This window comes from Phoxinus phoxinus, assembly GCF_949152265.1.
Source record: "Phoxinus phoxinus genome assembly, chromosome: 21".
Taxonomy (NCBI): domain Eukaryota; kingdom Metazoa; phylum Chordata; class Actinopteri; order Cypriniformes; family Leuciscidae; genus Phoxinus; species Phoxinus phoxinus.
Window position 1 is genome coordinate 3,921,052 of NC_136896.1, and position 72,089 is coordinate 3,993,140.

General features: G+C 38.2%; 3 protein-coding genes across 3 annotated transcripts in view; all 3 read left to right on the forward strand.

Moving 5' to 3' along the window:
• The first annotated feature begins 20,405 nt into the window (after positions 1-20,405).
• On the forward strand, positions 20,406-21,184 carry LOC306989802 (uncharacterized protein). The gene is made up of 3 exons (XM_079595814.1): positions 20,406-20,678; positions 20,825-20,901; positions 20,985-21,184. Exons 1-3 carry the CDS (start codon positions 20,507-20,509, stop codon positions 21,063-21,065), a joined length of 330 nt encoding a protein of 109 aa, XP_079451940.1. The 5' UTR covers positions 20,406-20,506; the 3' UTR covers positions 21,066-21,184.
• A 3,709-nt stretch (positions 21,185-24,893) lies between these two features.
• Positions 24,894-46,887, forward strand: LOC306989936 (uncharacterized protein). The gene is made up of 15 exons (XM_079596045.1): positions 24,894-24,946; positions 26,126-26,225; positions 30,673-31,626; positions 36,817-37,185; positions 37,379-37,435; positions 40,533-40,901; positions 42,514-42,570; positions 43,616-43,978; positions 44,175-44,222; positions 44,657-44,781; positions 44,887-45,153; positions 45,398-45,493; positions 45,587-45,737; positions 45,886-45,962; positions 46,049-46,887. The coding sequence occupies exons 2-15, from the start codon at positions 26,168-26,170 to the stop codon at positions 46,127-46,129; spliced, it is 3,072 nt and encodes a 1,023-aa protein (XP_079452171.1). The 5' UTR covers positions 24,894-24,946; positions 26,126-26,167; the 3' UTR covers positions 46,130-46,887.
• Positions 46,888-66,134: 19,247 nt separating this feature from the next.
• The window catches only part of LOC306989688 (sushi, nidogen and EGF-like domain-containing protein 1), a 12,660-nt gene continuing 6,705 nt past the window's right edge, over positions 66,135-72,089 (forward strand). The window contains exons 1-3 of the mRNA XM_079595606.1: positions 66,135-68,348; positions 68,427-68,522; positions 68,602-68,740. Of these exons, the coding sequence (XP_079451732.1) occupies positions 68,175-68,348; positions 68,427-68,522; positions 68,602-68,740 (409 nt within the window). The 5' untranslated portion in view covers positions 66,135-68,174. The remainder of the gene's footprint in view (positions 68,349-68,426; positions 68,523-68,601; positions 68,741-72,089) is intronic.

A 72,089-nucleotide genomic window follows, 5' to 3' on the forward strand; every position in this document is an offset into this window, starting at 1 on the left:
AAATATGTTCCCTCCTTTCCTGCTAATAGAAGTCAAGATATAATTGCTGGTCTCTGGACCGACCTCGACAACAGTGCGAGAGGTGTGGTTTCATATCGTCAGTACACTAATGGAAGTGTTCTCACACGTGCCACTCAGGATATACACAACCATTTCCCAAATCTGACCTTCAGGGCTTCTTGGGTCTTTGTTGCAACGTGGGATAAAGTCGCTTACTATCCCATCACTAACACAGTAAGGTTGATATACTTCTGAAATATTAATGTTTTCACGTTAGTAATTGAATTTCAAAATACTTTATTGGCGTGAACACAATAATTCACAAAGAAAGTGGCAGAGAAAATAGTAATACATTAAAACAATAATAACAATGATGTAATGGTCATGCAAATAACAACAATATACTGTAATTTTACATTTAAAAAAAGATGTACAATGAACACTATATCTTTTTTTCTTGATCTTTTCAGGAAACATCGTTTCAAGTGGTTTTAATCTCAGGCAGTACTTTTTCATTTATTCTGATGAATTACGGTGACATTGCTGTAACAACGCTTCCGGTGGAGGTAAAAGAAACTTGTTTTCTGTATCAGAATATAATGTTACTATTCACTATAACAATGTACAGTATGTATACTGTTTAAATGTATATTTTGCTTTTTCATTTTTGTACAGGCTGGTTATGACACAGTAAACTCCACTGACTACTTTGTGATTCCTGAATCAAACAGTGGGAGCTCAATCTCAAACCTCAAGAACTCCAGTAATGTCAATGTTCCCGGTCGATGGGCCTTCAGGGTGGACGGTGGACAAACCCCATGTAATATTTTGATTATTTTATGCATACACTGTAAAGAAAAAGAAACAAATCTGTCAGAATAATTCAGTAAAAATACAGTAAAAATTTAACATATTTACAGAACGATTTTTACGTTTTACAGTTGAAAAACTTTAAATGACAAAAAAAAAATTTGATGTAAACCAGTAAATCCATTAAGCTCTTTCTTTCTTAATTAGCAAGGACATATTGCTACTTAAATCTGTTTTGTACATATTGACATTTACGATAATAACACTGCTGGTAAAGAGAAAGACATATGATGAATCAAAGTTCATCACAAACATATTTTCCACAAGCAGAAGTAAATACTAATATATAGAAGGAACACACAGTCATGCACACAAATACAGAACACCATCACTGTAACACACATGACTCTAAAATAATGATATAAACATAGATTAATTTAACAACATAAGATGTAACATAAAACCCTAATGTACATATACATACTGTAACTGATCACAAACTAAACACAATTGACCGTTCGCAAAAGCCACGCCCCTTAGTTATAGTTACTACGCCCGTCAAACAATTGAGAACCATAGCCATGGCTGGGTTGAGATCCATACATTAAGTGATTGGTTTTGGAGTAAGCAGCAGACATATCCTCCAGGGCACGACAGAAAGGATAGACAGAATAGCGCACGGGAGCACATGCACAAAACAGTTTTGTAAAATTATATATCAATAATTTTACAAAACTGTTTTGCGCATGTGCTCCCGCGCACGCGCTATTTCAGTCACAACACTGCAATCAGAGGACGCGCTGAAACATCAACTCTCGATGCGGTTCTCTTCATTCATAACTCGTAGCCGACTGAGAAGGATATATTTGTGTAAATAGTTGTGCAACTGCGCGAACTTTGTTTTGAAGTTTAATGTTTGAGTTCCAGAGGAATTTGTGACTGTGTACCTGTTCAACCACATCAAAGTTTCGTAATTAGCAAGTCCGTGCTCTTTCTCTTTTTTCTCTCTTGTTTGCTGACTGATGAGGGGGCCGCTGTGCCGCAGTGAAACGGTGTTTGTACATGTAGCCTATTTTTTAATAATAGTTGCAAGCAATCATAAAATACAGCAAGTTTTAAGCCCGTGCAGACCTCACTGCCATAGGCGCATCGTTTCACTATCTTGCTGAAATCGGAATGTTTGACGGAGGTCCTTCTCCTTAGTTACAGTTGCTGAGCTAGGATTGGACGAGAACCGTTCGAGGGCGGGGTTTTGCGAACGGTCAATTAATCAAATAAAAAAACATCAAATGTGACACATCACAGGGAATTCTGGCAATGCCAGTTTATGGCTTTTCACTCTAAATAAGATGATGAATTGTTCTTTTTACGTAAACAAATTAAAGTATTATACTGTAAAATGACACAAAATGTATGGTTAGATCTATTACCATTTTTCTCCGTATATAGTATGGGAACATACTGTTAACAATAATTTGTTAACTGTACACTTACTGCTATTAGTGAGAACGTTCATGTATTAATCCCGTTTTTACTGGCAAAGCGTGAACAGCCTGTAATGAAGCTTAAAAAATTAGACCTTCCCCGACTTTCTAGGTTTGATGAAAATCTGTAGGCTGATTTTACTGTGAAGGACTCGGGACGTTTTTACTGTGAAAATACAAGCATGAAACTTCTCTTCTGTTCTACGATAACACATGCTTACACAGTGTTCAAGATAATGCAGAAAGAGCTATTACTGTAATGTCAATGTGTCATGAAAAAGAAAAGAGAATAATTCAAACTATAATCTCATATAGCAAGATATATACTCTATAGCTGAAATACACTTTATAATCAAACTATCACAGCAATGTCATTTGAATGACCTTATCTGTCGTCATAATCCTGGTGAATTGCAGAGCTGGTGCAAATATATCCACATCGCTATGATCAGATGCTTTCTGAACTGCTGGTTTCTCACCCATGTCATTTTTTACAGGAAATTATTGAGAGAAAGCGTACAGCACATATTTACATATACATTTAAACGTCGCTCTTAGCAGTGTGGGCGGCATCCGGATAATTTGTTAACAGTATATGACTGCAAGGTATTTCCAACTTCTTTTTACTTCTAACTGAAGAGCGAACAAGAACTTCACCAGGGCATTGAATCACATTCAGTCTCTTGTTCATTATGTGACTGATTTAGCGGCCCGAGGCTAGCTCACATCTCTATGGGGTTTGTGCACTAGTGTGCACACAAGAAATAAGTTGCTGGCTGCAGTTCACTTACCGGCCTCCGGTGTCATAACAAGGGCTTCTGAATTCAAAAAACCATGATGTTTTTTTTTTTATCATGTATGGATAATCAAGTTATTGTCAACTTTACACAGTGATTTATAATGTACGGTAATGTTTTTTTTTGTTTAACAGCCACAACACCTGCATCACCAACATATGATTCTTCACCAACATCACCATCAAAAACATCTTCATCACCAACATATGATTCAGCACCAACATCACCAACTTATGATTCTGCACCAACATCACCATCAACAACATTTGCATCACCAACATATGATTCTGGACCAACATCTCCATCAACAACACCAACTTATGATTCTGCACCAACATCACCAACTTATGATTCTGCACCAACATATGATTCTGGACCAACATCACCAACATATGATTCTGGACCAACAACACCAACATATGATTCTGGACCAACATCACCAACTTATGATTCTGCACCAACATCACCAACATATGATTCTGGACCAACATCACCAACATATGATTCTGGACCAACATCACCAACATATGATTCTGCACCAACATCACCAACATATGATTCTGGACCAACATCACCAACATATGATTCTGGACCAACATCTCCAACATATGATTCTGGACCAACATCTCCAACATATGATTCTGGACCAACATCACCAACATATGATTCTGGACCAACATCACCAACATATGATTCTGGAACAACATCACCAACATATGATTCTGGACCAACATCACCAACATATGATTCTGGACCAACATCACCAACATATGATTCTGCACCAACATCACCAACATATGATTCTGCACCAACATCACCAACATATGATTCTGGACCAACATCACCAACATATGATTCTGGACCAACATCACCAACATATGATTCTGGACCAACATCACCAACATATGATTCTGGACCAACATCACCAACATATGATTCTGCACCAACATCACCAACATATGATTCTGCACCAACATCACCAACATATGATTCTGGACCAACATCACCAACATATGATTCTGCACCAACATCTCCAACATATGATTCTGGACCAACATCTCCAACATATGATTCTGGACCAACATCACCAACATATGATTCTGGACCAACATCACCAACATTTGATTCTGCACCAACATCTCCAACATATGATTCTGGACCAACATCTCCAACATATGATTCTGGACCAACATCTCCAACATATGATTCTGGACCAACATCACCAACATATGATTCTGGACCAACATCTCCATCAACAACACCTGCATCTCCAACATATGATTCTGGACCAACATCACCAACATTTGATTCTGCACCAACATCTCCAACATATGATTCTGGACCAACATCTCCAACATATGATTCTGGACCAACATCTCCAACATATGATTCTGGACCAACATCACCAACATATGATTCTGGACCAACATCTCCATCAACAACACCAACATCACCAACATATGATTCTGGACCAACATCACCAACATTTGATTCTGCACCAACATCACCATCAAAAACACCTGCATCTCCAACATATGATTCTGGACCAACATCACCAACATTTGATTCTGCACCAACATCACCAACATATGATTCTGGACCAACATCTCCAACATATGATTCTGGACCAACATCTCCAACATATGATTCTGGACCAACATCACCAACATATGATTCTGGACCAACATCTCCATCAACAACACCAACATCACCAACATATGATTCTGGACCAACATCACCAACATTTGATTCTGCACCAACATCACCATCAACAACACCTGCATCTCCAACATATGATTCTGGACCAACATCACCAACATTTGATTCTGCACCAACATCTCCAACATCACCATCAACAACACCTGCATCACCAACATCAACAACACCTGCATCTCCAACATCAACAACACCTGCATCTCCAACATCAACAACACCTGCATCTCCTACATCAACAACACCTGCATCTCCAACATATGATTCTGCACCAACATCTCCAACATATGATTCTGGACCAACATCTCCAACATATGATTCTGGACCAACATCTCCAACATATGATTCTGGACCAACATCACCAACATATGATTCTGGACCAACATCACCAACATTTGATTCTGCACCAACATCTCCAACATATGATTCTACACCAACATCACCAACATATGATTCTGCACCAACATCTCCATCAACAACACCAACATCACCAACATATGATTCTGGACCAACATCACCAACATTTGATTCTGCACCAACATCTCCATCAACAACACCTGCATCTCCAACATATGATTCTGGACCAACATCACCAACATTTGATTCTGCACCAACATCACCAACATCACCATCAACAACACCTGCATCTCCAACATCACCATCAACAACACCTGCATCACCAACATCAACAACACCTGCATCTCCAACATCAACAACACCTGCATCTCCAACATCAACAACACCTGCATCTCCAACATCAACAACACCTGCATCTCCAACATCAACAACACCTGCATCTCCAACATCAACAACACCTGCATCTCCAACATCACCATCAACAACACCTGCATCACCAACATCAACAACACCTGCATCTCCAACATCAACAACACCTGCATCTCCTACATCAACAACACCTGCATCTCCAACATCAACAACACCTGCATCTCCAACATCACAATCAACAAACCCTTCATCTCCAACATCACAATCAACAACACCTGCATCTCCTACATCAACAACACCTGCATCTCCAACATCAACAACACCTGCATCTCCAACATCAACAACACCTGCATCTCCAACATCAACAACACCTGCATCTCCAACATCACAATCAACAAACCCTGCATCACCAACATCTTCATCCACAAGACCTGCATCACCATCAACAACATCTGCATCAATAAGTCAGAGGGCCGGTCTGATCAGCTTTTTGTGTAGCCTTGTAGTCTTGTTTTTGAGTTCCCCCATTTGGTTAGTTTAGTTTTTTGTTTATTTTTCCCCCTTGCCCTTTACTTTTTGCTCACCTCTCTGCTTTGGCGGCCGGATCCCGTTTTTCTTGTTGCTCCCTTCCTGCTCCTTTTTGGATCTTCTCTGTCCACCAGCCCCAAAAGATCAGCTACCACCATCAGGTCCCTACTGAAGGATCTGAGGGTTTTCAATAACAACCTGTGTGTTGTACTTTAACAAAGCAACCATACATTGGTGTTCTTTATTTATTTATTTTATATTTAATTTCATAATCATTAGTCATTTGTAGTTGTCATTTTATTTATAATTTATTAATATTATTGTAAATAAATTATGGCATTGTGGTGCCATAGAAGGTTCAAGTAATATTTGGCAAACAGGTGCAAGACCCAACTAATGCCTGCAGTTAATTTCAACTTCTTCATTATTGCCCTGCTAGCAATGGGGATTTTCTCTATAACCATTTCCTGATTTGGTGCAGCTCAACAGCTTTTTGTCACACACCATTACTGTATTCTCGGGTCTTTTCCATAATGTACGTGTTTAGGAATTTACCTTGTATGTCCACTCATAATTAGAGCCCAGTGACACTGGAAGTCATGACTTATGATGTAAGATGTGAACTTAAAAACATACAGTATGAATAGGGACATACTTCAGTTAGATTTACTCTTAGAGGAATGTATAAAAAATATTTATGTATATAGTGATTTTGCTGTCACATCAACAGTTACAGAAACCAGATGTCGTCATCGTCCCACTACTAATCACAGTCAGTTGTCCCATATCAAAAACAACCTGCTCTGTCTAGTGTTAGTCTCCTCTTTGCTTCACGATTTTTCTCTGCGTGAGAAAATGGATGTGTGGCGTGAGACCGTGTGGAAAGGGTCGATTGCGTGAGTCTCACGGTCAATGCATGAGAGTTGGCAGATCTGAATCAAACTGATCTGTATGTTAACTATTTAAATAGGCTATATTACTATATTCTCTATATTTTCATTTAATAAAAACGTGACCATGTCAAAACTACATGCACTATCACACAACTTTAAACTCTAAAGTATACATACCTGTAACAAAACATTTGTTCTTTTTAAGTGTACCTGTAAGCTAATTAGGCCTAACTGTAAAATGTCTGTACTGATCAACATTGATACATTGAACATTATCCTGCCTGTTTCTTTCTGTACAAACAACTGAAACATTAAGGCATCTTAATATGTGGCTTAATAAAAAATAAAAAAAAATGTATTATAGTAGGCCTATCTAAATTTATATTGTTTTGACTAATGCTCAACCGATATATTATAACTGCCTCAACCACGTTAAGTTTAGGACTGCTGTAAGTCTGATTTTTAGGAAGGGAATCACCAACTTACTTTTACATAGCACTAAACTAAACCAGGTATAAATTACATGAACGAGTCAGGCAGTAAAATGTGTTTTTGTCAGTTTATGTAAACCACCCATAAATACAGTAGACGGGTGAATGTGGAAAACCAAACAAACAATGAGTATAGTGGAAAGAAAACAAACTGTTTTGATGTCAACAGGCCCAGCAGCATGGGGTATAGTTCTGGAGTCAGTGCCACCACATTGCTTGAGTCCAAAGTTACATGAAAGCCTTATCTGGTATAGTCCATGGATACACAATATAGTCTGTTGAAGATGAAGATGGTGGTCTCGTTACAATCCTTGTGCATAAGATCCAAGAGATCCACAAGGTGAAGTAATGAAACAGTTTGTGAACGGAAATACTCTTTTGATCTCCAATGAATGAACGCCAGTACTATAAAGGTTAGTGGCTACAAAAGAGTCATTCTACAATAACAACAAAAATATACAAACTTGACATTAGCAGTGCATCCAGTTAGCAAACAATCGTAAAAAGAGCACAGAAAAAGCATGTGCAATGGTTACAAACTAATACAGAAACCACACCCAAAAAAAATATGTAGAATAAATAAATCTTACTTTGATTGAGCTTAAAACCAAAGTTTCCCAATCAGGACTTAAAGCGGTTTGTGGTAACACAACTAGGGTTGCCAGCTTTGATCTGTGAAAAACTGGGACACTCAGATTAAGATTTTTTTTTGTTTTTTGGGTTGGGTTGGGTTTGTAAATCGTTTTTTCTTTGACACTGTGGCTCATCTCTCCCCCCATTTCACAAAACTGAGTAAATAGAAAGTTTTAAAAAAGCTATAGCTAGCAACTGAACTCACACTGTTTCATCCTGGATGTGTGTTAATGCGCGCAACCGACCAAACGACAGCACAGTCAGTTGCTAGGCGATAGTTGATAAGTTGAGCTTCCAATCAAATAAAAGTAAACGCCTGGCATTGGCCAATCCACTGTTTATAGGGATGGCTGACGCGAAACAGTCGTTCCGAAGCTTTGCGAGATCCCGAAGCGCAGTTGTTTCGAAACACTGATCCGAAGCGTGATTCAAAACACCCATGTCACGTGACTATGGCCAAACGAAGCCTCGAAGTGTTTCACTAAAGCCCCTTTCACACAGAGATTCCGGAAAATACACGGATAAAGTGACCCGGGATTTGACCCGGGTTCGTTTGAAAATGGTTCATTCACACTGCCAGTGATTTGCCGGAATCAGAGAGCGCGTTCACACACAACCCGGGTATGTCCCGGATAGACGCGTGACGTTATGATGTGACGTATAAGGTGGCGAACGAACGATCTCAGCTTCGGCGCGGATTGCAAGGAGCTCTCGGGTCTCTGCTTCAGTCCAGTTTGCAGACATCTTTTCGTTCTTTCTTGTATCGATGACGAACACAAACTTTCTTCTAACAGAGTAACAGAGTGGCACGATAACTACCACATTGCGAAGGCTCGTGCATCATCACTACGACACACCCCTTACGGCATTTGTCCTGGCTTTTGTTCACACAGCGCGCGTTCCGGGTCTGAACACGGCAATGTTACTAGGTCCCCAACCCGGCATCGATCCCGGCATTAAACCCGGGTCGTGTTTGCGTTCACACAGAAGGCGTTCCGGCAATTTGCCGGCAATTTGCCGGGTTCAAAGTGCTGTGTGAATGGGGCTTAAGTGTTTCATCAGGTGTGATCCGCCGAATCAGCGTTTGATTGACAGGTTCGGGAACAGACCACACAATCGCACATCTGTATAAAAGTGAAATTAACGCATATTGACCTCGTGGGTTTTTGTGAGATGAGTTTGATTTTGAGATAGCGGATTTTTGGTGATATAGTGACATTTATAATGTAAATTTGTTTAGTTAAATTTAGGCTTACATTTAAATTTACACAACACATTGACTGATAGGCTAGATACACAGAGTATATAGTGACACATTAATAGATACATAGATATAAACATATATAGACAGCTAGATTAATAGATAGATAGATATAGATAGATTAAAGATAGGGATAGAAATGTCAACATCAGACCCATCATCAACACCAGTAGAAACACAGGACAGTTTAGGGGAACTTTTTGATAGGCTACTCGTATCCATCAAACCCAGATGATACACAATGCTACAGCTGATGCCACAGTGGAAGTGAAAAAATACATCAACGATGCGTATTTGCCCAGAACTTATGACCCACTAACTTACTGGAAAGAGAGAGCAGTAATCTTTCCTCTTTTGTATGTCATGGCTAAAAAATATCTTTGCATTCCAGCAACAAGTGTCCCTTGTGAGAGGATTTTTTCCAAAGGCTGGAGAAATTATCTGTAAAAAAAGAAGTAGGCTAAGTCCTTCCACAGCAGAGAAATTCATATTTTTGAATAAAAATATCTAAAAAAAGTGAACCATTGTGGCTTGATTTATTTTATTAATATTCATTTTGCAGGACCAGAATAACATTATGCACAGTGAGGAGCCTATAGGTTACAAGATTCACATATTAGAAAAGTACAATAATAAAAAAACAACAACAATTTTAATGGCTCGTCAAGGTTGTTTCAGATCAACACCTGCAAGTGACCACTAGGTGTCACCGTGGAGACGGGTGTCGGATTGATTCGAAGCCTCGAAACAATATGGACCATTTGGTTTAACTGTTTCATTGCTTCACGAAGCCTCGATCTGCCCATCACTACCTGTTTACGGACACAGGATTGGATGTACACAACCATGAAGATAACACAGTAAGAGTAGAGGGAAACGGTTTAATTTGAAACCAGGAAATTCTACTTTAGAAGTACATTTTCACAAAAAAACGGGACTTTTCCGGGACTGTCGCTCAAAAAAAGAGAACAATCCCTGGAAAACCGGGACGGGTGGCAACGCTAAACACAACAGGTAAGCCATGCTTCCTCTGCCCAACAAATCTGACTTGTTCTACTACCCATCTGGATATATACCATCCACTAAAGCACCCTACACTCTGGTGGAGTGTAGTAGTAGTACACAGGCCTGAGCCTGTTACAATATCACCAAGGCTGATATATTGGCCAACATTAGGCTTTTTTTTATTTAAGTTTGTCAGAAGTAGCCTAAAAATGCTTACAGAAAGTGACAGAGTAACAAAGTGACAGAATTAGCTAATTTTCACGATACTTTTATGCTGCTTTTGCATCCTTTTTGAAAGGTTACACAGAAAAAAGAAAGTAATACCTTGCAAGACCGCCGACCCCAGAGGATTAACCTGTTGTCCCCCACTTTTGAAAAATCCCCAGATATGGCATACTCAAACTAAAACAGACATCTCATTTGAAAGCTGACTCTTGGCAATTTATTGTTAATTTAGAATTACTTATTGTCATAATGAAAATAAATTGTTATAAATAGCTTCAAAGTTTTGTAAGGTTATTAGAAATTATTTTTTATGAAATATCTTCATGAAAATAATATTGAAGTTGGAATTCTATCAATCTAGAAATGCACTGCAGCTAAAGCCACATGTCTGACCATGCTATGTTTAAAATCTGAAGATGATAAGTCTAAAACTCTAAAACTGTATTTAATTAAATGTTTTTTTAGTAGATCATGTCAAATGACTTTATTTTAATTAGACTCTAAAATGCAAACTGATGTTTATTGTCATCTTCTAAGCATCCATTCAGTCTATTGTCTCTATTGTTTTGTGGTTCAAACGAGCCCCCTTCAGTCTCAGTCTCCCCTGCACACATTCACACCTCTCCAGCCTGGTTATGGCTCTAAATATGTTTTTCTTTTGTCTTCATTATAACAACTAGCTATTCACGCTGTTTCAATCCCTAATTTATTTTTTTCAAAGTTATCACTTAACATTTGAAACTGTATCAAATGCCCTTCTTGAAAAAAAGAAGCATTTCATTGAGCATTCCTATTTCAAAATTTTCATAAAAATAATGTTAGATGCCGGGTGCATCTGAGGGCTAGGTAGCATGTTAGCTTAGCACACCATCAATACATGACAATTTGTGAGATTAAAACCATTTTTGCTCCAAACTTACTTTATAACGCAAGTCAATAACCTTCTGTGATCTGATTTGGATTCGAATAAAAAAATCAGACAACTATATTATTTTATAGTATTCTGCACAATGATAAAGTCTAGGCTAATGATTAGCATTACATTATAAATATAATCTATTATAATGAAAATACCTGACATGGCTTGAAGAACACAGATAAATCATATATCATTGCAATCATATGTATTGTCTCTAAAACATCTTTATCTGCATGCTACAGCAATCTCCGAAAGCTTTGTTTATGTAAAGGAGTTCCTGGAATGTCACATGATATGTCTCTTCTTCATCTGTTCCATATGGACTAAATGTGTATAGGGCGCCCTCAGGCTGCCAGTGTGTGACAACACAGTAGGCTATATCTGAATATCCAGCGCTCATAATGATTACATCGGCACATTTGGGTATTCAATAAATATTATTTCCCTCTATTGAAATCTGACATTAACCTATGAGAATCTATCTCAAAATCTGCAAATTTTTTAGCTAAAAGCCCTGAGGGACGTTGTTCCGTCAAGCGCTTTCATGACGACAGCGCAGGAGTTTTTTTTTTTTTTTTATGGGAGCGACTCATTTTTTTATTACATAACTCCTGACCAGTGGTGGAAAGAGTACTAACAAATTGTACTTAAGTAAACGTATTGCTACTTAAGTAATAATTTACTTGAGTACAAGTAGAAGTATTGAAAAATAATATGACTCAAGTAAGAGTAAATAAGTAGTTTGCTTAAAAACTACTCAAGTAACTACGTTACAAAGTACTTTAGTATTATTTTTCTATTTTTACCCAAAATGGGGAGATGATAGCGATATGGAGCGTTCTGTTTCATTCAATCTGTTTCATTCATACTGGAAGCCCAGTACTGATGAATCCCACAAGTGAGATTCATAGAAGTATTAAACTTATGAGATCTCAGGAAATGCCTTATATGGATATAATAACATGCAAATATAGACGTTTTGACTGATGAAATATGAAGACAAACAGATGATAGCGATAATATATCTGTGTTCATCAAGCTATCTCAGGTATTTTCACAAGAATGATGTATGTCTTTAAAGGGTAATATCTACCCTTGAACGCCCCGCCCCCCAGCCGAACTGAAAGTTTTGATTTGGTTTTGCACCCGAGTCCGACCTGTCAGTTATTGGCTGAACTGCTTCAGTTCTGTCAGTTATTGGCTGAACTGCTTCAGTTCTGTCAGTTATTGGCTGAACTGCTTCAGTTCTGTCAGTTATTGGCTGAAACGCAGGGCTCCACCACAGTAGTTTGAAAAGTATCTGTCAAATGTCAGCTTGCCCTGTTGCTCCGTCGGTACTTTTGCTACTTTGTACTTTTGGTGAAAATTAAATGTAGCAAAGTTGAATACTTTATTTTTATTCTACTCAAGTAAGAGTAAAAGTACCACAATTTAATTATACTCAAGAAAGTAGAAAAAAAAATCGACTCAAGTACTGTAACGAAAGTATTTGTAATTAGTTACTTTCCACCTCTGCTCCTGACACAAGTTCTTCAAATTATAACTGTCACTATATGTTTCTCAGAATAAATTAGTGGTCAAATACTGAAACTTGAGTCATATTTTTTTATTGCTGTATAGTTTGTCAAGGTAATTAAATCTAATAGTAACTTTGAGCTATTTAAGCAAAGAACGATTCAGTCCGTCCGCACACTGGTGAAGCTTATTAAGTAAGTAATCGGTTACAGTAGGCTACTACATTCTCAGTAGTATAGGCTAAATGTAAAATTAAACATGAAATGATTTTCTGTGTCGGAATGTCTGGCAGTGTTCCAATGAAAACACGTTTTCTTCCATTCCAGGAGATTATTGGCCATTGAGTAAAGGCAGGGACACATTTAGCAAAAAAAAAGCATCTTGTAACCCCACAGGTTGCAAGAGACTATTTGAAGCAGCTGACTGAAGTAAGTCAAAACTTTCTTTATTTTCTTTAGATTGTGTACTGTTGGGCTCCATAAACTATGGGCATATTCTCTTAGAAAATTTTAACGGATTGAATTAAAACACTCTATAAAAATGGGTTGGCCTATATTAATTTCAAATGTAAAAGTCTGATTCATGAATGAATCTTAGTTTTGAGACAATTCTTTTCTCTGAACCTGTCAAATAGTTTGCAGTTGTTTTTGAGTAAGCTGCTCACTGATCAAGAGCAAGTATCCCATTTATTAACTTATTACACCGTGATGAATTGTTAATTTTCGACTCAAAATCAGTCAAAATTAATAAAATGGTCCTTAGTGTGCGGATAATTTGACTGACGTTTGCGAAAAACTAAGTTATACTTCTGTTGAATTGTGATGGTGTATGTTGCTTATTCTTAAAATGTTATTTCATTTTATTTTTTTATATGGGTTTTGATATGAGAGATATTTCAGACTGACTGGTTTAAATGCATTTGCAGGGAGCTCTAATAATGCTCTCTGATTACAGAATAAGGATTTCGTCATCATGAAATTATCTCTGGTTTCACAGCTTCTGCTGGTGTTCATATCAGTCCTGACACTGAGTAAGGTTTAGTTTAACATCCGTTTAGTTTAATTTTCAGCCAAATATGAGAAAAACAAGCGAATGTGTATTTCACATTTAAATTCTCTCTCTTTCTCTTTAACAGCCAGGGCACAAACAACATCTGCACCAACAACACTGGCAGGTAAAACAGACCTTTATAAGAACGAGATCACAAATTCTCGCAAGATGTTTTTCCACTCTTACCATTCTCCTTATTGTGTGGGGCCAGTATAACATATTCAGCTGATTTCAAATGTTTCATTAAACAGTTGAAAATGGCCATTTTTAATTCAATATCTATTTTCTTATAGCCACGTCCTGATTTGTGCTGCTCAATAGATTCTGTCACACATTATTACTGTATTCTCACGAGGAACCTGGCTTATGCTTCACCTCATAATTAGAGCAGGAAGTCATAGTTATTTAATGTTTTACACATTTAATTTTTTCTATAATTTTACTTCAGTTAAAGGATAGATTTTTGTGGACATTTTTTATGAAAGAGTAAACATCACACATGACATGAACAAACACGAGCCTCATAAATCACTGTAAAATTTACACAACACCTCTAGTAAAAGATTTATCATTCTAGAAATGGATGTTTCCCATCTAATGTTTTGTATGATTATTTTATGTGTAGCCTACACTGTAAAGAAGAAAAAAACAATGTTGTTTTTACAGAGAAAAAACTGACAGCTGTGTTTGCCAGATTAATTAAAAATACAGTAAAATATAAACATATTTACAAACGAAGTGTACATTTTACAGTTTAAAAAATTACATTTTAAACCGGCAAATCCACTTTTGCTGAATTAGTGAGGTCTTGTTGCTACTTAAATCTGTTTTGTACGTTTTAAAATATACTGACATTTACGATAATAACACTGCTGGTAAAGAGAAAGACACATGATGAATCAAAGTTCATCACAAACATATTTTCCACAAGCAGAAGTAAATACTAATAGAAGGAACACACAGTCATGCACACAAATACAGAACACCATCACTGTAACACACATGACTCTGAAATAATGCAATAAACATTAATTTAACAACATAAGATGTAACATAAAACCCTAATTCACATAACGGAAAAAAAAACTAAAAATGATGCAACTAACCCTAAACCAAACCATAATCCTAACTCTAATGTACAGTAAGTAGATGTAGTTAAGGGGTGGTTGATTATGATTTCACTTTTCTAACTTTAGTTAGTGTGTAATGTTGCTGTTTGATCATAAACAACATCTGCAAAGTTACAACGCTCAAAGTTCAAAGCAAAGGAAGATATTTGTTTTTGAAGAAATCGCTTTTTAAGGACTACAACAAACGACTGGTAGGAACTACACGACATTCCTCCCGGGTTATTGACATAACCAACCCTAAAATTTACATAAACCCCGCCCCCGGGAACATGATTTATAGATTATCAAGACAGAATATGCTAATCAATGACTAGAAGATAACTACACATAAGCTGCATAAATTCATCAACGAACCATGTTGTCTACATTGTCACTTCTTCTTGATTCTCTCCATTTTGTCTGAATTTTAATTTGAACCGGTTTGAACATAAAAGGCTAAAAGTTTTTGAAATGTTCAGTGCATGTCTGTGTGAGGAAGTAATCGAAGCTCACTTGCATTTAAAGGGAGACACATAAAAAAAGTGACAATTTTAAGATGCTATATACAAATATTTGTGGGGTATTTTGAGCTAAACCTTCACATACACACGCTGGGGACATCAAATACTTTAACATCTTGTGAAAAGGGCATTATAATATTACAAAGTACTTAAATGTGTAACTACAGTGTAAAATAAAGTGTGACTAAAAAACTAAAAATTAGATAAAGAATTTAATGTTATGTTAGCGAGCATAGCCCAGAGTTCATATTGTAAAAGCACAATCAGTCTTTGTTTGCGTTAGCCCGATGCATAAACATAACGTTTTTACAAAAAACTAAAAATGCAGTTACGTTACTACGAGGTATTACTCTATTCTTTAAGACAACTCCGAAAACAACGACAAACACTTCACATATCTCAATACAATTGCCATTGAAGACCTAGAAGCTAAACGGTGCTTACACAACAAACAAAATAATTATTAAGCATGCTACATAAAACATAAAAGCAACAATTATTAATAACACTTACAGGTTGTGATACGGAGGAGGAAGCTGATGCAAATACACTTAGAAATGAACCTTCCTTCAATATCAGCCAGCTCGCGAATCCAAGTTTGATTGCATTTAAAAAGCAATCGTCTTCAAAATGGCGCGAACAAAGCACAAGGCTCTGACTATACTTCTGTGGTATAGTTATATGAATTGTAGCCACTTAGTCTTCAAATGCTCCTCCTTGGGCAGATGAAAAAAGTTGGCTTTTGAGCCGCACTTCAGAACACAGCGTCTCGTCGCCATGATATTTTCCATGGCCTTGGAGCGCAATAAGTGGGCGTATCGTATTCAAATAACTTGACAAGTTGACGTCATCTAGTCAGAGAAAAAGCTTCGGTCTTCTAACGATTCATAAAAATGACTCCGAGTCGACTCTTACTTTTGAAAGACAATAACTTTATATACGGTGCACTTTCATATTTCAAACTTTGCAGGATGTTTTTGTTCACTTAGATCTATGTTACACACTACATGAAAGGTAAATTTCAAAATTCCATAATAGGTGCCCTTTAAAAAAATGAGACCTTCCCTGACTTCCTAGGTTCGATGAAAGCATGTAGACTGATTTTACTGTGAAAGACTCGGGACGTTTTTGCTTGGAAAATCAAAAGGATGTGACGTTACACCCTCTCTACTATTCTACGAAACATGAAACGAATGCTTATACAATGTTCAGGATAATGCCGAAAGAGATATTCTGTACTGCAATGTCACTTGACTACGTTTACAAGCTGTCAATATTCGGGTTATGGTCGGGTTAAGGTCACTATTTGGGTTTCTGAAAAATTCGGAATAACCCGTTTACATGCGTGAGCAGAGAGAGTTACTCCTGTATACATGGAATTAGTAATCAATTGGCAATATCCCGATGTAAACGGTGACGCACGGTTAGCGTCTGGACGTACGGACAACCTTAAGACGCAATATGCGTCATTTCCGATTCTTCTTCCTGTATCCAAAGACAACAACAACAGCAGCAGCACGCGAATCATGAATAGTTCGGGGCAGATAGCGATCGCCTTTGTTTGCGCTTTGGTGCTGGTACTGACCCACCAGCAGCACTTGACACTACTGTGCTGCGTCTCACCATGTTTACCTCTACTTCTTGTTTACTTCCGGTATACTCCAGGCGGGTATACAATAAGTTCCTCTACTCAAAAGACCAAGATTCATTGCGAATAGAACATGCGCAGAACACAAATCAATGTTCCTTTTGATGGGGATTTGCCGATGCGCGTTTACATGACCAAATATTCGGGTTAGAAAAGGGGTAACTCAGGGATCATGAGCATATTCGGGTTTTTGCCGGTGTTTACATGGCCGTGCGCGACCGGGTTATTGCTAATATTCCGGTTTTGAACGGGTTATTGGCTGCTTGTAAACGTCAATGTGTCATGAAAAGAAAAGGGATTCATTCTAACATAGCCAGATATAGTCTATAGTCTCAAATATACGTTGTTGTTTTGTTTACAACAGGGTTAATTGAGCTTTACACAGTGATTTAAAATTTTCTGTTTCTTCAAAAGCCATTGCTCCAACAAAATCTCCATCAACAACATCTGCATCAACAACATCTGCATCAATAACATCTACTGTAGCTACATCAATAACATCTCCATCAACAACACCTCCATCAACAACACCTGCACCAACAACATCTCCATCAACAACACCTCCATCAACAACACCTGCACCAACAACACCTCCATCATCAACACCTCCATCAACAACATCTCCATCAACAACATCTCCATCAACAACACCTGCACCAACAACATCTCCATCAACAACACCTGCACCAACAACATCTCCATCAACAACACCTCCATCAACAACACCTCCATCAACAACACCTCCATCATCAACATCTCCATCATCAACATCTCCATCAACAACACCTCCATCATCAACATCTCCATCAACAACACCTCCATCAACAACACCTCCATCAACAACACCTCCATCAACAACACCTCCATCAACAACATCTCCATCAACAACACCTCCATAAACAACACCTCCATCATCAACATCTCCATCAACAACACCTGCACCAACAACATCTCCATCAACAACACCTGCACCAACAACATCTTCATCAACAACATCTGCATCAACAACATCTGCATCAACATCTACTGTAGCTACATCAATAACATCTGCATCAATAACATCTCCATCAACAACACCTCCATCAACAACATCTCCATCAACAACACCTCCATCATCAACATCTCCATCAACAACACCTGCACCAACAACATCTCCATCAACAATACTGGCAGGTAATTATGAACCTTTGAATTAGAACCAGATCTGTGGTGTGAATTGAACAAACTCACAGAGCAGCAATTTATTTCAGTTTTTCTCCTTTGTTTCACCTAAAGCACTCTCTTCAATTAAATGACACATAGAATGTGCTTACAATGTTCAGGATAATGAGCCATTCTGTATTGTAATGTCAATGTGTCATTGAAAAGAAAAGGGATTCGTTCAAATAGTCTCCCAAAGCAAGATCTATAGTCTCAAATACACTTTATAATCACACTATCATAACAGTGTAATTTTATTCTTCTTCTAATAATAATATGTATTAGTAAGATGATAATTAAATGTTTAGTTTTATAATTAAAATTGTAAAAGTTATGTAGGGTTAAGCAAACCCAAGTTGCCCTGATTGCTGTCCTGATGGCAGTAATGGGCAATTTTAACTAAGTTATTTTCTTAAAGAAATTTGTATATTTGTGCAGTTCAACATAATTTTTTTCAAACCATCATTACTGAATTCCTTTCCCATGATGCAAGTCTATGCACTGTGTTCATGCTCATCCAGTTTGAAATGTGGACTACAGGTTTTACAGATTTTCCGTTGTGACGTCCTCTCTTTGTAGCCTTTAGCAACTGCCTAAAATATGCTTGGTTTGGTCATAGTCTTTTGACTAAAATGCCATTGAACTTTATTTATATTTTAGTTATCTGAATTGGTTTCGGTCTAGTATTAGTTGACTAAATATTACAAGATTTAAGCCGACTAAATCTACAATAGATTTAGTTTACTAAAATTCAACAGTCAGTACTAAATCAAGTACAAAAATAACAAATGCATGAAACAGAACAAATATACAAATTAAATAAACACTGCTTTAAGTTGTCAGGTAGGTCTAAATATATTCAGGCAAGAAATAACAGCTACAGAAATTGAATTAGGTAATAAATGTAAATGTAAAAAGAAAAAAAAAACCTATTAGAGTAACTCAAGAGTAGTGAGTGATTTTGTCGCCACCCTCTCTCTCTCTCTCTCTCTCTCTCTCTCTCTCTCTCTCTCTCTCTCTCTCTCTCTCTCTCTCTCTCTCTCTCTCTCTCTCTCTCTCTCTCTCTCTTGACAGCACCAGGAATATTCTACCCATTTGGCTCATTATCAGGAGACGCAATAAACCCTGCTGTTGATGATGGAAGCTCCTCAGTTATTCCACTGTTGAGTCCATTTCTGTTCTTTGGCCGCACATACCAGCAGATTTATGTAAGAATTTGATTCCATCTTGATTCAAAGTCTAACTGTGAGTTGAATGCCTTATAAACTCATCTGTGATCCTGTGATGTGATTTTGACAATATTTCTCATGTTTCAGGTTAATAATAATGGACACCTCACATTCAACCAGGCATCATCACAATTTGTTCCCTACTCCTTTCCTGCTAATGGAAGTCAAGATATAATTGCTGGTCTCTGGACCGACCTCGACAACCGTGTGACAGGTGTGGTTTCATATCATCAGTACACTAGTGGAAGTGTTCTCACACGCGCCACTCAGGATATAAACGATCATTTCCCAAATCTGGCCTTCAACGCTTCTTGGGTCTTTGTTGCAACGTGGGATAAAGTCGCTTACTATTCCATCACTAACACAGTAAGTTTGATAAACTTCTGAAATATGAATGTTTTCAGTTTATCCACAATTCAATTCAGTTTCAGAATTAATAGTAGGTCAGTCAATAATGCTCATAAAAATAATATTAGTATTACAAAAAAGAAAAAAGAAAAGAAAAAGAAGACGAAGATGACCAGTGCTAAAGTGATTCTTTTTTTTTTTCAATCTTTGCAGGAAACTTCGTTTCAAGTGGTTTTAATTTCAGGCAATAATTTTTCATTTATTCTGATGATTTATGGTAACATTGCTGTAACAGGACATCAGGTGGAGGTAAGAAGCTTGTATTCTGTGTTGAAAACAAAATGTTACTACTCTCTCAAATATATAGCATATGTACTGTATATACACTATTTATATGATTAATGATTTTTACACACTTTCAGGCTGGTTATGACACAGTAAACTCCACTGACTACTTTGTGATTCCTGGATCAAACAGAGGAAACTCAATCTCAAACCTCAAGAACTCCAGTAATGTCAATGTCCCCGGCCGATGGGCCTTCAGGGTGGACGCTGGACACAACACCTCTAAAAGTAAGAAGTCTTGTCTTTATAGAAATAGATAATAAATAGGTTTTGTTTTTGTTTTGATCAATTTTATATAACCCCATGCAATGTTTTTGTATGTTTAATGTCAACAAATTTGAGTATTTTAGGTGTTTGTCTGTGTTTCCCTTTAGACAACATCATTGGACTTCAAATGAAACTTTCCTCGTTTTCAGATCTCACACAGACTGGAAACATTGTTTTACAGCAAGTACGTCACACTTCCTACAAACATTTATACAAAACAGTAATAGATAATAGCTAGTTTGATCTATCTGTCCATATTTGTTTCAGATAAAAGAGGAGCTGGTCAAGAACGGTCTGCCAGGCAACATAGAGCTGGAGTTAAGAAAAGTGCAAAAGATAAAGCCGTAAATTCAGTTTCCTTCAGGAAAAGAAATTAAACATTCTTGTTCGTTTAGTTTCTGACAGCAAATATCCTATTGATCATGTGAAGACTGTGAAGATCCCATTTTTACATTATGTGTATTCATTTAAAGGATTATAATGGGCACAAAGAATCATAAAAGTTTTATAAAAGAAGTGCATATGACTTTTTTTTACATACAAAGTAAAAAAAAAGTTTACTCCGATGTACACTTCAAGCAGCTCTATATCCCACTATTCAACTTGATTGTGACATTACTGCAGATTACTGTACACATTCAGCAAATAATTAAACATACTGTGTGAAAAAGTCTGTGTGTTTCCCTTTAGACGTCGTTGGACTTCAAGGGAAACTTCCTAATTTTCAGACCTAACATTCAGGGCTGTGTTTCCCAAAAGTGTCACACGTCTAAGTAGATTGTAGAACCATTGCACCATCTATTAGCCTGTCCATGTTGTGTTTCAGATATTACAGGAACTGGTCAATTACCTCAAGTGGAGGAGTTCAAGTATCTTGGGGTTTTGTTCACGAGTGAGGGAAGGATGGAACGGGAGATTGACAGACGGATCGGTGCAGCTTCTGCAGTAATGCGGTCGATGTACCGGTCTGTCGTGGTGAAGAAAGAGCTGAGCCGCAAGGCGAAGCTCTCGATTTACCGGTCAATCTACGTTCCTACTCTCACCTATGGTCATGAGCTTTGGGTTATGACCGAAAGGACAAGATCCCGGATACAGGCGGCCGAAATGAGCTTTCTCCGCAGGGTGGCTGGGCGATCCCTTAGAGATAGGGTGAGGAGCTCGGTCACTCGGGAGGAGCTCAGAGTAGAGCCGCTGCTCCTCCACATCGAGAGCGGTCAGCTGAGGTTCCGGATGCCTCCTGGACGCCTTCCTGGGAAGGAGAGGAGGAGACCCCGGGAGGAGACCCCGTGGAAGACCTAGGACAAGCTGGAGAGACTATGTCTCCTGGCTGGCCTGGGAACGCCTCGGTGTTCCCCCGGAAGAGCTAGAGGAAGTGGCTAGGGAGAGGGAAGTCTGGGCATCTCTGCTTAGACTGCTGCCCCCGCGATCCAGCCCCGGATAAGCGGAAGAAGATGGATGGATGGATGGATGGATGGATGGATGGTCAATTACGATCTGCCACGCAGCACAGAGCTGGAGTTAAGAAAAGTGCAAAAGATAAAGTTGTCTTCTTTAGAAAAACAAATAAAACCATCCTGTTCGCTTTGTCGCATACCGGTACTATAGTTTAAGTGCTGGAGTGAAGTGTTTACTCAGGGGTGGTAAAAGTACTCAAAAGTTATACTCGAGTAAAAGTATATATACCTAAATAAAAAAATACTCCAGTAAAAGTAGAAAGTCCTCCATTCAAACATCACTTGAGTAAAAGTACAAAAGTATCCCATTTAAAACTTACTTAAGTACTGAAAGTAAACAGTAAATATTAAAATTAACTGTAAATATCAATAATTAAGCAAATCAATTGTTTTGGGAGTGATATGCAATGTTTTAATTGAACAAATTATAAGATTAGATACTGCAATTAAGAATTTTTTAGATTTGCAACCATAAGAGACAATGAAGCACCTTAACGCAGTATAAGGGTTGAACTTTGCAATAGACATGTTCCATAACATTAGATGCATCAAACAGAAGATGTGCAAGATACAAGGTTGTTTCAGAATATCAATGAGGAAGAACCACCTCTTTAAGTTGAAATATCTTCAAAACACACCATTAGGCTACTATTCAAAGTTGTAAAAACTTCTGTTCAGCTTTAGCAGAAGCTGATTTTCAAAATTGCTAGAGTCCATCCTGGCTCTCCTGGGGCAAAATAAAAGTCCTGCCATACTAAACAGCCTTTCACACGCTGCTGAGGCAGGAAGGGGTTTGTTTAACTTAATGTACAACTTGCAGATGGAGGGAAAGGTCTTCAGCAGACTGATGTGGTCAGCATGGTTAAATCACACAAAAGTTCAACCCCATGTCTGCCACCATTAGATATCAATATGCGTTAGCTAACTTGACGTTAGCTGTTTACAAGACACGTTTCAATATGAAATCACTTGGCTAACAATAGTAACAACATTAACATCAACTCACCTCAATATGTTTTCTCAGATTTGAGGGTGACATTTGAATTCTGAAATTTCATTCACCCATGGCAGACAAAAAAGACATATCAGCCGATAAGAATCTCCCTTGACTTAAGTGAATTGGAACATATCCTTGAGATATGGCCATGGGTGATCCCTGCCGGGAATCTCGGGATCATTGCTGGCAGTTAAAGCTGCACCTTCACCTGTTTCAGCGGCCATCTTGCACTTCGCAATGGCGAACTGAGTGCTGCGTGAGCGTATGCTGGCAAAGAGCTCGCGCCTCGCGGCCTTGCGCGTTCTTTTTTTCCAAAGAAAACCAAGTTTTTCATTGGTTTGGAAAGCCAGTGTAATAAATACTTGGAGCGGGCATTGGGAAATGTATCGGAGTAAAAAGTAAACTTCGTCTTTAATATTGTAGTGGAGTAAGAGTGAAAGTAGATGCAAATAAAACATACTCAAGTAAAGTACAGATCCCCGAAAAAAATACTTAAGTAAAGTAACAAAGTATTTTTACTTCGTTACTTACCACCACTGTGTTTACTATAGCATTCTTGGAGAAGTGCGTTTCCTCAAGCCATAGTATGAGTTGCTTTCCCTCATCTTTAAACAGTGCATACCCCTGTGGATTCCTTGGTGTACGAGCCTGGTTGTGGGCAAACCGCAGCATGCATTTCATACCATTCTTTTCAATATTGCTTAAAGGTAGGGTTAAGGCTATTTTTTGTTATAACACTTTTTGTTATACTGCTTGACACTCTCTTCACATCCTGATAGAAATAAATAATAAAAGTTGTATAAATATTAAAACATGTATATATATCTTCAGTGGAATTCTCAGTACCAAAACATTTTCGTCCAATCATCACATTCGGTCCAAATGCAATGAGGAAATGTCCTACCTTTCAACTTATGGTCTTCCATAACTCCGCACACGTGCTCGCACAGACGCTTTAGGCTATGCAGAGATGTAGACTGACAGTCACAGAGTGCCACAAACACCCCCTCACACTTAGATTTATGCATTTCTATGACAACACTATCAAGTGCGGTCTAAAATGGAATGTCGCTCAACAGGAAGGAGATCTCGACAGTGGCAAGAAAATGAAGGATGGTTGTTTCTTTGGAAATATGTGATGTTACTCAACAGGAAGGGTAAATCCCTTTTTGTCTCTCAAGAATATAAACACACACACACACACACACACACACGCACGCATGTGCACACACACACACACGCACGCATGTGCACACACACACACGCATGCACACATACTTACGCACACAATCTTTTTTTATATCAGTATGTAGACTCTCCAAAGTCGTAATAGTTTTACACTGAGCTAATGATATTTTATATCCTCTAACCTAACCCAACCCCTACTTCTGCAGATACACAACCCTCACACAACACTGTGAAATCAACTGAAACATTTAGATATATTTAATGAAACATTTACGCATCGTAATAAGTGGATACAAATTGGAAAAATAATTTTATATGTTTTTCGTATTTTGATTTAAAAACAAAAATAAATAAATCAACTAATAAATAGATGACAGTTCGTTCAAGGGATACAGACAATCTCAGATTCTTGACATGTAAACTCTATAATCTAAAATCTAAATGTCACATTATATATGCAGTAAAATATGTACTGATTACTTTTTTTTTTCATTCCAGATCTTCCTCTTAAACACGGGCCGGAACACTTTTAAAATCAGTCAACTTCCTGTTAATCCACATCAGAAGAGCAGCAGAAGAAGCAGTCTGAGGTAAGTCAAATCTTTCTCTTTAATGTTAAATTCAAATTAGAACATTTATCCTTCCTTGTGGAATGTATTGGAATAAAAATAATGTGCTATATAAATAAGTTATATACTGTGTATAATTATATACATGCTATTTTTATTCCAATACGTTCTAATTTGAGAATATAGTTTATAGTTTAGAATATTTACATGTATATAATGGACAGATTTGTTGGTACCCTTCCATGAAAAAAGAACCCGCAATTTTCTCTGAAATAAATTGAAAATGACAAAAGGAAATGGAATCAATCATTGTATCCAGGTTTAATTAAAAAAATATTTGCTTTAGATTTTTGATTCAACAGAATATTTTAATAAAACATTTTTTTAAATGGGTTGGACAAAAATGTTAGGACCCTTAACCTAATATGTTGTTCACAGCAAACAAGCAATTTCTGCACCTGCCAACTGGTATGTTGGCACACTCTCCATGAGCAAACTGCTCAGCTGTCTCAGGTTTGATGGGTGCCGTCTCCAGACTGCATGTTTCAACTCTTTTCATAGATGTTCGCTGGGATTTAGATATAGGGTTGATAGAAGGCCAATTCAGAACTGTCCAGTGTTTTGTTTTTAGCCATTCTTGGGTGCTTGTATATTTTGGATCGCTATCCTGTTGGAGGACCCATGAGCAACTGAGACAGAAATTTCTGATGCTCTGCATATTTCGCTCCAGAATGCCTTGATAGTGTTGACACATCATTGTGCCCTGCGCAGATTCAAGGCACCCTGTGCAGCAATGCAGCCCCAAAACATAACTGAACTGCATGAATGTACATAAGTACATTAAAGTAACTGTAGAAAGGTTTGTGTAAAGTTTTTGAAGTCATAAATTTGACAAAAACATAAAATCACTTTTTAGGTGCAAATACAATGCTTATTTACTACAGTAGTTTACAATACAGACATGTACACAAAATGTACATCATAATATAGCAGAAAAAAACGTTAATAATGAAATAATGTCATAATAATTAGATATTGAATATTAGCTTTTACCGTTTAACAGCTATAAATGAATACAGTCAGATTTGATTGAATCATCTGATTTTTAATTAGGGTTTTTATTAAGATATATTCCTGATTAACACGGTTCAAGTGCATTTATATAATGCACAATGCTCTAATAATGCTCTCTGATTACAGAAGAAGGACTCCTATGCTGGCTTTATCTCTGACTTCATCATCATGAGATTGTCTCTGGTTTCACAGCATCTGCTGGTGTTCGCATCAGTCCTGACACTGAGTAAGGTTTAGTTTACTATCTGTTTATAATCTCTTTCTCTGTATTAGAACAAGAATATTGTCCACTCTAACCATTCTCCTTATTGTGTGGGGCCAGTATAACATCTTCAGCTGATTTGAAATGTTTCATTATTGAATTAAAAATGGCCATTTTCAACTGTTTAGTTATTTTCTTATAGCCACTTCCTGATTTGTGTTGCTCAATAACGTTTTGTTACTAATCAGTGACACATTCTCAGTCATTCTCATGAGGAATCTGGTGTATGCATCACCTCATAATTAGAGCAGGAAGTCATGACTTACCACTAAAGTACCTAAACACTCAGGCGAACTTAAAAACATGAAGGAATATACTCTAATTCGTTTTTAAGTATTTTGTGGTGTTGACAAAAATTGTGGAACACGTTTTGGAGAAATATTAATTTAATGTTTTACACATTAATTTTTTTCTATGATTTTACTTCAGTTAAAGGATAGATTTGTTGTGGACATTTTTAATGAAAGACGGTAAACAGCCCATTTAACTCATATTAACCCATATTAATCAAGTGTCCCAATATTAGTCCACAGTTACACTAGTCCACCACCAGAGGTCATCCTCTTCCCACTACTAATCGCAGCCAGATTCCTCACACATGACATGAACAAACAAAAGCTTCATAAATTACTGTGCAATTGAAATGTCAAATCTTTTTGCATATTTGTTCATTTTCTTACCGTAAGAAACATACCGTAATTAATTGTTAACTGTAAACTTATTGTTAAAGGGGCTCTATGTAAGGATTTTCATGTATTAATCCTTTTTATTGCCAATGGGCCCTATTTTAACGATCTGAAACGCAAGTGTCAAAGTGCAAAGCGCAAGTAACTTTGTGGGCGGATCCCGGCACTGTTGCTATTTTCCCGGCGGGATAAATGCCTCTAGCGCCTGGCGCAAATCTAAAATGTGTTGGTCTGAAGTAGCTTCATTATTCATAGGTGTGGTTTGGGCGTAACGTGAAATAAACCAATCAGAGCGTCCTCTCACATTCCCTTTAAGAGCCGGCGCGCTTATTCCACGGCGGATCGCTATTATAACGGCGGATTTGCCAGGCGCACGCCAGGAGCAGTTCACAGCCGAGGAGACCGACGTTCTCGTCATGGCCGTAAAACACAGAGAAGTGACATTGGGGATGATGGGAGAAACCCACCCAAATTAGCTTCGGTTAAACAGGCGTATAATTTGGGTAAATGTGTCGCCTAATCTAGATAGATCTTTTCCACATCTTCACGGACACAACAATGATTTCCCTCGTGTGTTAATATTTTTCCTTGTAATAATGTATGATTTGCAAAAATTAAAACTGCTGCGTCTGTTTATATTAGAGAATCAAAGTGGATGCGCGTTAACACGCTACAATATGGCCAAGCACGCGCCCTTAAAATACCATATCACTAACGCGCAACGCGTCACTGTCTTTAGACTGTTTTTTTCCTGGTCAGTGGCACAATTGCTTTCTAAAACTGCAGAATTGTACTGCAGAAACATGATTGTAGAAGTACCCAGGAGAACAGCTACCTGGTTAAATTTTCCGACGACACTGTGTTGCTGTCACTATTACAGAGGCCATCATCTGATCATGGAAATGCTCTAAATGAATTCATCTCATGGTGCGATAACCATTGTTTAGAACTAAATGTATCCAAAACTAAAGAAATAATTATTGACTTCGGGCGAAATCGAGATACAGTTTTTAACAGCACTATACACAATGCTAAGGTTGAAATTGTCTCCTCATATAAATACTTGGGCACTGTTTTTGATGAGCATCTTAGATTTGATCTTAACAGTGCTACCATTGTAAAGAAAGGGCAACAGAGAATTCACCTTCTTCGCAGACTAAATACTTTCTCCGTCTCACCGGTCATCCTGTGCAGATTTTATCAGTCTTTTATTGAGAGTCTTTTAAATTTTTCTTCAATCTGCTGGTTTCATAATTTGAGCATCAAAGACAGGAATAGCCTGAATAATATTGTAAAGATTTGTTCTAAAATTATCGGTGTGAAACAGAGAGACCTAAATGTCTTCTGTAACCAGCAAATACTGCGGAAGGCAATGAGCATCCTGGCCGTCCCGGACCATGCTCTGGCAGGTGAATTCTCTCTGTTGCCTTCTGGGCGTCGCTACGCGCTCCCGGCATGTAAGCCCAATCGTCATTCTAAATCTTTTATTCCTTATGCGATTAAACTCTTAAATTCCGCATAAAGTTCCTGGAGAAAGGAAAAAATGCACATAATGATGAACTTGTACTGCTGTACGTTATGTATGTGTGCGATGAACTTGTTACTTGTGTGGATAATGTGTGTGATTTGTATTATTTATTGTTGTTGACACGCTGCTCTTAACCAATTGCCCCGTGTGGGATCAATAAAGTTGATTGAATTGAATTGAATTGAATTGAACACCTGCCTTGTTTAGTTCGGTTGAATCGCACTAGAGTTCGTTTTCCGAATTGGTGCGGTTCGTTTAGGCAGGTGAGAATGCAGCAATCGCACTCGGGTGCGCACCAAAAGCGGACCAAACAAGCGTACCGAGACCTCCTAGGAGAGGTGGTCTCGGTACGCTTTCAAACGAACTCTGGAGCGGTTCATTTGTGGTGAGAACGTGATCCGACCTCGAACAGACCCAACTGCCAAATAACTGCGCATTTTTGGACTAAACCAGCTGCCGTAGTCAGCCGCGCTGTGCATTATGTCAATGTTTAGCAACATTAATGCACGCGTTGCCTCCTCCTGAAGTGACTCGCTGCGTGCATTATTTAAATTATTTTCAAGCCGCATTCTCGCTTCATTCTCAAATGTTATTGTTTGCCTAAAGTGGTGCAGACAAACTAATATAATAAACTATGACCAGGGATACAATCAGCCCACAAAGAACATTTCTCCACAGTAAAAAGCGGCGTGTTGTCTGCCGGATTTTCCTCCTCTTTGTTTACTTCCGTCAGTTCTGTTTTTTTTTCCCGCACGTTAATTCTGACAATCAAAGTGCAGTTATGAAAATACGTTCAAGACCCATCTGGCCAACGAGTGATGTGGATGTTGTCACGTGACTGCATTTTGGTTCGTTTCATAAACTGATTCGGACCAGAGCAATCAGTGCTGTGAAAAGGAACCAAAATGCCTGAAAAATGCTACAAAGTATAATTTTTCTCCCTTGGTCCGGACCAAATGAACCGAACTACAGATGTGAAAGCACCCTAAGTTACATGAAACAATATAACTACATATTTTACACCACTGACAAGGGAAAAGTCACTTCTCACGGTGTCTATGGCTAGCTTCTAGGTAATGCTAACATTATGAAACAACAGTTTTCATTTGCATTGTTGAAGTTGGAATACCTTACCTGTCCAGCAGAAAACAGGCAACTTCGAAGGCTTTAAAAGCCTTTTTCCCTCATAAGACCCTTCTATCGGTGAAAAGCCACACCGATGTTGACCCGTGATTTTTGCCTTCGTTTCTCCCTTATTTTTCTGGCTTCATCATACTTCCTCTTCTTCGAAGCAGATTTACCCTCCGTCGGCTCTTGTCCTAAACAATATCTGTGGTCATTAATTTTCCCGAAATTCTACTGCGTCTTTTTCTGCTGCTTCTCATTCAAGTTAGTGACGAAACGCGCTCTGTAGCGCTATTTGTTCGCTGTCGGCTACGGTAGAAACATGACGTCACAATATGTCGACCTTCATAGAAGGGGGTGCCCGCGGTTATGTAGATATAAATGACTCATTCTAAGCTAATAAAAACATATCTCATTAAGTAAGGTCTTTATACACCACTGAAAACATAGTTATGGATCTTATATTGCATTTATGTCAATAGATCCTCAGAAATAGTACACATTGCACCTTTAACAGTGTGTAAGAAACTTAAAAAACGTGAACTTTCCCGTCTTCCTAGGTTGGATGAAAGCTTGTAGAATGATTTTTATATGAAGGACTCAGGATGTTTTTGCTGGGAAAATCAAAAGGATGTGACGTTGCACTCCTGAGAGCCTCTCTACTATTCTACGAAACATGAAACGAACGCTTATAAAATGTTCATAATAATATTAAACTAGCCATTCTGTACTGTAATGTCAATGTGTCATGAAATGAAAAGGGATTCATTCAAACTATAGTCTTACATTGCCAGATCTATTGTCTATAGTCTCACATATACTTTATAATCAAACAATTATAAAAGTGTAATTTTAATTCTTCCTCTTTAAATATATGTATTAGTAAGATGATATTTAAATGCTTAGTTTTATAATCAAAGCTGTTTAGTTTTTATTGTGGGGAGAAAAACATAATGATGAATGTGAGATGTATCAATCAGACGACAGAAGGCATGTAGTAGATTGTGTACAACAGGGTTAATTGAGCTTTACACAAAGTGATCTAAAATTGAATATTCTTTTTCTTAAAAAGCCATTGCACCAACAACATCTCCATCAACAACATCTCCATCAACAACATCTGCACCAACAACATCTCCATCAACAACATCTGGACCAACAACATCTCCATCAACAACATCTGCACCAACAACATCTCAATCAACAACATCTCCATCACCAACAACATCTCCATCAACAACATCTCCATCAACAACACCTCCATCAACAACACCTCCATCAACAACATCTCCATCAACAACATCTCCATCAACAACATCTCCATCAACAACACCTCCATCAACAACACCTCCATCAACAACATCTCCATCAACAACACCTCCATCAACAACACCTCCATCAACAACACCTCCATCAACAACATCTCCATCAACAAAACCTCCATCAACAACACCTCCATCAACAACACCTCCATCAACAACACCTCCATCAACAACATCTCCATCAACAACACCTCCATCAACAACACCTCCATCAACAACACCTCCATCAACAACACCTCCATCAACAACACCTCCATCAACAACACCTCCATCAACAACACCTCCATCAACAACACCTCCATCAACAACATCTCCATCAACAACATCTCCATCAACAACATCTGCACCAACAACATCTCCATCAACAACATCTCCATCAACAACATCTTCATCATCAACATCTCCATCAACAACATCTCCATCAACAACATCTCCATCAACAACATTTGCACCAACAACATCTCCATCAACAACAACAACACCTCCATCAACAACACCTCCATCAACAACAACAACATCTCCATCAACAACATATCCGTCAACAACATCTCCACCAACAACATCTCCATCAACAACATCTCCTTCATCAACATCTCCTTCATCAACATCTCCATCAACAACATCTCCATCAACAACATCTCCATCAACAACATCTCCATCAACAACATCTACATCAACAACATCTACATCAATAACACTGGCAGGTAATTATGAACCTTTTAATTAGAACCAGATCTGTGGTGTGAATTGAACAAACCTGAGAAGAACCTGAATTAATTTTTTTATTTTGACTCTCTAGAATTATGACCCTCTCTCTAAAAACTCATGGATCAGTGCAGGCTTCATAGATAATTGGCTATTTACACAAATTATTTAATATGTCCTGCCACAACTTTCTGTTTTAATAGGAATTACATCAATACAGAAAAGAAAACTGGACATATCAACTGAGTTAACAGTATGAGGTATTTAATGGTGTTTCTACAGTATGTGTTTATTCTTACAGAAAACACAACGTCAAACACAGTGTCTGTTAATAATGCTGTGAGGGAAGACTAATCATATGCCTGTGCAACATTTTATGTACCTTCCGAAGTGTTTTATAATTTAAAGTCAGCATAAAACGCACATTGTGATAGTCTTTTCTTTCCTATTGAGATGTATATTCGAGTGAAACAGCTTCTCGAACAAGAAAACATTTAGGGCTGGACTTGATTTTGCCAATCGGTAATTGATTAAATCACTGTCTTATGTAAGTGTCAAAGCCCGATCTGGTGTTTGTTTCCAAAAAGCAGTACTTTGGTCTAATCTGAACCATACATTGTGTGCCCATAGAATGTTACAGTAATGTTTGGCAAACAGATCCTTGAGTTTGTAGTTTGATGATGGCAACATTTGATGCAGCACCAGCAGGTGGTGCAAGCGACTGTTGACGAAGACTAGAGCAACAGTTAGAGAAGCAATCATTTCATTCATAAAAAACGGATTTACATAAATGGGGCAAGCAGTAAGTATATTTGTGATGATTATCAGTGCCAGTCTATGGAAACGCTTATAAAAGACACAAAAGCTGTGTTTACAAGTCTTCACGGTTACCATATTTTAATGTTAGCCTATTCCCCGATGCTGACGTAGGCTACAGATCAAACGTTAAATCTGAGGTAGTAGATATATAATTATCTTGGTTGTTTAGTTTCCTTACTTTTCTGCACTGGGGGTTCCCTCAACCTCAATACCTCATAATCCAGGATTTCCTTGTCGTTGGGGTGCTTAACGTAATTAAAAAGGGTAAACCCTAAAACAACTTTTTTATTTAAAGCAATATTTGTTTTTGTTTTGAATTATATAATTTAATAGCAGAGACTTAAATGTTTATAAAGATTTCCCTGAGTTTTGTTGAAGTTTAGAGACGTGCTCCAGAAAAAAAGTTCACGGAGACAGAGAGGCAGAAAGCATACCCTTTTGTCATTTTCTTTATTTTACAAAAGCACAATGTTTTGTTTCGATTGTAAGTGGACACATCAAAAAGTAGACATTTTACAGTTTATTTTTTTCTAAGTCTATATGACCATAAATTACAGAGTATGTTAAGTCTATTTTGCTGCTATGTGAAAAAAAATCCAGCAAAACGCACCGACGCATTTTTCAACCCCAGAGGTTTAATGGACTAATACAGTGATATAAAAGACCGGCGATCATCATTTTCATGATCGATCGTCGCTTTTTATAATGGTAACATGAATTAGCATGAATTAATAGGATGTTAACATATAGTTACCATGAATTAACGTGATACTATAATGTTTTAACACATTGCTAACATGAATTAGCATGTTCATAAGACAAGGAGTGTGCTCCCCGCTGTACGGGGTGTAAAATCCGTATCCTGGTGCTCTTTGGATTTAGGAATAAGGCACTCGAGAATTTAAGTAAATGTACATAAAAAGCCTTAAGACTTAAGCCCGGACAAGGGCAAGGCCTAGCAGGACATTGAGCCTCCAGGGCAGATCTGACAGTTCAGGAGGCCAGGGCAGATCCGACAGTTCAGGAGGCCAGGGCAGATCTTACTGTTCAGGAGGCCAGGGCAGATCCAACAGTTCAGGGGGCCAGGGCAGTTCCGACAGTTCAGGACCCAAAGGCGGTTCCGACAGTTCAGGAGGCCAGGTCAGATCCGACAGTTCAGGGCCCCAAGGCAGATCTGACTGTTCAGGGGGCAGGGCAGATCTGACATTTTAGGACCCCAAGGCGGTTCCGACAGTTCAGAAGGCCAGGGCAGATCCGACAGTTCAGGAGGTCAGGGCAGATCTGACAGTTCAGGACCCCAAGGCGGTTCCGACAGTTCAGAAGGCCAGGGCAGATCCGACAGTTCAGGAGGTCAGGGCAGATCTGAAAGTTCAGGATGCCAGGGCAGATCTGACAGTTCAGGATGCCAGGGTAGATCCAACAGTTCAGGAGGTCAGGGCAGATCTGACAGTTCAGGGGACCAGGGCAGATCTGACAGTTCAGGAGGCCAGGGCAGATCCGACAGTTCAGGAGGTCAGAGCAGATCTGACAGTTCAGGAGGTCAGGGCAGATCTGACAGTTCAGGAGGCCAGGGCAGATCCGACAGTTCAGGAGGCCAGGGCAGATCCGACAGTTCAGGAGGCCAGGGCAGATCCGACAGTTCAGGAGGCCAGGGCAGATCTTACAGTTCAGGAGGCCAGGGCAGATCCAACAGTTCAGGGGGCCAGGGCAGTTCCGACAGTTCAGGAGGCCAGGGCAGATCCGACAGTTCAGGGCCCCAAGACGGATCCAACAGTTCTGGGGGCCAGGGCAGATCCGACAGTTCAGGGCCCCAAGACGGATCCAACAGTTCTGGGGGCCGGGGCAGATCCGACAGTTCAGGAGGCCAGGGCAGATCTGACAGTTCAGGAGGCCAGGGCAGATCCAACAGTTCAGGACCCCAAGGCGGTTCCGGCAGTTCAGGAGGCCAGGGCAGATCCGACAGTTCAGGGCCCCAAGACGGATCCAACAGTTCTGGGGGCCAGGGCAGATCCGACAGTTCAGGGCCCCAAGACGGATCCAACAGTTTTGGGGGCCAGGGCAGATCCGACTGTTCAGGGCCCCAAGGCGGATCCGACAGTTCTGGGGGCCAGGGCAGATCCGACAGTTCAGGACTCAATTAAAACACTGGACAGAACTAAACTGTGATCAGAAAACCCCACTGGTATAATTTTACAAAATTGTAAAAGATTACGTTGATGCTGAACACTATAAATTCTGTCAAATCATGACAAAGAGATATAATGTTCAGTACTATGAGCCCAAATGTACTGTCTAACATCTTGATTCATATTTCTCCATACATCACATAAATCATGAGTTTCAATTAGTTATAAATAGTTATATATAATAAGTGTTTTCTGAGAAGCAGCGTGGTTCTAGATGATTGGTATCTAACCTCTTAGCAGTACAATTAAAATCTCCACCTAAAAATAACATATCTTCTGGATTTAAATCTTTCAAAACAGCATCCACCTTATCAAAGAAAATAACTCTTTCTAATCCCTTTGTAGGTGCATATATATTCAGAAGTACTAAAGTAATTTTCTTAAATTTCACTTTGATCTTTAAAAACGACCACTTATTATTTCCTCAACTTCACAAGACAGAGGTAAAAAATGTTTTGAAAACAAAACAGCAACACCTCCACTAATAGAGTATTTGTGACTCCCATTCTCTTCTCCAGTCGGTCTCATTTTTAAAATCACAGTGTTTCTTACAGAATATCAATTTGATTTTGTCTAATAAACTCAAATAACATCATTCTTTTATGACCATCTCTGGCACCATTTAAGTTTAAAGATCCGGTTTTATTTTAGAGACCAGAAAAAGAAAAAAAAAGAGAATTTTAGAAGTTGACAGCCTCATCATCTTTAGAATTGTTTTGTTTTAGTTTGTTCACAAGTTTTCTAAGAAGGTAAATCTCCACATCTTGAAAAACTCTTTCAAAACCTCACATCATTGATGAACTGTTTACAATCAGGAAAAAAAATCAACTTGCACTCCTTTCAATCCCTTTGTTTCTTGCAGAAATTTGCTAATGTCATCAGCTCTATACAAACAAACCAAGTTTTCATTTTGAGAACTTATAGACAGATTTGAACCCTGAGACACATTTGAATCAGAGGAATCTCTATCACTGCCTGATCCCACATTCTCATTACCACCCTCGTCCTTCTTTACTTGTTTAAAAGCTTTTCCACAGCTTTTTCTTTATTTTAACTGGGATCTTGAAAACATATTTTGCTTCCTTTTCAAAATCAACATCGTCTTCAACATCAATTTAATCAGCATCTACACAAACGGTTTCAGAATGTTCACCCTGCTGATCGGACATCGAGAGAGTATCATTTTTACTAGGCTCGATAACAATCTCAATTATATTAGATTTATTCTCGGCAGCCACAACTGCGATCGGCCCAAGCTCAATCTCACCGGCTTCGACCACAGCCATACCGGCAATGTCATTTGCGATCTCAGCCGTAGGAAGAACAGAAACGCCCTGTCCCAAGCTTGTGCTCGCACCTGCACTGTCCTTTTTATTAGCACAATCACGAACAAGATGTCCAATCTTACCACAACTAAAACATTTAATAGTGTCAGATGTTGCAAACACTGTGTAATTGAAACCATAAATTTTGATCGATCTCATCAATTCCAGTTTTCAGAACCATGAAAACTTGTCTTCTAAATGAGACTAGATGCTTCACTAAGGGTGACTTGCACCCGAGAGGGATTTTCTTTGTAGGAGAAACCCGTTTTCCATACCGAGATAACTCTTGCACTATCTCGTCTTTGATAAACGGAGGTACGTTGGACAGTATGACTTTTTAGACGGGCTACTCAAAGGTAAAACAGTAACGAGTGAACCATTCAACACAACGCCGCTTTGGACAATGTCATTTGCCTTTTCAACTGTTTAAAAAAATAAATAAAATGCACTGTTCATTCGCGATGCTGAGACAATCTCTCCCACCGCTTAACATTAATTCGCTCCACATTAATTGTAGACTCCACCTTCACTCAGAGAGAGAGAGAGAGAGAGAGAGAGAGAGAGAGAGAGAGAGAGAGAGAGAGAGAGAGAGAGAGAGAGAGAGAGAGAGAGAGCCCTACAATGAAATAAACTAATGGAAAATAGAATTAAGTAAATTAATGTATGCCTTCAGGATTTGTGAAATTTGTGGTTCGACTTTTTTGTCTTTTCTAAATGAAGAGATGTTCAAGATGTACAATTTGCCATGTATAACTTAAAACTTTTTCACGGTAGAAAAGCTTTTTTAACTCCACTCTTAGGTAGATCCCATGTGTATAGTATGAATAGTAATAAAAAAATGTGTTTTGTTTTTTCACAGACCCATGCTATAGCTACACTGCGCTGAATGATTCATGGAGATCCACCAACAATCTATTTTCCTCTCAACTAATGTGTGACACTGAGGTCAACTGGCACGGCTGGTACCGTCTCTTCATTCAGGGCCAGAGCGCTCAGATGCCAGACACATGTGTTGATGTGTATAGATGTGGTACTTTTTCTCCTCTGTGGCTGAAAGGAGGACATCCAACAGTTGATGATGGAGTGGTCACTCGAGCTGTCTGCGGAAACTGGACTAATAACTGCTGCTGGTTCCAATCCCAACCCATTAAAGTCAAAGCCTGTCCTGGCAATTACTACGTCTATGAGTTTGTGAAACCATATACCTGTCATCTGGCATACTGCGCAGGTACAGTAAAAAATAATTAGCATTCATACAGAAATGTGTTTTTGTAATGTATTGCATCTAGGATTACGTTAAATCTGTTTTTAACATACTGTGGAGGTAAATACATTAACATGTGCCTTTTGTCATTTATATTTGTATCATTATCATTATATATCAATTAAATTTTTTTTTTTTGTTTTTTGTTTTTTTGCAGAAGTTAGGAACAGTACCATCAATAATGCTATTGTCACTCCAAACACAACTTTGGCAGGTAATGTATACGCTATGGCTGACTGCTGGAGTTTTCATGGGATGTATCATGAAAATAAATTATTCAGTGTGTGTTTGTGTTTACAGTGAACAGTGAATACAGTGAACAGTGTTTAAAATTTGCTGAAGCACATGCTCATTAACATATATTAATTTGTCATTTTACTGCCTTAACTCCACTAGATGTTGTAATGAATTGTAAGAAATGTAACTGTGTAAAATCTTTACACACAGTTTTTCTATTACTAAAACGAGACAAAGTCATGACAGACGTCTTTAAATTCTGTCTATACAAATAGCAATATTGTTGACAAAAAAGACGAGACTAAAATAAAGTTAAAAAAAAATTTGTCTTACAAGCCAGTGTTTTGATACTTTTCATATTATCTCATATAATGTGTTTGTATGATTAGTTATGCATACATTTAAAACAACATGCAAATGAGTATACACTACGTTGATGTTTGGAACTATTTCAAATGATAATAGCACCTACTTATAATTATATTTTAATTAGAGTAGGCTATATGCCGTTGCACTGCAAAGCCATGGACAGGTAATTTTGAATTAATGTTGCATTCATAATCAGAAACACCCGAAGCTCAGTAAATTTGCTTATATTTACCAATCGTGCCAGGAGGTGGGTGGAGGTGTTGTATTTATTCTTTTATAAATATTTTTGTATTATCTATGTATATATTTTTAAAGACACTGTTACCTGTAGCACTATGTTTCCTATGCTCCTCAGATTATATATTACACAGTGCATCCGGAAAGTATTCACATCGCTTCACTTTTTCCACATTTTGTTATGTTACAGTCTTTTTCCAAAATGGATTAAATTAATTATTTTCCTCAAAATTCTACAAACAAATACCCAGTAATGACAATGTGAAAGAAGTTTGTTTGGAAGCCTTGTCTGTAGTTGAGGTCTCTGATTCATCTAAAGTTGATACATTTCTGAATTCACTTAAAAACTCTAGATCAAAGGACATATTTGGACTAGAGTCTCTGTTTTTTAAAAAGCATGCAGATTTATGTACTGGACCAATAACAAAGATAATGAATGCCTCTATTAAAGAAGGGAAGTTTCCGAAGGACTGGAAGTCAGCCACCGTTAATATATCAGGAGACCAGACTGAGGCGAGTAATTACAGGCCTATTAGCATTTTACCTGTCATCTCTAAAATTGCTCAGAAATGTGTTGCCGAACAGCTGACCACTCATCTCAATAGCAGCCTTTACACACTGCACCCAATGCAATTTGGTTTTCGAGCTAACCATTCTACTGAGACAGCATATTGCTGCTGCTTAGAAAACATCAAGCTAAAAATGGACAAAGGAGGTGTTGTTGGTTCCATATTTTTGGACTTAAAGAAGGCATTTGATACTGTCGACCATCAAATACTCATCTGTAAATTATCCCCTAACGTGCTGAATTGGATGAAGTCCTACCTTAAGGCAGGCTTACACTTTGCGATTTTCGTCCGATTTTGAGCAAAATTCTGACTCGTGCAACTCTTTTTCAGGGGTCGGGGCGATTTTCAGCTTTGTCGTGAGTCTTTTGTCGTGCAGTGTACAGGTAGGATGAATCTCTGGCATGTCAGAAATTTTGGTTGATCCTCGTGACTACAGTATATCGCACAGTTAAAGCAAAGCTACGAACCCCTGTAGCAAAGCTAGTTTGCCCTGAACTAAGTGTTTTTCTCTCACTCTCTCACAAGTTTAACCATTTCATCTGCAGCAGGAAAGAAAATGAAATGAGGGAGATCTTTAAGTTCTGTAGCTCAAACTAGCTACAAATTACTATTGCTTCAGTTCGTGTTGCAAAATGGATTCATCATGTGATCCTGAACCACAAAACCAGACACATGGGTAAATTTTATAAATTGAGATTTATACATCATCTGAAAGCTGAATATATAAGCTTTCCATTGATTTATTGTTAGGACAATATATGGCCGAGATACAATTATTTGAAAATCTGGAATCTGAGGGTGCAGAAAAATCTAAACATTGAGAAAAACGCCTTTAAAGGTATCCATTTATGTTCGCGATTGTGCTGCATTCACTCACAAAAATAAACATTTGATATATTTACAAAATATCTTCAAAGAACATGATCTTTACTTAATATCCTAATGATTTTGTGCCATAAAAGAAAAGTTGATAATTTTGACCCATACAATGTATTGTTGGCTATTGCCACAAATATACCCGTGCGACATGTGTCTGGTTTTGTGTCACATATTACCAACGTCTTCCAAGCCACCTGCGATGTATCTACACCGTGCCTCTTTTATTAATTAAAGCTGTTTTTAATTTCATTGATGACTAATTATTGCAGTGTTCGGACATACTTAAGACTGTTAATAATAAAAATTCTATGCCTATTATTCGTTATAATCGACCTAAATGATTTAGACAATTTTCAATGAGGGGGAGTAAGCTTCTGTGTTATCTTTTATTATCCCCACAGCGCATTATACGGTGATACGCTATGAAATTATTGCGTGGCAAATTACTTATAATAGCCTATCAATTTTATAATAAAAGTAGCCTAAGCTACTTCCCACCTGATGGAGTTTGAGAGGTTTTGCAAAGAAGAATGGGAGAAAATACCCCAAAATAGGTGTGCCAAGCTTGTAGCATCATACTCAAAAAGACTTGAGGCTGTACGTTTTTTTTTCTTCTTAATACATTTGCAAAGATTTCAAACAAAATTCTTTCACATTGTCATTATGGGGTATTTTTTGTAGAATTTTTGGAAAATAATGAATTTAATTCATTTTGGAATAAGGCTGTAACATAACAAAATGTGGAACAAGTGAAGCGCTGTGAATCATGTCCGGATGCAGTGAATATTAATTGAAAATAAAATGTAAAATATAAAAGTATATTCTTTTTTTAATTCCTTCATAGTATTTGTGAATAAATGTTTGGTTCAACTGTTTGGTCATTTCTAAATAAAGAGATGCTCTACAATTAGCTTAACTCATGTAAGGAAGAAAAGCTTTTTAAACTCCATTCTTAGGTAGATCCCATGCCACAAGTGTGAATAGTACTTTAATTTTCTAAATACTTTTTTGTTTTTACAGACCCATGCTATAGCTACACTGCGCTAAATGATTCATGGAGAGCCACCAACAATCTATTTTCCTCTCAACTAATGTGTGACGTTTGGGGCTTCTGGAACGGGTGGTACCGTCTCTTCATTCAGGGTCAGAGCGTTCAGATGCCGGACACATGTGTTGATGAGTATAGTTGTGGCACTGCTGCTCCACTGTGGCTGAAAGAAGGACATCCAAAAGTTAAGGATGGAGTGGTCACTCGAGCTGTCTGTGGTCACTGGAGCAATAACTGCTGCTATTTCCAATCCAATCCCATTAAAGTCAAAGCCTGTCCTGGCAATTACTACGTCTATGAGTTTGTGAGCCCAGTTAGCTGCCATTCAGCATACTGTGCAGGTACAGTAAACATAATTTGCATTTATCCAGGAATGTTTTTTTGTAATGTATTACATCTATGGGTTTGTCAGACCATCTATCAGTTTTTGACATATACTGTGGAGGTAAATACATTAACATGTGCCTTTTGTACTTTTATAATTAGGGGTTCAAGCACGAAGTGCTGAAAACCTATATTGTTAGGATTTTTATTAGTATTATTATATGGGGTTCTAGCATGAAGTGCTGAATAGGATTTTTATTATTATTATTATTATTACCAAACTGTAAGGCCTAGAGACTTGAAACCTGGCCAGGTGGTAGGTCTGAATTTGGGGAGAACATCACAAGGTATGAGCCCGATTGGCCAATAGGGGGAGCTACAGTGAACAACAACGCGAAACCTATCTTAACTCTGAGGCTGCGTTCCAGTCCACTTTTAGCCACGAACTTGCGAACTTCCCTAAGCACTTCCCCTCGGGGGAATCCCTGCCACCATTTTGAAGTGCGTTCCACTTCGTGAAGTGGACGAGGGAAGTTTATATGGACAGACCCACGTTCCCTCGATTTTGACCGAGGGAGCGATTCTACTTCATATGAACACTTCAGGCACCTATATGTCCCACAATACAGTATGATTGTGATGTCACCACAGATCGCGTCTAATCACCACCACAACAAACAACTCTATGATATATTAATTATATATTTTTTATTTAAAACATCCCAAACACACATTTATACATTTGGATGCTGCATTAAACAAATTCTTAAAGGGATTGAAAAATAATAATAATACATCAACTCCACTGCTGATTCCAAGTGATCAAGGGCTTAGGACTGAACGCAGCCCTAGACTGTTTGTCGTAGACTCAAGTGTCTTATATCATTGGAAGCCTTGAGTCCAGCAGACAAACAAAACGTATAACAAAACTAAACTCTGATTTCATTTCCGGTATGCAAATCTTTCCGCCATTTTGAATTTTCCAAAAAATCTACTTTTTTTTTAACTCCTCATAGGCCGTTTGTCCAATTTGCTCGAAACTTCACATGCATCATGGGACCCTCATGGCAAAAGTTGTCAAAAGAATTTTGATCGATGAAACCGTTTATCTCATACAATTTTTTATAAATATGGTATGGCCCATTATAAGCAACATGTATATATATTGTATGCACAAAGTAGAAAGTTCACAAAACTGTGTACATGTGGAGATCAACTCATTTTGAAGAAACATGTCAGGTTTCATGGATTTCTGATGCTCAGAGAGCTCACAGTAAATTCTAAACTATCAATCATTTAAACTGAAGATGAAGCCTTTAATATGCTGTTGTCCACAAAAGGGACCCGCAGGATCTTTTTAATCTAATCTTTATCATTATCCAGCATTGGCTGATAAACAAATGCTTAAAACCATTAATTTTTTCAAAGAAAGAAAGGGTGCACTGGAAATATAGATTTATATAATTTGCGTATGCTCCATCATGGATATTTTATGGTTTAATTTTGGTTCGGCCAAGACCACAACAGCATAGTTGGCATGAAGGTCTTAAATGCTTGAACCCTGTTAATTGCTGCTTGATTTTATATTTGTATCTGTTTATTAATTAATATTATTTCCTTTTTTTGCAGAAGTTAGGAACATAATCATCAATAATCCTACTGTCACTCCAAACACAACTTTGGCAGGTAATGTATACGCTATGGCTTTTACTGACTGCTGAAGACAGGATGTATTTGAAAATACGTCATATGTGTTTGTGTCTGTAGGTACAGACTGTAGATAAAACAGTGTTTGAAATTTGCACATGTTGATTACCATAGAGATTTTATAGATTTGTCATTTTACTGCATTAACTCCATTTGATGTTTTAATGAATTGTAAGAAATGTAACTGTTCAAAATCTTAACACACCTTTTCTTCTATTACTAAAACGAGACGAGATCACGACAGACGTCTTTACATGCTGTCTTTATCAACATGCAATATTGTTGACAAAAAAGATGAGACTAAAGTATAGTTTTTAAAAAACTGCCAAAATGTCTCTATGTAGATACAATTTTGTCTTACAAGCCAGTGTTTTGATACATTTCGCATATGTGATGTGTTTGTATGATTAGTTTATGCATAGCTCATCTATGCTATACTTGTAAAAATTAGGAGGAAAAAAAAAAACTTTTAGCAGACAAACAAATTCAATTCATACAATCTCTTCCCAGAAAAAGGACCAAAAATATAAACATAGCTATATGCTTTTTAGAATGATATGATAATCTATAATGATAATATAATTATACTTTATATCATATCATAAATAATACAATTCTAATGTAGTATCAATTAGAGAGGTTCATGATACAATTTTGGTCCCCACATCTTTGATCTATGGAATGTCCCCATAAAACGTGTTTGTGAGTGAATTACCTGCATCTGTGCATCATCTCTCTACGTTGTAAATTGTGTTGGAAGGCCGTACAATAAAATAAATTATATATTAATGGAAAATAGAATTAAGTATATTCATTTATTTATTTGTAGGATTTGTGATGAAATTTGTGGTTCAACTGTTTTGTCTTTTCTAAATGAAGAGATGCTCTACAATTTCCTGTATAACTTAAAACTCATGCAAGGAAGAAAATCTTTTTCTTTTTTTTTACTCCACTCTTAGGTAGATCCCATGCCACAAGTGTATAGTATGAATAGTAATTTCATTTTATTTTATTGTTTTCACAGACCCCTGCTTTAGCTACACTGCGCTGAATGATTCATGGAGAGCCACCAACAATCATCAACTTGCACAGTGTGACACTGCGGTCAACTGGCACGGCTGGTACCGTCTCTTCATTCAGGATCTGAGTGCTCAGATGCCGGACAAATGTGTTGCCACATTAAGTTGTGGAACTTATGCTCCACTGTGGCTGAACGGAGGACATCCACAAATCGAGGATGGAGTGGTCACTCGAGCTGTCTGCGGAAACTGGTTGAATGACTGCTGCATTTTCCGATCCAATCCCATTAAAGTCAAAGCCTGTCCTGGCAATTACTACGTCTATGAGTTTGTGAGCCCAATTGGCTGTTCTCTGGCATACTGCGCAGGTACAGTAAACATAATTTGCATTCATCCAGGAATGTGTTTTGTAATATATTACATCTATGAGTTTGTTAGACCATCTAACTTTTTTTCTGGCATACTGTGAAGGTAAATAGCCTTCATTAACATGTGCCTTTTGTACTTATGTGCCTTTGTATCTGTTTATTTATTCAAATTCATTATTTTATTTATTTTTTGCAGAGGTTAGGAACATTAGCACCAATAATGCTACTGTCACTCCAAACACTGGTAATGTATACGCTATGGCTTCTGCTGAAGTTTTGACGGGATGTATCGTGAAAATCTATTATTCTGTATGTGTTTGTGTCTGTTGGTACAGACTGTAGATAAAACAGTGTTTGAAATTTGCAGATGCTGAAGCACGTTCATTAACATATATTAATTTGATATTTTACTGCATTAACTCCACTTGATGTTTGAATGAATTATAAGAAATGTAACTGTACAAAATATTTACACAACTTTGTTAAATGACCCAAGACAGTTATATATATATATATATATTTAAATAGATATTTTATTTAAAGTCACATGAGTCATCCACCAGAGGGCATCATTAGCGTCCCGCTACTAATCAGCCAGATTCAAACATGAGCCCCATAAATCAGTGAATGTAAACATCAGGTAACAGAAATTATTTATCTTCATTCTCTTGGTACCAGGAATATTCTACCCATTCGGTTCTTCAGGAGACACAATAAACCCTGCTGTTGATGATGGAAGCTCCTCAGTTATTACACTGTCGAGTCCATTTCTGTTCTTTGGCCGCACATACCAGCAGATTTATGTAAGAATTATTTGAATTCTAAGTCTAAATGTGAATGCTTTATAAACTCATCTGTGATCAGTTAAACCTGTGGCTGTGATTTTGACAAAATGTCTCATGTTTCAGGTTAATAATAATGGACACCTCACATTCAACCAGCCTTCAGGCCAATATATTCCCGCTAATGGAAGCCAAGATATAATTGCTGGTCTCTGGACCGACCTTGACAACCATGCGAGAGGTGTAGTTTCATATCGTCAGTACACTAATGGAAGTGTTCTCACACGCGCCACTCAGGATATAAACAATCATTTCCCAAATCTGGCCTTCAGCGCTTCTTGGGTCTTTGTTGCAACATGGGATAAAGTTGCTTACTATCCCATCTCTAACACAGTAAGATTGATATACTTATGAAACTTAAGTGAATTTTCACTTGATCCACAATTCAATAAAATTTTGGAAAACTTTAGACAGTGACAGAGAAAATTATAATAAATTAAAACAGTAAAAATAATAATGAGATCAGTCAGTAATGCTTATCAAAATAATATTCAATAATACAAAAATATAATTTTGTATATAAAAAAATATATGTAAATGCTCAGGTTAAAGTGATTATCTTTTTTAATCTTCTCAGGAAACTTCGTTTCAAGTTGTTTTAATTTCAGGCAGTAGTTTTTCATTTATTCTGATGAACTATGGAGACATTGCTGTAACAGGACTTCCGGTGGAGGTAAAATAAACTTGTTTTCTGTATCAGAGCAATATGTTACTATTCACTAGTGTATATTCTATTTATATTATTACTGTTTTTACATACTTTCAGGCTGGTTATGACACAGTAAACTCCACTGACTACTTTGTGATTCCTGGATCAATCAACGGGAGCTCAATCTCAAACCTCAAGACCACCAGTAATGTCAATGTTACCGGTCGATGGGCCTTCAGGCTGGACAGTGGACACAACACCTCTAAAAGTAAGAAGTCTTGTCTTTATAGAAATAGATAATAAATAGGTTTTGTTTTTGTTTTGATCAATTTTATATAACCCCATGCAATGTTTTTGTATGTTTAATGTCAACAAATATGAGTATTTTAGGTGTTTGTCTGTGTGTTTCCCTTTAGACAACATCATTGGACTTCAAATGAAACTTTCCTCGTTTTCAGATCTCACACAGAGTGGAAACATTGTTTTACAGCAAGTACGTCACACTTACTACAAACATTTATACAAAACACAGTAATAGATAATAGCTAGTTTGATCTATCTGTCCATCTTTTGTTTCAGATTAAACAGGAGCTGGTCAAGAACGGTCTGCCAGGCAACATAGAGCTGGAGTTAAGAAAAGTGCAAAAGATAAAGCCGTAAATTCAGTCATCTTCAGGAAAATGAATAAAACAGTCTGGTTCGCTTAATGTCTGACAGCAAATATCCCATTGATCACATGAAGATTGTAAAGTTTTACATGTGGTTTCATTAAAAAATTGGCACAAAACAGCACCAAAGTTTTATAAAAGAAATCCATTCGACTTTTTCCATATTGACACATTTTTCCATTTTTACAATAACTTCCTTAAATCTTTGCACTGGGTTTCTTTTGAGATGTATTCAATGTGACCAACATTTGTGAGCAAAACGTTTTGTTGTTGTTGAATGTTTTCAATGAATCGATGATGCAGTTTAAAGAACTGGTTTGAATGGTTAATTAACGAATCAGACTGTTCCAATCCACAAGTTCAGTTCAATGATCCCATCTCTAGAGAGGAAGAATATCAAAGAATGATGACATTATTATTATTTTTTCTTCCTCACATAAAGCTATCGTATGACTTTAGAAGACTTTAAATATAGTGTATGTATGGGTTGTATAGATAACTTGGTAACACTTTACAATAAGGGTGCACTAATGAGCATTAATTCATGCTTAACTAATGCACAGATAATACTGAATTAATGTATTAATGATTATCTAAGCTATTCATTAATGATTGCCTCATTAGCAACTAATGAAGAGTCTGTCTGGTTAATATATTAGTTCATATATGAATTGTTAATAATTAAATGTGTAAGTGTGTATAAAGAACAAGGGTCAAGAACTTCAAGCTGAATAAAGAGAAATGCAAGATAGGCTTAGAGGAAATCAAATATATCGGTCACATCTTCGCAAAGGATGGTTTGAAACCAAATCAGACCAAAATAGAGGCTGTCAGAAAAATGCCCACTCCTGAATTCAAAAAGGATGAGGAAAGATTTCTAGGCATGGTCACTTACCTCGCAAAGTTCATTCCAAACATGTCACAACATACTGAGCCATTGTGTGTACTTACCAGAGATGCTGTTGCCTGGCAGTGGGAGGAGGAACATTAGCGTGCATTCAACAAATTGAAAACAATGCTCACTGAGGCCCCCTTGCTCAGATAGCTACTATGTCAGGCTACCAGTAACACTTTCTGTCGATGCATCTAAAAGTGGACTAGGTGCTGTTCTACTTCAAGAAGACAAGCCAGTAGCTTATGCATTGCATGCATTGACTGAAACAGAACAGCGCTACGTGCAAATAGATAAGGAGGTGCTGGCGATTGTGTTTGGAGCAGAGCGTTTTCATCAGTATGCTTATGGAAGAGAGGTAGACGTACAATCCGACCACAAACCGCTTGAATCAATGAAAAACCGTTGAGCAGTGCTCCATCTAGAATACAGATACTGTTAATGAGATTACAAAAATATCAAGTGAACGTTCAGTACAAGCTAGGTAAGGAGATGTATATCTGATGCATTATCCAGAGCGTACTTACCAGAGACCGGCTCTCCTGATAAAGAAATAGAAGCTCAGGTGCATATGGTAATGTCAAACTTAACTGTCAAATGAGAAACTAGATGAATTAAAAAAGGAAACTAAAAAGGAAGTGATTCTGACAAAACTCACAGAAACAGTGCTAAATGGATGGCCTGAAATGAAGAGCCAAGCAGCAAAATAAATACAAGGATATTGGAACTTCAGAGAGGAAATCTCAGTTGTGGATCGAGTTTTGTTCAAAGGAGAATGGCTCATAGTTCCAGCATCAATGAGAGCAGAAATGCTAAAGCGAATTCATGAAAGTCATCTAGGCATAGAAAGCAGCAGACGGAGAGCAAGAGATGTGCTCTTTTGGCCTGGAATGTCACAAAGCATAACGGAGATGGTGAAGCACACACCAGAAACGCCAAACCAAAGAGCAATTACTTCCACACAGTGTTCCTGAAAGACCCAGGCAGAAAATAGGTGTTGACTTGTTTACCTTCGACCAACAGGAGTATCTACTCTTAGTGGATTATCACTTCAAATGCCTTGAAGTAGAGTGGCTGAGATCAGATACAAGAAGTACAACAGTCATTACCCATCTGAAGTCACAATTCGCCAGACATGGAATTCCTAAAACAGTCATTTCAGACAATGGGCCAGTTTAGCTCACGTGAATTTCAAGCTTTAGCGAAAGAGTGGGAATTCATGCACAAAACCTCAAGTCCCCATCATGCACAGCCGAATGGAATGGCAGAAAGAGGAGTACAGACTGTTAAACAAATGCTTAAGAAGGCTATGGCTGATGGGAAAGATCCTTACCTGTCCCTGCTGAACCTGAACCATACCCATGGAGGATATTGGAGCATCTCCAGCCCAACTGTTGATGGGTTGAAGACTGAGAACAAGACTTCCGATTACAAGAAAGCAGACAAAGAAGCAGAAGGAATATTTCAACCAAAGATCCAGACCTCTTCAGAAACTTCAGGCTGGCGACAATGTAAGAATATGGCAAGATGGCACATGGAATCCAGCTGAACTTACTGGACTTTCTGAGCAGCCAAGATCTTATGTCGTTCAGTTCAGTAAGATTTTTTATGAAATCAAAAGAACAAAGTGACACACAAAGGAAGGACGCAGACAATAAAAATGTGTCTCAACAATGTCAACAATGTCAGTCCCACCGAGCTCCCAAGTCTACCTGTGAAAACTGCAAGTACGAGTAGTCTCAAAACCAAGAAGGCTTATTGAGGAGTAGTTATATGAGTTTTCCGGTGGTCAAATGCCCTTTTCACAAGATGTAAAATAAGTCTTTGATGTCCCCAGAGTGTGTATGTGAAGTTTTAGCTCAAAATACCCCACAGATATTTTTAATATAGCATGTTAAAGTTGTCACGTTTTTGTGTCACTTTTAACCTTTTATGTTCAGAAAGATGAAGAGACTCAAGAAGAAGTGACAACATGTAATTTCTAAATGGTTAGTTGGTGAAGGTATGTTGCCTATGTGTAGTTATCTTCATCATTGATTAGCATATTCTGTCTTGATAATCTATAAATCACGTTCCCGGGGGTGGGGTTTATGTACATTTTAGGGTTGGTGATGTCACTAACCCTGGAGGAATGTCGTGTAGTCCTTAAAAAAGCCATTTCTTTAAAAGAAAATATCTCCCTTTGCTTTGAACTTTGAGCGTTGTAACTTTGCAGATGTTGTTTATGTTCAAACAACAACATTACACCCTAACTGAAGTTAGAAAAGTGAAATCATATTCAAGCACCCCTTTAAACAATGTTGCAGTTCAAAGGACAGTGTTATGTTAAATGAAAGCCTGACAGATGCTAAAAAAGAAAAGCAAAGAAAAGAAAAGAATGCTGTTGTGTTAGGCTGTGCAGTGATACACATTTGTTTTGTAATGGTGGGCTATCTAGAAGGTGACTGAAAAAAAGAAAAAGGAGATGTCGTAATAAATTAGTCACCTATTGCCACCCTGAAGCATACATGTAATATTGGGGCTACGGGGTGGGCCTAAGTGCAGACAAAACCAACATGGCTAAAACCTAGAATAGGTCTCGCGTCTTCTCCTTACAATGCATCGAAACAGTATACACTTTGGAAAAGTACCTACATTCATTACATGAATATATGTTTGAGTTTTATCCTCATTCTTTGCATGCTTGTGGGTTCAGCTATAGTTCACTGTTCATTCCTCTGAATACAGCTGCCTCGTTCTACTTTCGATTCTGTATCTTAAGCCAATGTCATTCTCTCTGCTTTATAAGGAGAACAGACTAACTTTTTGGCCTGAAGAATATCAAGGAGATTGTCAAGTCACATTTTATTTCTATAGCACATTTAAAAGCAACAGTGTTGCGCCAAAGTGCTGTACAGTAAGACAATATGCTAATAAAAGAAGCATAAAAGGAGACAATGCAAATACAGATATAAACACATTACACCCAACACAATCCAATGTACACAAAAACAGCAATTTTAAAATGGATTCTAAACTTAACAGGAAGCCAATGTAAAATTGCTAAAATGGGAGCAATGTGCTCTCTCTTTTTTGCACCTGTCAGAAGTCTTCCTGCAGCATTTTGGACAATTTGCAGGCCAGATATTATAGTTTGAGGGAGGCCACAGTACAGGGAATTACAGTTGTCCAGACGTGATGTAATGAAGGCGTGGATTACAGTCTCTAAATCTTTTGGAGACAAAAACTGTTTTACTTTTGCAATCGATCTCAAATTAAAGAAACTGCCATTTAGCACTGAACTGATTTGTTTTTCAAAATTTTGTGCCGAATCCAATGTAACACCAAGATTCCTTACATGAGGTTGAACACTGACAGGGAAAGAACCTAAATTGAAAGGAGATGGGGACCTAGATGGGCCTAAAATCAAAATGTCGCTCTTGCTTTCATTTGATTGTAGAACATTATTTGCCGTCCAACATTTGATCTCATCTCCTCAAAGCAGTCACACAGTACTTCCAAGGGATAAGAACTGTCAGTTTTTGCCGGTAGATAAAACTGTGTATCGTCAGCATAGCAGTGGTAGGATATCCTATGTTTTTCAAAAATGGCACCCAATGGCAGCATATAAAGTGAAAAGAGGAGCGGGCTTTAAATGGACCCTTGGGGCACACCACATAATAGGGTAACTGATGAAGAAGAAGACTATATTTACTGAGAAGGTTCTGTCTTTGAGATAAGAGGCCAACCACTGCAAGGTGATACCCTGAATACCCACCACTTTTTCCAACCGATACAACAAGATACTATGGTCGATTGTATCAAAACCAGCGCTTAAATCCATCAAGAAAAGCACTGCGTGTGGACCGGTATCAAGAATTTGCAGAAGGTCAAAAAAAACAAAATAAAAAAAACAATTCTGCACAAACAGTTATATTTTTATAACATAAGTGCCCCCTGTATTTATAATATTATGAATAAAATGTGCGTTATTTGGAAGAAATGCTGCATTTAATCATCTTAATAATTGGACACAATTTGGAAAAAAAATATTACTTATAGCAAGTTTGTAGTATTTTGACAATTCTAGTAAAAAAGCGAAGTGAAAACAGCTGTTTTGACATTCTGACTTATGTAACCATTTGCTGTAGTGCTGGTTACCTGTCAAAAAATATTTGTGGTTAGTTAGGCTAAATTCTTTCAGTCACTCTTTCCTGGTCAGCATATTTGCAGAACATGAACACAAAACAAACTGAACGTGACACCTATAATCTAAACTCTAAGTCTCAGATGATATCTGCAAAAAGGACACATTTAAAATCAGCAACTTCCTGCTAATCCACATTAGGTACAAGAGCAGCAGAAAAAGAAGCAGTTGGAGGTAAGTTTGTTCAAAAGAACAGCATTTGTCATTTGACATATTTTGTAACATTAAAAATGTTTTTACTGTCACCTTTGATCAATGTAATGTGTCCTTACTGAATAAAAGTATTAATTTCTTCAAAATAAAATCTTATTGACCCTAAAACTTGCTAAATGTAGTTTTAACAAACAGTCTTGCTTTTGCTGTTACAAAGGGTATTATCAAAGTGTCCATCAGTTCCTCAAGAGTTGCACTGAGTGGATGATTTGACTGATGACATGACAAGACTGATGGCCTTCCAGAATTTGAGTTTGAGACCACTGCTCAATACCCTGTTGGGACCTTATTCTAGTGCTTTGAGCACTTCAGAACGTGCCCTTCGAGCCTTTGCAGTCAGCAGACTTAATGATTCGGTCTATGAAGACTTTGTTGCTGGTTGAATTGGCCTCCATCAAGAGGGTAGGGGGCCTGCAGACATTTTCGGTCAACGAATCGTGCCAGAATGTGGGCCGTGGTACTGAGACACGTGCCCTGGCTTTGCTCTGTCCTGTCCATGCTCTGAGACGGTACATAGACAGAACTCAAAGCTTCAGGACCTTAGACCAGCTCTTTGTCTGTTACGGAGGCCAGCAGAAGGGAAATGCTGTCTCCAAGCAAAGGATGGCCCACTGGATAGTGGATGCCATCGCTTTGGCTTACGAAGCACAAGGCATTCCCTGCCCGCTCAGGTTGCGAGTTCACCCAACAAGAAGTGTTGAAACCTCCTGGGCTCGAAGAAGATTTGCCTCTCTAGCGAGATTCCTATTTGTGGCGTCTCCGTTCCCTCCTTCAGGGAACGAGGATTACATACGGAACCGAGACGTTTCTAATGAGCGTTTTTATTAAAAGATATTCCAGAATGACATTGGTTTAAAATGCATTTATAATAATGCATAATGCTCTAATAATTCTCTCTGATTACAGAAGAAGGACTTTTACATTGTGGTTTTATCTCTGATTTTATCATCATGAGATTATCTCTGGTTCCACAGCTTCTGCTGGTGTTCATGTCAGTCCTGGCACTGAGTAGGTTTTGTTCCTGTTTGATTTTCAGTCTTAATGTGGCAAAGACAGTAAAAAATAAACACATTTCTGAATTTTATTTTTCTGAATTTATTCTCCTCTCTTTCACAGCCAGGGCACAAATAATATCTGCATCAACATCATTTCCATTAATAACACCTGCAACAACGACACCTGCTACAACAACATCTGCACCAACAACATCTCTATTAACAACATCGGAATCAACAACACAGGCAGGCAAGTATGGACCTTTGAATTAGAACCAGATCTGTGGTGTGAATTTAACAAACCCGAGTTGTTGTTGAATCAAAAGAGAATGAGAATGACCCTGTCTCTAATAACATCTCCTGATGAAAAACTTTTGGCTATTCACACAAATTTAAAATGTCTTCAAAATACTTCAAAGGTGAAAGTGATTTAACCAAGTACAGTACAGCATGTTCCTGGATCCGCATCTAAAGGGCTGTATAAATAAATGTTGATTGATTGATTGATCTTTCCCCCTTGAGAGTCAGTAGGAAGTGCATTCTGAACTACCTCGACGAATGGCTCATCATCGCTCAGTCTCGTGTGTACTGGGAGGGAGTCAAAAGTAGGGCTGGCTATCAAGTATAGAGAGATACTTTTTAGGCATCGACCGAATTGCCTCGAAACCATCGAGTTTCAAAAAACTTCTTGTTATTCGGTACAAAATTTCGATACCCAAGGGGATAATCTCGCAGCTTGTGATTGGGATAATCGCAATACACTCTAAAAAATGCTGGGTTGTTTCAACACAATTTTGGGTCAAATATGGACAAACCCAAACGTTGGGTTAAAAATGTAATTAAAAAATGTAACCCAACGGCTGGGTTTGTCCATATTTAACCCAAATTTGGGTTGAAACAACCCAGCATTTTTTTTTGTGTAGCAGCTTGTGATTCGGTCCGCTGAAGAGGTACTTTTCTATGGCGAGCAACTTCTATGTTGGGCTTGTTCCAACTGTGACAATTAAACGGTCTGAAGAAGAACGATTCAGTGTAATTGCCGTTCAATGCCGCTTTATAAAGGCACAGTGCTAACCGCTATTCACGCACTTGAACGCCGTTGCAGCGGCTGTTATTTTTCCCTATTTCTGCTGATCTCCCGTGCCCCCCCTGCAGTATCCTTGCACTTACTGATTATATAATAATCAGTATATAACTGATATTGCATTTCTCCCTTTAGGTGTGCGCACATTTACTATACTGTTGAGATCCCGAGTCTGCAATGTCAACTTCATTGTCTTCAATGTCTTCATCATATTTGTCGTGGTACAGTTTGCAGCAATTATTTTACGTGGTTTGCAGCAATTATTTTACCGCAAATACTGCATCGCGCGCTGTTGGCATCGAGCCTGGAGAAATGTACCCACACTTTTGACTGATTTTTCCACATCTTTAAGGTATTATGTGTGTGTGCTCGCGTCTCATATGAATATGTGCGCGGAGAGTTTGTGTGTGTGTGTGTGTGTGCTCGCGTCTCATATGCATATGTGCGCGGAGAGTTTGTGTGTGTGTGTGTGCTCGCGTCTCATTTGTCTTGTTGATTTGCCTGTTGCGTTGCCGTCTTAATTCTCTTTTTCGCTTCCTTGGCGACTCTGATACATGTCCTCGAGAATAAGAGTGATCCTCCATCAGCAACAGACTTTCAAAAACGCTTTCAGGTTTTTATATAACAGTCTCAAGCAATCCCCCTCTTCACATTCGACACACGGTGCCATCGAGTGTTAAAACGCGAAAGGCGAAGCTTGAATTAACGGGTATGTCCCTCTTTGGCTAATGTACTTTCAAGATGGAGGGGCAACATGGCGACCGGCATTCGAACCCCTCACCTGTATGTATTTTCAATGGTATATTATACACTCACGAGAATACTTTATTACTTGAACAAAGAAAATATACATTAATGAGCACATATATTTTTGAAAGAACTAAGTGTTTTTAGCTAAGAATAAACTAAAAAAGTTACACAGTGTAGCTTTAATAAACAATTAAAATGTCTCCTTGCTATTTTCTCCCGACCGACACATTCATAATCATTAGGCTACTTTTGCCAGTGCTTTGCTGCAAGCTTTATGTGTGCGCTTGAGGGCGGGGCATATGTTCCACCCCCCAGTGGCCTATATGAGTCTTTGAGTCTGTAAATTAAAGTCAACAAACTAAAGAAAAGAAAAACAAATGTTTTTTGTTTAGGTAATATGTAATGTAACGGAATGTTAAAACGGATTTCATAAAATTGGTATCGAAAAAGGTACAATTCAGGAACCGGTTTCGAAGTCAAGGTATCATATCGGTATCGATATCGATTTTTTTTTAACGATATCCAGCCCTAGTCATAAGCAAGATCTACTTGTCTATTTAGAGTGCTTAGGCCTGTCTGTGAACATGGAGCACGCTTTAGCCCTGTCAGCCTATCACATTCTTAGGAATGGGTTTGGATTTGTGATTGATATTGCGAGTTTGTAGTTGGAGTGGGTTCAGTCCATACTAAATGTTTGTGAAGGGCAGAGCAGTCCCTCTGATGACTTTTCAGAAGTTACTGGGACGGATGGCAGCTGCAGCCTCTGTTTGCTGCCTGAGTTTGCTGCATATGAGGCCGCTGCAGGAGGCAGAACGGTAAGGAACGGTTCCAGTTGTGTTTCCACTTCAGCCTGGTACGGCATGATTACAAACTGTTCTCAGCCCAGAATTCTCAGGTTAGCTAATCGTCCTGTAACCTATGTAAGGGAAACAGGTCAATTTAGCTCAAATGGAATTATTCATTCATTTATAGGTAATTTTGAAAGACTTTTCAAAATTACGGTGACCATTCTTCAAAATGTCCTGCCTTAAATTCCTGTTTCAACAGGAAATACATAAATACAAAAAAATCTAACTGGACTTGTCAAGTGAGTTCATGAGGTATTTAAGGGTGTTTGTATGTGTTTATTCTTACAGAAAAGTCATGAAACGGAAGTTGAGATAGTCTTTTATTCTCTATTGTGACATATATCCAAGTGAAACAGCTTGATTTTGTCCATGGGGAATTAGTTGGATGGTTGGGGTTTGCTATTGGTGGATCTCATGTGAGTCACAGATTGCCCCGGCCGCCCTTGAGCCAGTAAACGGTAGCATCTGGACCATCAGACACATTAAATTATATTTATGAATAATCCAGCAAACTGACTCTCCTAACAAAGGTCTATGAAACTTCCCCCAAAACTAACATCCCAAATGAAGCTAACACACTGGTGTCCTGTTACATGACACATTAAGCCTGATAAGACTTTTATGACCCAGAAGGAATTTGCAGAGAGTTGTGTGTTCTTGCTGAGAAGGAGAAATAAACCCTTTTAGTCCTATATATTCTATATATAAAATGTATAAACATGTATCTAATTTTCCCATCTCATGATTTTCCTTTTATTTCCTATGTATACATTCACTCTTTTAAACTCTTTTGGATTAATGTTTCAGACATACCGTGTTTGTTCTCTATAAACTCCAAGCTTCGTCCCCCATTTGTTAATTATTAAATTTTGCTAACTTTGTGACGCATTAGTATTATAAGAATCTTGAAGATTATTTTCTTAAACACCCAATCAAATTACATATTAGAACAAAGGGTCGTAAAGAAATTCCCTCCAAAGGGAACAACTTCATATTGACTCACACACCTCCAGAGGGTGTGACATCTTCACGCTTTAAAAATCACTAATCACAAGATCACGCCTCTAAGTTCTTTTTCTGAGAAATCCTGATGTGAAGATGATGCTGAACTAGAAGTTTTCTTAGGACCCCCAAGCTTGTGCCAGGTTGCGGCCTTGTCTTTCCATTCACCAAATATCCTCTGACTCCCACTGGTTCTGAATATTTATAATTGATGTTATTTATACTGGACTGCACTTTGTAGATTACTCTGACTTTAACGAAAACAAATGTTTTTAAGAATGTGCCATGTTTGCTGTGTTCTCTCACATGGCTTTGACCAAGCGGATGTTGCTAGTGTGCGTAGAAGACGTACGAGAAAATAAGTAATTATTACTAGATATTAAGTCATTATTACGAGAAAGTTTGGTTGGATTTCTGAGTTTTGAAAACAGTTCCACACATACAGTTGATAATTTTCCAGGGCCAGTATAACATATATAATATATTTATTTCAATGTTTTAATTATTGAATTAAAAAGAAACGTTTCCAACTTTTGAGCTGTTTATTTATAGCTACTTCCTGATTTGTGCAGCTCAACTACATTTTGTCACACATCATTGTGACAAACTGTATTCTGTGTTTTCCGGTCTTTCCCATAATGAGGAATTTGGCTTATGTATCACCTCATAAAATTAAGTCAAACTCATAATTAAAGCATTATTTAATACATAAATGTTATTTTTGTAACATTTTTTTGTAACACCATAGTGATATGGCTGTTTGTGCATGTAAGTAATCTGAAGATGTCGTGCTTGCGGAAGTGGTTTAGGTCGATCAACTTGTTCTTCTTGACTGTCACTATTGGGCTCAAAGTGAAATGGCGTGAAATTAGCATTTTTTTTACAGTGGTATTTCTAAGCACCTCTGCAGCTGATACTCGAAGGATTTGATAAGGGGCATTACATTTATGACTGGTAGTCCAATCACAACAGACTGAGGCCGGCTGACCAATCAGAGCAGACCACGCTTTTCGGAAGGCAGGTTTAAAAAAAAAAAAACTTAAACAGAAATTCACATATCTGTAAATCAGTGAGATCTTGATGGCCCGATTGAGAGATGTACAATTAAGCGTTCTTCAAAAGTTGTATCATATTTGATACTTACATTTTAACATGATTTTTCACACACACAAAAAAAATCACATCTGCAATAACATCTCCTTTAACAACACCTGCATCAACAATTAAATTGTCCATTTTGATTTCATGGTGACTTTAATTCTCTTTTTTCTTTTATAGACATTACAACAGCAAAAACAGAAGCAGCAACAACAACAACTGAAAAGCCATTGACAGGTAGTTACAAACCTTTAGTTAATGTAGTACATTCACAGAATTACTGCAATTTTGACTTGTAAAAATCCTTCACATCTTCATCAGACTCTGAACTCTGAATTGAACTTTACAGTGCTGATGAGGTGCTTTACTGCATGCCGTCTTTCTGTGTTTGTCAAAGCCAGCTCTGGTGTTCGTTTCCAAATAGCAGTTTTTAGGCTTTTTTATGACAGCCTTGCCAAATAAGTTATCTACAGTAGTTTTGGATACTTTCTAAAATGCTGTATTACCCAGTATCTAATGATAATTAACGAAAATAAATAGAATTTGTGGATTTTATTTACATGTCCATTAAAATTGAGCAATGCACACTTAGTCATGGATTTTCCCACTCACCATGGTCATACTGCTGGCACTAACAAGAAAAAGCTGGAATATTGCATAAAACATTTGTGAAAGAAGCACAGTTTAAATTATTTATTTTCAATTAATTTATTATTTTCTAATAGATTTGTTTTATGTTTTCTCAGACCCATGCTATAACTACACTGAGCTGGATGATTCATGGAGATCCACAGACAATCCCTCTCAACAATTTACTGACGCTCATGCCAGCTGGAACGGCTGGTACCGTCTCTTCATTCAGGGTCAGAGCGCTCAGATGCCGGACACATGTGTTGATGAGTATAGATGTGGCACCAACGCCCCAATTTGGCTGAGCGGAGGACATCCAACAGTTGAGGATGGAGTGGTCACTCGAGCTGTCTGCATTCACTGGACCACCTGCTGCTATTTAAATCCAAATCCCATTAAAGTCAAAGCCTGTCCAGGCAAATACTACGTCTATGAGTTTGTGACAACACTCCCCGGAATTTTGGCATATTGTGCAGGTAAGCATTTTTGCTTTCACCCCTGAATTTGTTTCTGTAATGGATCCAACTGGCAAAAAATAGGAAAAAGTTCAGTGCAAATTTATATATGAAAATATATTTTTGGGTGCGTAGATTCGGTTTATAAATCAAGAAAAAAATCCAGAAAAAAGAATGAAATAATGCACACCAGAGGGTCCATAACGAATAATAGTTGACCGTAAATTCACATAAGGTGGCCAAAATATCAAAGTAAGCCAACAAAAAATTGCGACTGCACTAAAAACAAACAAAACAACAGGACAGGAAAAGTATCTAAGCAAGAAAGGTTTCATTAAGTCCAACAGGATGTTCAGTTTTAACCTGAAATATCCAACGACTTTCACAATGTAGTAATCTTTGTTCAATGTTAGAATACCTACAAGATACATTCTGTCAATGCCACTGTAAGGAAGACGTAGGCTGAGTGGATTCCATTAGCGGGTCTTTTTTAAAGGATCTGAGCATAAAATCAATAGTCACAACTCATAGTCAGGTCACAGGCCTTGGTTGAAGCACAGGTAAAACAATCCAATGGCAGACAAGTAGCTGCTGGAGATTTTAAGTCACCCCTGCAGATAGAATGATGTTCATTAATACAAGAGTTGTCTGTTTGTTGTGCCAATGTACTATAACCCACATGGACAAGCCAAAAGACAGACAACATTGGTAGAACTACAGATCATTATGTTGTTGTTTTATCATAGCAAAACTAACAAAGGTTGTTAAACTTTTTACCAGTAGCGTAGCGTCTGGGCATGCAGTGTATGCACGTGCAAATGGGCCCGGGCCAATTTGGGTCTTGCCCTGCCGCCCAATAGAACTTGGGAATGTATTTGTATGCATGTCATGTGCAGTGATTTCTCTGTAATTTATTGTGTGCATGTGTTATTTTGTGCACCCCGCGGCTGCCCTAGAACTATGCCGTATTGTAGGTCAGTGCTACATCTTGGTGATTTTAACAGCTGTCGGCTTGACTACTCATTGCCAGCCTTCAATCAACATGTGGACGTACCAACGAGTTTCAATAAAACTATAGATTTGTGTTACAGTAATATTTCGAAAGCCTTTAAAGCTAGAGCTCTCCCACCGCTAGGGTTAGCAGATCACAATGTTATCCATTTACTTCCTGTTTACAAACAACGGCTGAAACAACGCAAACCAGTAATACGCAGCATCCCCCAATGGTCAGAAGATGCTATTGCATGCCTTCAAGGCTGTTTTGCATGTATACAGACTGGGAAGTCTTTGAGGGAGACCTGGATGAACAGGTTTCAATTATTACAGATTGTATAAAATTCTGTATGAATATCAGAACATACTCCAACTCAAAACCATGGATTAATTCACTGATAAAATATATTTTCCAGAAGAGGAAACTTGCCTTCAGGCAAAAGGACTCTGCTGGTCTCAAAAAAATAAATCAGGATATTTAAAAATGAAATCTTTAAAGCGAAAAATAATTATAAGAACAAACTGGAGCAGGACTTTGACATTGTGGTTTTATCTCTGATTTTATCATCATGAGATTATCTCTGGTTCCACAGCTTCTGCTGGTGTTCATGTCAGTCCTGGCACTGAGTAGGTTTTGTTCCTGTTTGATTTTCAGTCTTAATGTGGCAAAGACAGTAAAAAATAAACACATTTCTGAATTTTATTTTTCTGAATTTATTCTCCTCTCTTTCACAGCCAGGGCACAAATAATATCTGCATCAACATCATTTCCATTAATAACACCTGCAACAACGACACCTGCTACAACAACATCTGCACCAACAACATCTCTATTAACAACATCGGAATCAACAACACAGGCAGGCAAGTATGGACCTTTGAATTAGAACCAGATCTGTGGTGTGAATTTAACAAACCCGAGTTGTTGTTGAATCAAAAGAGAATGAGAATGACCCTGTCTCTAATAACATCTCCTGATGAAAAACTTTTGGCTATTCACACAAATTTAAAATGTCTTCAAAATACTTCAAAGGTGAAAGTGATTTAACCAAGTACAGTACAGCATGTTCCTGGATCCGCATCTAAAGGGCTGTATAAATAAATGTTGATTGATTGATTGATCTTTCCCCCTTGAGAGTCAGTAGGAAGTGCATTCTGAACTACCTCGACGAATGGCTCATCATCGCTCAGTCTCGTGTGTACTGGGAGGGAGTCAAAAGTAGGGCTGGCTATCAAGTATAGAGAGATACTTTTTAGGCATCGACCGAATTGCCTCGAAACCATCGAGTTTCAAAAAACTTCTTGTTATTCGGTACAAAATTTCGATACCCAAGGGGATAATCTCGCAGCTTGTGATTGGGATAATCGCAATACACTCTAAAAAATGCTGGGTTGTTTCAACACAATTTTGGGTCAAATATGGACAAACCCAAACGTTGGGTTAAAAATGTAATTAAAAAATGTAACCCAACGGCTGGGTTTGTCCATATTTAACCCAAATTTGGGTTGAAACAACCCAGCATTTTTTTTTGTGTAGCAGCTTGTGATTCGGTCCGCTGAAGAGGTACTTTTCTATGGCGAGCAACTTCTATGTTGGGCTTGTTCCAACTGTGACAATTAAACGGTCTGAAGAAGAACGATTCAGTGTAATTGCCGTTCAATGCCGCTTTATAAAGGCACAGTGCTAACCGCTATTCACGCACTTGAACGCCGTTGCAGCGGCTGTTATTTTTCCCTATTTCTGCTGATCTCCCGTGCCCCCCCTGCAGTATCCTTGCACTTACTGATTATATAATAATCAGTATATAACTGATATTGCATTTCTCCCTTTAGGTGTGCGCACATTTACTATACTGTTGAGATCCCGAGTCTGCAATGTCAACTTCATTGTCTTCAATGTCTTCATCATATTTGTCGTGGTACAGTTTGCAGCAATTATTTTACGTGGTTTGCAGCAATTATTTTACCGCAAATACTGCATCGCGCGCTGTTGGCATCGAGCCTGGAGAAATGTACCCACACTTTTGATTGATTTTTCCACATCTTTAAGGTATTATGTGTGTGTGCTCGCGTCTCATATGAATATGTGCGCGGAGAGTTTGTGTGTGTGTGTGTGTGTGTGTGCTCGCGTCTCATATGCATATGTGCGCGGAGAGTTTGTGTGTGTGTGTGTGCTCGCGTCTCATTTGTCTTGTTGATTTGCCTGTTGCGTTGCCGTCTTAATTCTCTTTTTCGCTTCCTTGGCGACTCTGATACATGTCCTCGAGAATAAGAGTGATCCTCCATCAGCAACAGACTTTCAAAAACGCTTTCAGGTTTTTATATAACAGTCTCAAGCAATCCCCCTCTTCACATTCGACACACGGTGCCATCGAGTGTTAAAACGCGAAAGGCGAAGCTTGAATTAACGGGTATGTCCCTCTTTGGCTAATGTACTTTCAAGATGGAGGGGCAACATGGCGACCGGCATTCGAACCCCTCACCTGTATGTATTTTCAATGGTATATTATACACTCACGAGAATACTTTATTACTTGAACAAAGAAAATATACATTAATGAGCACATATATTTTTGAAAGAACTAAGTGTTTTTAGCTAAGAATAAACTAAAAAAGTTACACAGTGTAGCTTTAATAAACAATTAAAATGTCTCCTTGCTATTTTCTCCCGACCGACACATTCATAATCATTAGGCTACTTTTGCCAGTGCTTTGCTGCAAGCTTTATGTGTGCGCTTGAGGGCGGGGCATATGTTCCACCCCCCAGTGGCCTATATGAGTCTTTGAGTCTGTAAATTAAAGTCAACAAACTAAAGAAAAGAAAAACAAATGTTTTTTGTTTAGGTAATATGTAATGTAACGGAATGTTAAAACGGATTTCATAAAATTGGTATCGAAAAAGGTACAATTCAGGAACCGGTTTCGAAGTCAAGGTATCATATCGGTATCGATATCGATTTTTTTTTAACGATATCCAGCCCTAGTCATAAGCAAGATCTACTTGTCTATTTAGAGTGCTTAGGCCTGTCTGTGAACATGGAGCACGCTTTAGCCCTGTCAGCCTATCACATTCTTAGGAATGGGTTTGGATTTGTGATTGATATTGCGAGTTTGTAGTTGGAGTGGGTTCAGTCCATACTAAATGTTTGTGAAGGGCAGAGCAGTCCCTCTGATGACTTTTCAGAAGTTACTGGGACGGATGGCAGCTGCAGCCTCTGTTTGCTGCCTGAGTTTGCTGCATATGAGGCCGCTGCAGGAGGCAGAACGGTAAGGAACGGTTCTAGTTGTGTTTCCACTTCAGCCTGGTACGGCATGATTACAAACTGTTCTCAGCCCAGAATTCTCAGGTTAGCTAATTGTCCTGTAACATATGTAAGGGAAACAGGTCAATTTAGCTCAAATGGAATTATTCATTCATTTATAGGTAATTTTGAAAGACTTTTCAAAATTACGGTGACCATTCTTCAAAATGTCCTGCCTTAAATTCCTGTTTCAACAGGAAATACATAAATACAAAAAAATCTAACTGGACTTGTCAAGTGAGTTCATGAGGTATTTAAGGGTGTTTGTATGTGTTTATTCTTACAGAAAAGTCATGAAACGGAAGTTGAGATAGTCTTTTATTCTCTATTGTGACATATATCCAAGTGAAACAGCTTGATTTTGTCCATGGGGAATTAGTTGGATGGTTGGGGTTTGCTATTGGTGGATCTCATGTGAGTCACAGATTGCCCCGGCCGCCCTTGAGCCAGTAAACGGTAGCATCTGGACCATCAGACACATTAAATTATATTTATGAATAATCCAGCAAACTGACTCTCCTAACAAAGGTCTATGAAACTTCCCCCAAAACTAACATCCCAAATGAAGCTAACACACTGGTGTCCTGTTACATGACACATTAAGCCTGATAAGACCTTTATGACCCAGAAGGAATTTGCAGAGAGTTGTGTGTTCTTGCTGAGAAGGAGAAATAAACCCCTTTAGTCCTATATATTCTATATATAACCACTTGAGAAATGTATAAACATTTGTAGAAATGTATCTACACTCAAAAGAATGAACTAGGAAGGTTGTGCACTTTACATAATATATTTATATTTAGTTTTCTTATAATAATTGTGTTTGTTGACTTTAAAAAAAAAAATTCTATTAAGGTCCACGTAATTATTTCTCAACTTAACAGTTCAAAACCCTAACATTTTGTCTAAACACAAACCATTTATGTTTCACGAGTTCACACTCACAAATAAGTCAGATGGAATAAATAGTATGCGTATTTGGCGTGCTATCCGAGGAGAGGGCTCCGGGCTCGGTATTCGGCCCGAACCCAGAGTACTCCCCCCGTATTCCTGGCTGTAAAAGAGAGCCAAGGGTGAGGAGTCGGGGTGGTGGAGGGATGCTGCAAACTGTCAAGGAATGTTAGGTGAGTTGACAGAATGGATATATATATGCTTCTTGTCATGCTGATTAGGGTAGACGTGATTGTTTGATGACAAGTAATTGGATTGATTATCTGATCGTGCTCCTCCCGAACTTTGTTTATAAAACATCATTAAGTAAAAAATTCTTACATCCAGAGGGTGGCAGTATAGTGCGACGCCAACTGCCATTTTGCCCTAACTTAATTTGATTGTGTTTAATCTGCTTAAACTTAAAAGTTTACTTATTCCGTTTGTGTTGGATTACATGAATGATTTGTGTTGCATTAACTGAAACTGGGCGGTGCTTGTTAGTACCCAGCATGCTTTGCATATGGTTGAATTAAGAGAGAATATAAAATGTTAAAATTCTCTTAAAGAATCTCTTAAAATTAAATTAAGAGAATTTTAAATGTTAAAATTAAGTGTTATTTTATGGGGTTTTTTAGAAAATGAGAAAAGGGGAAGATTTGATAGTGTGTAATTGTGTTTAGTGTTCACTTGCATTGGAATTATTAGAACCATTTAAATTACAGTGGGGTACCGTTGTGGAGAAGAGTGGAGCATTTTGTTTGGCTGTGGACTGATTCAGTTACTTCAAACTGTTTTGGTTGAAGAAGCATTTAAATCTTAGCATTTAATATGCTAATATGTGCTACTGCTAGCAAATAGCTAGCTATAGTCTATCAATTGAATTATGTGTCACTGAAATAATGGATTAATGAATATAAAAAAACACCTGAATCATGACAGGAAATGTCATAATCATGTCATTATGTTCCTTTAAACTCTTTTGGATTAATGTTTCAGACATACCGTGTTTGGTCTCTATAAACTCCAATCTTCGTCCGCCATTTGTTATTTGTTAAATTTTGCAAACTTTGTGATAATTAAAGCATTATTTATTACATAAATGTTCTTTTTGTAACATTTAGTGTGTGATATGGCTGTTTGTGCATGTAAGTAATCTGAAGATGTCGTGCTTGCGGAAGTGGTTTAGGTCGATCATCTTTGTTCTTCTTGACTGTCACTATTGGGCTCAAAGTGAAATGTTCATCAAATTTCACAATGAAATACAGAAATTCAATATTCGCAGAACTTCACATATCTGTAAATCAGTGAGATCTTGATGGCCCGATTGAGAGATGTACAATTAAGCGTTCTTCAAAAGTTGTATCATATTTGATACTTACATCTTAACATGATTTTTCACAAAAAAAAATATATATATATATCACATCTGCAATAACATCTCCTTTAACAACACCTGCATCAACAATTAAATTCTCCATTTTGATTTCATGGTGACTTTAATGCTCTTTTTTCTTTTATAGACATTACAACAGCAAAAACAGAAGCAGCAACAACAACTGAAAAGCCATTGACAGGTAGTTACAAACCTTTAGTTAATGTAGTACATTCACAGAATTATTGCAATTTTGACTTGTAAAAATCCTTCACATCTTCATCAGACTCTGAATTGAACTTTACAGTGCTGATGAGGTGCTTTACTGCATGCCGTCTTTCTGTGTTTGTCAAAGCCAGCTCTGGTGTTCGTTTCCAAATAGCATTGCTGCCCTATTCGGACAGTAGGGCTATGGGGTCGTACAGTATTTTCAACATTTACAGGGGTTAGTCTGTGATTTTATTGCTGTCCGAATCCAGAATGTCAGTGTTTTTCTCCCACCACCCACGTAAAAATTCCTGGCCAAATTACCTACTGTTTATGACCAAGGTCGTGTGCGTGTGGTAATTGAATTGCCGTCCGGATCCACATCTCTGTTTACAAGAAGAGATCACTTCAAACTTTACTGTTTAAAGTACATCATGAAACCATGTTCCAGACCATGTTTTTTGTCTTATCCTGAATCACTAAGATATGCCTATAATAAGTGTTTGTGTTTGGACTATTTTAGACCGAGTGGGACACCAAACGCTGCGGTAGCACAGTACATGCGATACTCTTCACATTAGCAGAGAGAAGTAGCTCCGGCTACAATTTTCTTCTGCAAGATGCATGCAGTTGTGTTTATAGAGTGGTGCAGGGATGACACGTTTTTTGTAGGCCAAAGCCCGGAAACGAGTCAGCATTTTAGCACTTACGGTTCCATCGTCCCGAAGTCAATGTTTTTATTAATGGGTTTTTAAATGGCTGAAATATTGTAAGGTCAGTGGTGAACACAAGCTCAAGATACTTTCAGGTTTTGTTCTACGACATTAAATACATGATTAATATTACCCCACTCGCAATTTTTTTAAGCTTTTACGTGTCTTGAAAAAAGCGGTTGCTATCAAGTGGCTAAATAGAGCTGTGCAGGTATGACATGCACTTTGTAGGCCAAAATACGGAAACGAGTTAGCATTTTAGCACTTTTCCGGTTCCAAACAAGTGGCTAAATGGGAGTACAGAGTCTGTCGACGAGATTAAACATCATAACGCTGAACAGGTAAACTCAGCTTTTATAGACTCGTCATGTTTATAATTGTGGTCTTGTAAACTATTGTAACTGTTTAGATTAAAACTGAAAGAGTTGTCAGAAGCTTAGTGATGGTGATGTTGAATTTGAGTGACCGTGGTGTAGTTCGTTTATTTAGCTTTTTACTTCTTCTGGCAACTGCATTTAGGCTTCAAAATTCAAATTAGTTGTGTTCATCTTTGGAAATTATCTTGATGTAAAAAACGTGTAAGTATCATAAACTTTTGTTGATTGCAGAGCTTGTTTTTTTTTTTTGCAATAATCCTAAAGCCTATGGAAAAATCCTATTGTGTTTTTGTCGAGGGAACCAGTGTGATGCTAACTGCCGGTTGGCCTACAACGTGACGTCGTACCTGCTCCACTCTATTAACCACTAGCTCCAAAAGTGTATATTTTGCTGTCACATCAACAGTCGGCCACCAGAGACCATCACTGTCCCACTATAACTACAGTCAGTCCTTGCACTTGACAAAGAAGCCTCATAAATCAGTGTGAAATGTTAACATTTTGTATTTTTTGTGTTGATTCTCTCAGCAGCAACAGCAATATTCTATCCATTTGGCTCAGTGGCAGGAGATAGAGGTCTTCAGGTGAACCCGTTGACCCGTTGACCCGGGACCCGACCCGGGACCCGTACGGGTTCGGGTCTATATTTTAAATGATCAGCCGGGTCCGGGTCGGGTCGAATCTATTACTTCGGGTCCCGGGTCTGTTTAACATTGTGTGTAATACCCGTGCGAGTCATCAAATCTCAAAAATGCGTCTTGTCACACTAATATTTAATATATTTTAAATCAGTAACATAATCTGAGGTGAACTGTCACATGAATGTTTACTTTGACACTCAAAATAAATTGCGTTAAAAAGCATATTTTAGGTTGATCCATCCAGCTAGCGCGCATTTGCAGTCAAGCGCGTGTCATGTTTCTATGGCAACCAGTTACCAGAGGCAGAGCTTCAGTGAGGGATAGCCAAACCGCGCTTTAGATTTTACAATGTCAATTAATCGTTTTGTTCAATCTTAAAGTTTTAGTGGTCAGATTCAGACTCGATGATGCAGAGCAGAGAGCACGGAGATGATAAATAACGTCAGCGCAGCGGCCATGGCACTGAACGAGCAATCGTTATTATAGTTCAAAAAGGCAAACAGCCAAAAGTTATTGTGCGAGTTAGCAGCTAACTCGTTTAATTTGTCATCCGTCACCGTGAGTCCGTGACATCATGTGGACTTTTGAAGCTGAAATAACAAGGATTAAGCTTGGACTTGGTGGAATAACGAGAGGAATAACATGGATAACTTTCTTGTCGGAGCCGAAGGATTGTAATGCATCACAGCCAGTCAGGTAACGTAACGTTAACGTTACAAGGAAAGGATGGAGAGACTAACGTTACTACGCTGCTACGGCTCCTTAAATTAGGTAAGACAAAAAGTTGTAATTTTTCGCAACAGGTTTATTGACTTGTAATAGCAGTTTAAGGTGGAAAATGTGACAATCGGGTACAGTCGGGTCTGTGTCTTCCCGGCAGTTTCGGGTCCAGCTTACAAAAAATTTATCGGGTCTGCACGGGTCCGGGTCCAGCTTTTGAAATAATAGTCGGGTCCGGGTCGGTTCGGTGTAGCAAATTACGGGTCCCTTCCGGTTCGGGTAAGAATTTTTGGACCCGTGAAGACCTCTAGCAGGAGACACCGAAAGTTTTGTTAATTACAATGAAAGCTACGATTATGTTGCTTTCTCCACTCCATTTGTGTTCTTTGGCCGCACATACAACCACACATACGTGAGAATCCGGTTCCAATGCAAGACTAAATATGAATGCAAATGCGTGGTAAGGTATTTAATTCTGGATTTTAACTTGTTTCTCATTTCAGGTTAATAATAACGGACTTCTAACGTTCAACCAACCTTTACCAGAATCTCTCCCTTACTACATTCCCAAAAATGGAACTGAAGATTTCATTGCTCCTCTCTGGACTGACCTTGATGACTTTGGGATGGGTAAATACTCATATCAGCAGTACACTGATGGAAGTGTGCTCACTCGCGCCACTCAGGATGTAAACCGATATTTCCCTCAGAGGGGCTTCACTGCTTCTTGGGTCTTTGTTTCAACATGGGACTATGTTCAGACGCGGAATACAAGTGTATTCAATCTTCACTCAGCACCGGTAAATATGCTCTCCTTCTTTTCAGCTACAAGGTCGAAAACTGTGTTTAAATCATAATCTTGTTTCTTTTCTTTTCAGGCAATCACGTTTCAAGTGGTTTTAATTTCAGGAGGTGGTTTTTCTTTCATTCTGATGAATTATGGTGACTGTGCTGGGATAAATGATTACGTGGAGGTAAAACAAAACATCACACGATTAATATCATTTTCTATACTGCTTCTGTATAGCCTAAATAACATTCATATTTCAATAGGCTGGATTCGACACTGTAAACTCCACTGACTACTATCTAATTCATTATGCAACTAATGGCAGCTACATCCCAAACCTCAAGAACACGACTAATGTAAATGTTCCGGGTCGTTGGGCCTTTCTTGTGAACAGCGGATCAGGTAGGAATTTCATCAGGATGTGTATTACTATTGTCAGTTGTGCGCAGCTTTAGGCGCTTTTCCACTACACAGTACCAGCTCGCCTCGACTTTGTTTGGTTTTCCACTGTGAAAAAGTTGTACCTGTACCTGCTTCCAGTTACTTTTTTTCAGTGGCGGGCCGTGCATTTAACACCTAGGCCTTCAGTGATGTCCAACCTGAATTAATAACTTTTAATAGTGTCGCAGCGCACGCACCGGCAGTTATATGGTTAATGCGGTGAGTTCGGGAAACGCCGGGTAGAGAGAAACGAGCGAGTGAGTTCGGCTTTTGTGTTAGTGTTCAGTGGTTCTTGCGTTCCGATTATAAGTTTAGAAACGGATCCTCCCTTGTCTTATCCCTGAATGGTTACAATAGTATTAATGTTTGAAAAAATAAGTTGTTTTGATCATTTACAAGAAAAATTAGGAAGAAAATCTTATTCACCACGGACAAAAACGGGAGCAAAAAATGCATTATACTCTCCAAAACTACTAACTATTTTGTACACAAAATCCATCCTAATTTCTTTCCTCAAAAAGACTTAAATTACTTGGTTGTACAGGACAGGTTGTCTGTGCGTTTCAGTCCCAACAACCTTTTCTATCGCCATCGAGGCTAATGTGCTGAAAGTCTGTCCCGTCGTATTTCTGGCATAAGTTTATTTCGCTTTAGTGCTGAGAGTGTCTGCTCGACAGAAGCAGTAAACAAGGAAAACACCGCAAAACATGACGATGTGTAACGTTACAGCCGACACAAGCTCTCACACAGATTTTTGAACGATATCAATGAGATCAGCAGTACTTTTGCCTTCCAAATCAGTCCTGGCATACATTACAGTCAGTTCTGTTTTTACCCGGACAGATCGATATAGATCCGTGACTCTGCGTAAGCTGGATAAGGGATTTTTTCCGGTAGGTTTGAACCTGCTGGTGGTCGAGGAAGGAAAGAAACATTAATTTACGGGTTGAAAAACGATTAAATCTACAGGAATATATTTTAGTTTACACAGTTCGCTACTGATGCGGTTAGCTAGCTCTGACTACCAGTAATAATAGTAGTAAACGCTCTGACCATCCAATCAAAGGGCGTGAAAATGCTTACGTTATTGTATGCCTGCTAGGTGGCCGCGGTGCAGTCAACTCGAAATCTGATTGGCTGATTAAATCTGACTGATTATCTGATTGGTTAAAGCAAAAGTTTCATTGCCATTCATTTTAAGCTACAGGCGCCCGCACTATCGATTCTGAAGGCCTCGAGGCAGATATATTTGACCCTGGCAACACATGATGGCTGAAATATGATTGGTTAAAAGCGCTAAAATAAATAAACACTACTGGAAGCAGCGCAACCAAGAGAAAAGCTATGAAATTAAGAGAATGGACTATTGGGAATAATTTAATACTCATTCATAAAAAAATATATTAAAGTGCAAGTCAGTGATTCTGATAGTGTTTAGGCCAGCAGAGAAGGCCTTGCTGGCCCTGACGGCCCACCACTGCTTTTTTTCATATCGCCTCCGGCGACGTTCTGAGCGAGCTGAGGCGATACTTAAATGTGACGTAAAAACATGGCAGACTGCTGATTGGTCAGAGAGAATCGTCACTATTCACTTCATCATTGCACACGCCAGACGGAGTTATCCTGAATAACCCTGCCAATTTTAAATAGTTTGGCCAGAGATTGCGTGATATACCCATTACCAATATTATGTAAAACAGCATACACTTGATTTCCTCCATTGTCCTGTGTGTGTGGGTAGCGGGTGTGTGTCGCGTCGCTATGGCGACAAGGTACTATTGTGGAGGTACTATCTGCAATGGAAAACGGAGCGAAAAGCGAGCCGAGCTGGTACTAGTGATGGTAATGGACTGGTCATGTACCACCTTTTGTCATTTGATAATTTCCCATAATGTCAGCAAATCACATTGAAGTCTTAAAGGGCAAGTGTCCCCAAAATGGAACGTTTCTTTTTTTACGAAAATAACTATATACTAAGTTCATATTATGAAGGATACTTAAAGCTGCAGTCCGTAGCTTTTCCTCTTTGTCGCCATCTCTGTTTGAAATCTGCAATTGCAGTTATTCGCGGAAGTATCAACTTTACGCGGGTTGTGCCTCGGCAAAGCACGGATGAATCCAATGTTTTGAGGAGAATGTGCGGCTGTATATTATGTCACCGCGTAGTGTGGATACTGTCATTCAGAATCACAGATTCTATTTTTTGGAAGTATGACCAACATAATAATTTTCACCGGAAAATGTCATATGAACAAGTAAGTAACATCCACTTTTGTTCTGACCAACTAAGGGCAAAAAAGCATTGCAGTAAATCGCGCTGATTAAATTGAACGATCGCTTATCATATCACGTCAAACCGTGCAAATTATACTTTGTTGTCAAATTGTTAATGTTAACAACATCAGCATTGCGTGACTACATGTATTTCATTAGCCTACTCCATAACTGAATGAATTAAGCGAACAAGTACGTTACTGTTACATAATTGAACCGTTGAAATTTCTTATCTGTCCAACAGAAAAAAAAGCCGTCTCTGCATCCGTTTTGAACACCTTCAAAACACGGAGTTCACGCCACCTTTCAAAAGCCCTTCCGATATTTATCCTTGTATACGCATAGGCTGGTTGAAGTCTCTTTTTTTCTGTAGCCACTCCGAAGTCTTTTTCATTTTACAACAGATGAATCTCGTCACTGGTGATTGTCGTTTGCACCTTTCTGGATCCACCATCAAATTTAAAAGTTTAATTATATCAAGTGCTGTGAGAAAAGGCTACAAATCTCCACCTCCAACATCCTCGCATGCAACATAGCCACTAGCCGAGACATCTTCTTTATGTGTACAGATGTGACATAATGACGCAAAGACATGCTCGAATTTCTCGCGGAAATCCACCAGTACCACTGGGATAAAAAACTTTATTACAAGCTTACCGTTTTGAATCGAGCTAAGGCAAGCAGATACCTTTGAACACTGGCTGTTTATGTACTTGCTCAAAAATTTATTTTTTGATAATTTTTAACCCAAAAAAGCTACGGACTGCAGCTTTAAGTAATGTTAAAGTATATTTTTAAGTATACTTTCTGAAGTAAGTATACTGATATCAATGTACTAGTAGTAAACTTGTAGGTGTACTATTTCAATACTGCTTGGGACTAAATTGGCCCACTTTTTAGTATAAAGTGGGACCAAAGTAGGTGTTTATGTGTAGGGTAGAGTGGGGGGAAACGTGATTAAACACTGAGCTAGAGGCAAATTGAAACAAATTATTGCAAATTAAGTGAACAAATCGCATTAAAATTGTGTTGTCTA

Excerpts from the sequence above, each read along its gene's own strand:
- LOC306989936 (XM_079596045.1), top strand. The coding sequence starts at position 26,168 with ATGAGATTGTCTCTGGTTTCACAGCATCTGCTGGTGTTCGCATCAGTC. Across the intron at positions 45,738-45,885 it reads TGGACACAACACCTCTAAAA|ACAACATCATTGGACTTCAA; the intron begins GTAAGAAGTCTT and ends GTTTCCCTTTAG. Across the intron at positions 45,963-46,048 it reads GAAACATTGTTTTACAGCAA|ATTAAACAGGAGCTGGTCAA; the intron begins GTACGTCACACT and ends CTTTTGTTTCAG.
- LOC306989802 (XM_079595814.1), top strand. The coding sequence starts at position 20,507 with ATGATTTTTACACACTTTCAGGCTGGTTATGACACAGTAAACTCCACT. Across the intron at positions 20,679-20,824 it reads TGGACACAACACCTCTAAAA|ACAACATCATTGGACTTCAA; the intron begins GTAAGAAGTCTT and ends GTTTCCCTTTAG. Across the intron at positions 20,902-20,984 it reads GAAACATTGTTTTACAGCAA|ATAAAAGAGGAGCTGGTCAA; the intron begins GTACGTCACACT and ends TATTTGTTTCAG.